The 72089-nt window shown below is 37.4% G+C and overlaps 4 protein-coding genes across 6 annotated transcripts; 2 read left to right on the top strand and 2 right to left on the bottom strand.

Annotated features, from left to right (window-relative positions):
* The first annotated feature begins 27614 nt into the window (after positions 1–27614).
* Positions 27615–30340, top strand: LOC104118221 (uncharacterized). Its single transcript, XM_009629428.4, has 2 exons — positions 27615–27857; positions 29265–30340. The coding sequence occupies exons 1-2, from the start codon at positions 27804–27806 to the stop codon at positions 29967–29969; spliced, it is 759 nt and encodes a 252-aa protein (XP_009627723.1). The 5' UTR covers positions 27615–27803; the 3' UTR covers positions 29970–30340.
* Positions 30341–36707: 6367 nt separating this feature from the next.
* On the bottom strand, positions 36708–38057 carry LOC104118228 (uncharacterized). Its single transcript, XM_070195043.1, has 2 exons — positions 37473–38057; positions 36708–37037 (listed from the first exon to the last, which is right to left on the bottom strand). The coding sequence occupies exons 1-2, from the start codon at positions 38055–38057 to the stop codon at positions 36708–36710; spliced, it is 915 nt and encodes a 304-aa protein (XP_070051144.1).
* Positions 38058–42302: 4245 nt separating this feature from the next.
* Positions 42303–45010, top strand: LOC104118222 (cytochrome b561 and DOMON domain-containing protein At3g61750-like). Its single transcript, XM_070181916.1, has 4 exons — positions 42303–42946; positions 43223–43619; positions 43987–44112; positions 44360–45010. The coding sequence occupies exons 1-4, from the start codon at positions 42743–42745 to the stop codon at positions 44386–44388; spliced, it is 756 nt and encodes a 251-aa protein (XP_070038017.1). The 5' UTR covers positions 42303–42742; the 3' UTR covers positions 44389–45010.
* A 183-nt stretch (positions 45011–45193) lies between these two features.
* LOC104118223 (protein REDUCED CHLOROPLAST COVERAGE 1) lies at positions 45194–60387 on the bottom strand. Of its 3 annotated transcripts, XM_009629431.4 has the most exons (26): positions 60275–60383; positions 60064–60151; positions 59709–59801; positions 59527–59588; positions 58643–58735; positions 58479–58551; positions 57997–58344; positions 57797–57864; positions 57547–57678; positions 57411–57452; positions 56796–57320; positions 56536–56693; positions 55272–55791; positions 55124–55186; positions 54909–55010; positions 54151–54468; positions 53525–53617; positions 53302–53403; positions 52939–53043; positions 52673–52806; positions 51209–51392; positions 49974–50105; positions 49464–49576; positions 48819–48906; positions 45927–48268; positions 45194–45501 (listed from the first exon to the last, which is right to left on the bottom strand). In XM_009629431.4, exons 3-25 carry the CDS (start codon positions 59770–59772, stop codon positions 46094–46096), a joined length of 5694 nt encoding a protein of 1897 aa, XP_009627726.1. In that variant the 5' UTR covers positions 59773–59801; positions 60064–60151; positions 60275–60383; the 3' UTR covers positions 45194–45501; positions 45927–46093. The 3 variants fall into 3 exon arrangements, with proteins under 3 accessions (XP_009627726.1, XP_033517702.1, XP_009627727.1); XM_033661811.2 differs by having other exon boundaries at positions 60064–60387; XM_009629432.4 differs by lacking the exon at positions 60064–60151 and having other exon boundaries at positions 60152–60387.
* Between the last annotated feature and the right edge of the window lie 11702 nt (positions 60388–72089).

The following is a 72089-nucleotide window of genomic DNA, read 5'->3' as shown; positions in this document are numbered from 1 at the left end:
ATGTCTTTTTTTATTTTTCATATAAGATGGAGTTCAGATTAGATACTTAAGAAAATATAATATATTTTTAAGGCAACAAAAAATATAATATTATTGCATGATATTTAAATACAAGTCAACATATTGTATATTCAACTCTGTTTGAACCACGAAACCAATGCAGAACTCATATATTAAAGTTAGAGGAAAAGACCAAAACAATATATCATCTTTGACTTTAGAATCAAAGTCATACATATTCTTTCACATGAAGCACTAATAGTACATTTACTTTAATAAAGCGGTGCACTTTTAGTCATAACACTGAAAAAAATCCAAAAACATACATTATCTTTGGCTTTAGACTCAAAGTCATACATATTCTTCTACATGGAGCACTAAAAGTCCATTTACTTTAACAAAGTGGTGCACTTTTAGTCATAACACTGAAAAAACCCAAAAACATACATTATCTTTGGTTTTAGACTCAAAGTCATACATATTCTTCTACATTTCAAATCATTGCAAATAAAATTAACTGTGTTTAACATTTCTTAGTAAAATATATATTTTACGTATAGTAAATAGATAAATAGTAAATAAATTCTATGTATATTTATTATTTGCTCTCCAAATAAATCTGTCATCTTTATTTTTTTCGGTAAAAAAGAAAATAAAGGGAATAAATATTTTGCCAGATCTTAGATTTTTGTTAAAAATTAAAATGTGTTTAGTGTTATGACTAAAAGTACACCACTTTGTTAAAGTAAATGGACTATTAGTGCTCCATGTGAAAGAATATGTATGACTTTGAATCTAAAGCCAAATATAATGTATGTTTTTGGATTTTTTCAGTGTTATGACTAAAAGTGTACCACTTTGTTAAAGTAAGTGTACTATTAGTGTTCCATGTGAAAGAATATGTATGACTTTGATTCTAAAACCAAAGATGATGTATTGTTTTGGTCTTTTCCTCTTAAAGTTATGATAAAGTTTTAGAATAGTTTTGTGTGACATTAATTTTTTCTTTATTAAGTTAACATCTAATATGATCAATATTAGTTATTTTCAAGAATTTGTAATTGTTAAAATTTATTTTATAACTAAATTATATAGTTTAACAAAATTTGTGTTATTCTTAAAATTGTATACTCATTGATATAAAGTACATAATCATTTATTGAATGTAGTTCTTAAATATTTCACAAACAATTGATGAAGAAAGAAATATTATTCAAGTAGGAAAGGAGTTTAGAATTGTTTAAATTTTTTATATTATTATAAAGGCACGAAGCCCCGATGCGAAAAAATACTTTTTCATGTTAAGACAAAATAATTAAAATTTTGAATTAACTAATTAGTAAAAGACTTAAATTTAATTTTTTTTTAAAAATTATCATATAACTAAAATTATTTTTCGAGTTGATAAAACTTTTAAGGTGCATAACTATGTTTTTATAAAAAGAGTATTGGTAGTAAAAGAAATAAGAAAATAGAGCAAAATTAGTTACAATATAGCATTAAAGGTCAAAGTGCTAAAAATGCAAACATAAAGCAATAAAATGTAACAACATAAGACAAAAGGTATTAAAAATATTATCATTATTATTTTTCTCTCTTTTTATAACCATTCTAACAAATGACAGCTCCCTATATTTATGTTATTTTTTATAAACTATTAACTCTAATATTAGAGTATTTTTTAAGATTTTATATTATTATTTATTTATCGAGCTAACTAGCTAAAAGGGATCAATGTTTATCATATTTAAAAACTTATACTTTATATTTTATTTTATTCAATAACTCACATTATTTAATATTTTTTGTAATCTTTTAAAATTATATATTTATTGATATATGGTACACGCGCAAAGCGTGTACCCTGAGACTAGCTACACTAAAACAGTCATCAAATGTCATAAAAAAGAATGATGAGCAGTGATAATATAAAGAAAGAATTACAAGAAAATATACGTGACTTCACATCATAATAAAAAATATCCCATATTTTAAAGTTTTACCCGACTTAGCCCATATTACACATATTTTGAAAGCACTAGCAAATTTAAAATTTGTGTTCTTACAACCATTGCTTCTAAAAGTTACGGAGTTAAGTATGTGTTCTCACAACCATTGTTTTCACTCTATCTTCTTCTCACATCTTCTACATATGCTTCAAGGGATCGTCCGCCATTACTACTTCTCCCCCTGTATCACCTGGTTGCAATGTAAGAAAATTGAAGAGTAGAAGTCCACCACTGAAGGCCATTCAAAGCTTTGCTTTCGAAAATAGAATTTTTTAAATTTGTTAGTTATTTGGATTGGGTGTTGTTCCAATTGATTGAAAATATCAAAAGGAGTTCAAAATTTAAATTTGAAGTGATTTGGAGTAGATTTGAGCAAGATTTGAGTTAAATTTCATAAAAGATGCAAGGAAGAAGACGAAGTCAGTTTTTTGTATAATTATGTATAATCTTGTATAATAGTGTATATGAATGTATAAACACATCTTATACACTTTTATACACCTTTATACAAGCGTCTGTAGACGAACTTCTCTTACGATTTTCAGTTGCAATTTTCGTTCAAAACCAATCCAGATCTCCATTAAATGACTTCAAATTTTATATACAACATCGTTATACTATTTCTAACAAGTCTAAATAACACAACTTCAAATTTCTCACAAAATCAAATTCGAAATTTAAACCCACATATTTAAACTTGTTAAAAATCTAATTTTCATCACCCAAATGGATTTGATTTGTTGAACTAATATTTGAGTCACAGTTACTGATTCGAAAATTAACTTAAAAGCTTGAGCAATCTTTTTAAAAATTAAATAGTAATTTCGAGAACCTATTGGAGTTGAATGTTGAATTTTAACCTATTATTTTTGAGTTAGTTGGTTATAAATTAAAATATGAGCTATAAAATTAAAAAGCACGGAGCCCAATTATTTTCCAAAATATAAACTTACCTCTTAAATCCTCATGCCTATCTGAAATGGAATAAACGTGTTAAATCAGCATTTAAAAGTGAGCGGTTGGTGTACTTAAACCTTTAATTTAAATTCAACGTTATCCTCGTGCCATTTGCGCTCTTATTAAAACACAGTGAGAGTTAAATTGTTGTCACTTTTTTTAGGAGACAAAGGTGCCCCAGAAAGTAGGGAACGAACTTGTGGACCAAATTATTGCAAATTAAGAGAAATATTTGACATTAAATAAGATAAGATGCGAGATCGTTATCTTAATTAGTACTCCTTTTTCTTCCAATCTTATCTTTATACTGAATAATTGGAAGAGGGAGTCATGATCCAACTGAACAGACTTCCCAACTAAATGTCACGTTTGGAATAATGTAGATTAATTGGCTCCTTATTTTTGAATGGTTATTTCGAAATACACAATAAATGGCGATATTAACAATAAACAACTGAACTTTGTGCAAGTTTGTGATGATCAAAGGCATCCCATTTGCTTATTTGGTGCACACAAAGAACGAGGAAGCTTTCATCATTGAAAGCACACAACTTTCTCGATAATCTAGTTTTGGAAGTCCAGACAGAGTAGTTTCTTTTGGTGAAATGTACCGGAGTCTAGAATCAAAATGTGATTCTTTTGGATTCAAACGATATAAATAAGTAAAAGAAATGGATACCTTTTTATATATAGTGCCTATTATGTATGCGTTATACATAAAATAATTGTATTCTCCGGACTTGTTTTGTTTCTTATTTAAGGAGTTTCAGAATTTGGTAAAAATCTATTCAGGATCCTTCCGATCTTCCGAAATATTTGTTTGTTAAGTTATTTTGTCATAATGTCCGAAGAACAAAAAATTAGGGTTTCATTATATTGGGAGGGTGAGGTTGTGGTGGAGAATAACTCAGTATGCTATAGTTATTCTCCACAGTGTCATGTTAAGTTGCCACTTACAATGGAGTACGATAGATGGTATCCTTGTTATGTAAAAAAATGAGTGTGAGCAGACGTTCGGTTAATATTAACGTAACCGGAAGATATCCCAATTATGTTACTCCGCAAGGGGTTGCTTGTTATGCTAAGTTTAACATCGAGGACGATGAAACTCTGACAGATATTTTGAGGACTCTGGATGAACATCGGGAACTTCTTGTGATAAAAATATTGGAAATATACGTCAAGGCTGAAGACGTTCGCAATAATGAGATTTCGCAAAATAGGGATATCCCTGAATCATCAGATGGTTTTTTTGGAGCAGTTTTATCCGAACAGGTTCCGAGTAAAAGAGTTTGGCCAGATCTAAACTTATCTCCTCGGGCGAATGCGGAGCGAGGACATAATTTATCCCCAAGTATACATAATCCATAAGCCGAATGGTAAACTTCAATTTTCCTTTGTGTTACGAAGTTTATTTTTATTTATTAAATTTGTATTAAAACTCATATATTCCACAACAGGTACCGACCAGATATGAATTTTACAAGCTATGAACCAACGAACAGTTGGAATATGCCTAATTTTGGTGTGTTGGATCATGGTGGTTCACCCAGGAGTCATCAGCAATAGGATAATGTGCATCATGGGATATCAACACATTTTGATTTGTAAGTTAAGTGATAAAATTTTTATGTAAAGTTTGGATGAATTTGGGAAACTCGTTATTTTATTGGTTGTGCAGTGAAAACGAGCAACTTGAAGGTCATGTCCTTACTCAGTTGCCCGAAGATGACATATTTAATGGGGATTTGGCAGAGTCAGGAAGATGATAGTGATTATGACAACAATGCTGATGAGTCTGGAGATGACACACCCTTCCCTGATGAGGGTGATAATGATGAGGACGAGAATGATGAACCTGATTTGACGAGGGAGCATACTCCACCTCCCGTTAGACAAAGAGTGTACGAGTCCCATGTTTCATTTCATTCAAGGGTGATTCCCTACCTTGATCAGTTGCCAAGTATGCTGGATGTGGATGCCCTCACAAGGGATCTTGACGAAATTCGGACAGTAATGTGGGATGAATCTAGAACAACGGTACTATCAAAGGGCATGCTTTTAAAGATAAAGCGCGCCTAAGCAGGGCGGTGTGAATGTACAGCATAAAAGAGTGTCGTGAGATTGTGGTTCATGAGTCATCTCCGGAAGTATACAAGGTTATTTGTCGTATATGATTTCAAGGTTGTAATTGGATGCTGCGTGCGAGAAAGTTGTAAACAAATATGTGGATTATGGGAAAATACCTTGGCACCCATAATTGTGAAATGGACACATTTAGTTGGAATCATTTTAACTTGAATGTTGACTTGATTTCTCTTGTCTTGATTTCACACATTGAAGTGTACATAAGGTACAAGATCAAAGAGTGTATAATATCTGTCCACCAGGTATATGGATGTACCATTACCAAAAGAAAGGTATTTATCGGTCGTAAATGTGCGTTTGAAATTATTTATAGTAACTGGGATAAGTCATTTTCCGCTCTACCCAGGTACATGGTTGCATTGTAACACTTTAACCCCGGGACTATTATTGAATGGAAGCTTGAGTAGAGTCCGGGAATACCAGAATACATATTCAGATATGTGTTTTGGACATTTAAACCAGCCATTGATGGTTTTGTGCATTGTCAGTCGGTAATATCCATAGATGACACTCATGTCTATGGAAAGTATGATATTAAGTTGTTGATCGTCGTTGCTGTAGATGATAATGGAAGTATATTTCCCCTAGCATTTGCTATTTGTGTCAATGAAAGCCAAGAGACATGGACATTATTTTTGAACCACTTGAAGGAGCACGTTGTCAAACAATATTCAGGTATTTGTCTAATATATTATCGGCGTGACGGTATTTTAAGTTCGGTACAGAATTTGCGTGCATGGCAGAAACCGTATGCCTACCACCGTTACTGTGTTAGGCACTTGAAGGCCAACTTCCAGAGGGATAATCTGAACAAGGACTTGCATAATTTAATATGGATGGCTGCAATAGATCACCAAGAGTGTAAATTCGTGAGGCGAATGGAATTGATTAGGTAGCCCCCCTCCCCCCCTACTTGACAACTATTGGAAAAACAAGATAATCATTGTCTCTATGTAATTTTTTATTTTCTAATAAATTCCAGTACTGATCCTCGGTTCCTTCCAGATAGTTAAGATCATCCATTGCAGGATGAACATCTAGTGCCTTTTTCATCTCTAGAATCTCCTTCATCAAATGCCGAACCACTTCTGGTTCATCTTTGTATGTGTTTGTTTGGAAGGTTGCAGATAGTTCTTGTGATACAACAAGCCCATGCCAGTGATATAGTACTTCATAATCACATCATTTTGAGTAAAGGGGAACCCATTGTAGTTTTTCGCCTCAAATTCGCATACCTTCAGGCTTTGTAGAATGCATTTTGCCCTCAATAATGTGCCCTGCAACTTTGAGATCAATGTGTATATTGATAGGCTTATTTTCCAAGGGATGAAGAACACCATATTACTTATCATCAACCAAATCAGTATAGCAACCTAGCATTTTTTTCTAGGTAGGGATCTATTGTGTTATGACGTGTTCCATGTGGATCTTCTGAACTACCTTCACCTTTTTGCCTCTTCGTAAACCATTTATTAAATGTTAGTGGCATTTCTGAATTGGATGATGTAATGGTTCATCAAATGGTATTTGAATATTGATCTCTTGGTTCAACTTAAGAAGAACTAAGATGCACCAACTTATATATTAAACGTAGCGCATTACCAATATGAGTTAAGTGTATTGTTATGTCTACCTGAAAAAGTTGTTGACGTCAAAAAGTTGATGACCTGAAATGCTGGACCCACTTGTACCCGAAAGAATTATTATCACGCAAAACATAGCGCCTCGCGAATATGCGCTATGTGTATTGCCATGTCAACCTGAAAAAGTTGTCAACCTGAAAAGGCTGATGACCTGAAATGTTGTACCCGAAAAAACCATTATCACGCAAAACATAGCGTCTCACCAATATGTGCTATGTGTATTGTCATGTCGACTTGAAATAATTATCGGCCTGAAAATGTTGTTGACCAGAAATGCTAGACACACTTGTATCCGAAAGCATCATTATCACAAGAAATATAGCGCCTCACCAATATGCGTTATGTAACCTAAAATCACTCTTAGCTACCTATAAGAACCTCGCGCATTTTAGTTATTATTTGCGTCGTAATGAAACAAATAGAAAAATTTTCCATTAATTTTTCATTTTCGAGCATTATGACATGTTTGGACGCAATTACGTACCAAGGTGTTACTGTGGCAAACGTGCAATTTTGAAGCCATATTGGTCAAATTGCAATCTGGGGCGCAGATGTTGGATGTGTAAAAAAGTTGTAAGTTATTATTCTTGGAAGAAATCTTTGTTAATACTTTTTATAATAAATATTAATTAATAGTCTTGTGTTATTCTCTCATTGGTAGGACGAAAAGTAATGTGGTTTTGATGAATGGCATGATGAACCCATTAATCAGGAATACTACAAATCATGTTTGCTAAATTACAAGAATAACTTGCGGCATTGCAAGAGAAACTAAAAGAGGTAGAAGAAGAAAAAAATAAGTTGGAGCAGAAATTTAATTGGTTGAAGTACAGAATAATGGGCGATAGTGACTAAACAAACGCATTGATGCGTTGAGTGTAGTATTTTATTTTTATGTTGTACGTGTCATGTATTATCTTTAATTGGTAACGAATTTAAATTTTATGTTAAGCTATTATTTTTTGTGTTCTAGTGTTAAACTAATAAATAACCCGAGAAATAAAAATACATGCACAAATTATGTAAAACATAAATAATGTTGCGATTATATATTTAATGTCATATATACAAATAATAATAAATGTCAATGTGTCCCACAGCCTGTGAATAACCACGCTATATATAAAATGGTACCCAATTTTTTTTTTACCGATTTACGTCGCTTAAGTTTAAAAGAACCACACTTTGGTTCCAGACTCAATGTGTAAAGGGGTACTGACTTCACAATAATGGAATTAGTGTAACGACCCGGCCAGTCGTCTTAAAAGTTGCAGCCCCACTCCCCTATTTACTGCTCATTCTGTGCTTTATAACTGTTATGTAACTTGTCAGAGTAGTCGGTTCAAGTCCGGTGAGGTTTTGGAATGAATTGGAACACTTAATTCCAAGTTTTAAAGCTTAAGTTAAAATAGTAACCGGATATCGACTTATGTGCAAACGACCCCGGAATAAAATTTTGATGATTCTAACAGCTCAGTATGGTAATTTTGGACTTAGGGACATGTTCGGAATTTTATTTGGAAGTCCGTAGTTAAAATAGGCTTGAAATGGCTAAAATAGGAATTTAAGTTTGGAAGTTTGACTGGGGAGTTGACTTTTTGATATCAGGGTTAGAATCCAGTTTCGAAAATTTTTATAGCTCCGTTATGTCATTTATGACTTGTGTCCAAAATTTGAGGTCAATCGGACTTGATTTGATAGGTTTCGACATCAAATGTAGAAGTTGAAAATTCTTAAGTTTCATTAAGCTTGAATTGGGGTGTGAATTATGATTTTAGTATTGTTTGATGTGATTTGAGGTTTCAAATAAGTTTGTATGATGTTTTAGGACTTGTTGGTATTTTTGGTTGAGGTCCCGAGGGCCTCGGGTGAGTTTCAGACGGTTAACGGATCAAAAGTTGGACTTAAACAGCTGCTGCAAAAGCTGTTGCAATTTTCTTCTACTGGAAATGCAGAAATCAAGCCCAGGGTCGAGACTTAGGATCGAGAGCCACGATCGAGGGCCATGATCGAAGGCAGGATCGAGGGTCAGGATTGAAGCCATGATAGATGCCCAAGATTGAAGGTCAAGATCGAGGCCCAGGATCGAAGCCATGATCGAGGGTCATGATCGAAGCCTTGATTGAGGGCCAGGATCGAGGAAGGACCGAGGGCTGCCTGGACAGAATTATAAAACAGGGGACGAATCCCCTGTGCCATTTTTGACGAATTAGATCTTGGGGAGAGGCGATTTTTGGGAGATTTTCAGAGAAAACATCGGGGTAAATGTTCTTAACTCAATTATGGTCAGATTACTCGAATCCATCATTTGTTTTCACCATTTAATTAGTGTTTTGAGATTGAAATTTGGGAAACTTTTAGAAAATACATAAAAAAAAAAAAAATTGAGATTTCGGTGTCGATTCGGTGTCGAATTTCGGTAAAACTGGTATGGTTGGACTCGTAATTGAATGGGTTATCGGATTTTGTGAGCTTCGCCGGATTCCGAGACGTGGGCCCCACGAACGATTTTTGAGTTAATTTCGGATTTTTTATTAATAATATAGTATTTTCTTATGAAATTGATTCGTATAATTTTTGTTAACTGTATCGAATTATTTTGGCTAGATTCGAGCCATTCATAGTTGGATATTTGTAGAAAAGGCATTCTTACCGATTGATAGAACTTGGTTCAAGGTAAGTGGCTAGCCTAACTTTGTGTGGGGGAATTCCCCATAAGATTTGTACTATTTTTGATATATGAGCGCCGTATACGTGAAGTGACGAGTACGTACACGGGATAATTGTGTAAAAACCCAATTTTCTACTAAGTAATAACCTGATTTCTTATTTGAGTTTCATCAGCATGTGTAATATCCTGCTAGATTAGAATAGCATGCCTACTTGCCTTAATCATTTATTTGAACTACGTGCAGCATTTTTAGTGAATTTATCTTTCTTTTCTTAACTGGTACTTAAGTTGAATTGTAGAATTTCTGCATATTTACTTTGGGACTACAGAACGGTATTCTGGGAGATCCCTCGTACCGCATATTTACTTTGGGACTACGGAACGGTATTCCGAGAGATATCCCTGTATTGCACATTTACTTTAGGACTACGGAACGGTATTCTGTGAGATCCTCATGTACTGTATATTTACTTTGGGACTACAGAACGGTATTCTGAGAGATCCCCCATGTACTGCACATTTACGTTTGGGACTACGAGACGGTATCTCGGGAGATCCCCTGTTGTGTTTTCTATGTACTGGGTTGTTACGTTCTATGATTTCATTGTGGTTAAATTTTAGCCTTTATTTTATTGTGATATTACACTCTATCTTGTTTTATTATATATTTACTAGTAGGGCACTGACCTGACCTCGTCGCTACTCGACCGAGGTTAGGCTTGGCACTTACTGGGTACCGATTGTGGTGTATTCATGCTACTCTTTGCACATGTTTTTCGTATGCAGATCCAGGTACTCCTTATCAGCCGCACTATCAGTGAGTCGAGATAGCTTTGGAGATTTCAAGGTATATTTGCCACGTCCGCAGACCTCGTAGTCCCCTTCTACTCTTTCTCATGTCCATTATCTTCTGTATTTTTCTTTTGTTAGACTCTGATGTATAGAGACACTAGATTTTCCTTCTGTAGTTTATGATTCACGATATTTCGTGTTTTGGGATTGTTGTGTATTTTTGAATAGTTGGTTAAATTTATATTTTTATTTCATTATTCCGCAAAAATATTAGGCTTACCTAGTTGTAGAGACTAGGTGCAGTTACGACGTCATACAGAGGGAAAATTGAGTCGTGACAACTTGGTATCAGAGCTCTACGTTTATAGGTGTCGTGAGTCACAAGCCGATTTATTAGAGTCTCGTAGATAGGTACGAAGACGCATGTACTTATCTTCAGGAGGCTATGGAACTGTTAGGAAAATTTCACTACTTTGATTCCTTGTCATGCCCAAAATTGTTGACTTCAAAGATTCTAAACTTTTGTATTGTATTCTCTCGCAGATGGTGAGGACACGTACAAGCGGATCTGCTGAACAGGTACCTGCGCCCCCTGCTAGAGCCGCGAGAGGCCGGGGCCAGGGTAGAGGCCGAGGGCGTCCATGTGGTGCAGCCAGAGCACCCGCACGATCTGCTACAGAGGAGCCCCCAGTAGCTCCAGCTGGAGGGCAGACACCTGAGGTACATGTTTCTGCACCAGCCCTCCAGGAGACTCTAGCCCAGTTTTTGAGCATGTTCAGCACCTTAGCTTAGGTTGGATTAATCCCACTTGCTCCTGCCACATCTCAGGACGGGGGAGGAACATAGACTCCCGTCGCAAGTACTCCAGAGCAGCGGGTTCAGGTCGACCAGGTTCCAGAGATTTTACCAATGCAACCCGTAGATCCAGCTCAACCTGAGGTTAGGGTAGCAACTTCTGAGGTGGAGCAGCTCAGGCTTGAGAGGTACAAGAAGTACCACCTACCTACCTTCAGCAGATTGGCTACAGATGATGCTCAGGGTTTTCTGGAGGAGTGTCATCGTATTCTCTGTACTATGGGCATAGTGGAGACGAGCGAGGTTTCTTTTACTACATTCCAGCATAGAGGACCAACCTATCAGTGATGGCATGCTTATGAGCTGAGTAGTCTGGATAAGGCAGTTTCACTTACATGGACTCAGTTCTCGGATATGTTTTTGAGAAAGTATGTCCCTCAGAGCCTCAGGGACTCATGGCGCGCGGAGTTTGAGCAGCTGCCCAGGGATCCATGATTGTGTTAGGGTATGCAGTCTATTTCAGTGATTTGGTCCGACATGCACCAGCCTTGGTTGCCACAGTTCGAGAGAGGGTTCGACGGTTTATTGAGGGACTCCAACCCAGTATCCAAATTAGTATGGCCAGGGAGTGGGAGATGGATATTTCTTATCAGCAGGTTGTGAGTATTACCAGGAGATTAGAGGGTATGGTTTCCCGGGATAGAGAGGAGAGGGAGGCCAAGAGGTATCGGGAGACTGGTTCTTATTCTGGTGCTCGTCATACCAGCAGCTCGCCATGGTAGAGGTTATGTGAGTTTCCCCATTCATTCAGCTCTTCCAGCCTCCAGTGGTGTCCCAGCCCCTTCTAGGCCCCATGCGCCTTATTATGCACCGCTAGTATCTAGTGTGCCTCCTGCACGGGGTGTTCCTAGCGGCCAGTCCAACAGATTTGGCCAAAGCAAGTCACAGCAGCCACGCCCTCCTAGAGCTTGTTTTGAGTGTGGCGACACTCGCCATATGGTGAGGGATTTTTCCAGATTTAGGAGGGGTGCACCTCCACAGACTTCTCAGCCACAGCGTACTCCACCGGGTCCTCAGGCTATGATTACAGCACCAGCTGCCACCCCACATGCTCAGCCAGCCCGAAGAGGAGGTTGGGGAGGTATCGGTCGCCCTAGAGGGGGAGGCTAGGACAAATATTATGCCCTTCCTACTCGTATAGAGTCAGTTGCTTCTAATAATGTCATTACAGGTATTATCCCGGTATGTCATAGAGATGCGTCGGTATTATTTGACCCCACGCTCTACATATTTTTATGTGTCCTCTTATTTTGTCCCGTATTTGGGCGTATCTCGAGATTCTTTGAGTTCCCCTATTTATGTGTCTACTCCTGTGGGAGATTCTCATGTTGTGGACCGTGTGTATCGATCGTGTTTGATTGCTCTTAGTGGTTTTGAGACCAGATATGATTTATTATTGCTCAGCATGGTGGACTTTGATATTATTTTGGGCATGAACTGGTTGTCGCCCCATTATGCTATTCTTGATTGTTACGCTAAGATCGTGACACTGGCTATGCCATGATTTCCATGATTAGAGTGGAGAATTACCTTAAAGTATACTCCCAACAGAGTTATTTCATTTCTTAAAGCTCAACGAATGGTTGAGAAGGGGTGTGACGTGTATCTAGCTTATGTGAGAGATGTCAATATTGATACCCTTATAGTTGAGTCAGTTCCAATAGTGAGGGACTTTCCAGATGTGTTCCCAGCTGATCTTCCGGGCACGCCGCCCGACAGAGATATTGATTTTGGCATTGATTTATTGCCGGGCACTCAGACTATCTCTATTCCTCCATATCGTATGGCTCCTCCTGAGTTGAAGGAGTTGAAGGAGCAGTTACAGGAGTTTCTTGATAAGGTCTTCATTCGGCCCAGTGTATCACCTTGGGGTGCTCCTGTCTTATTTGTGAAGAAGAATGATGGTTCTATGCAGATGTGTATTGATTACCGCCAGTTGAACAAAGTCATAGTGAAGAACAAGTATCCATTTCCTCGTATTGATGACTTATTTGATCAGTTACAGGTGACAGGGTGTTTTCCAAGATTGACTTACGTTCGGGATATCATTAGTTGAAGATTCGGAAGCTAGATATCCCGAAGACTGCTTTCAGGGCCAGATATGGTCACTATGAGCTTCTTGTTATGTCTTTTGGGCTGACCAATGTCCCAGAAACTTTTATGCACTTGATGCATAGTGTGTTCCGGCCTTATCTTGACTCATTCGTCATTGTGTTTATTGACGACATTCTGGTATACTCCCGGAGTTGGGAGGATTATGAACAGCGCCTGAGGACTGAGCTTCAGACCTTGAGAGAAAAGAAGTTATATGAAAAATTTTCAATGTATGAGTTTTGGATAGACTCGGTGGCATTCTTGGGTCATGTAGTATCGAGTGAGGGGATCCAGGTGGATCCGAAGAAGATTGAAGCAGTGCAAAGTTGGCCCAAATCATCCTTAGCTACAGAGATCCGGAGTTTTCTTGGTTTGGCAGGGTATTACCGTTAATTTGTAGAGGGTTTCTCATATATTGCAGCACCTATAACTAGGCTAACCCAGAAGGGTGCTCCGTTCAGGTGGACAGAGAAATATGAGGAGAGCTTTCAAAAGCTCAAGACAGCTTTGACTACAGCCCCAGTATTGGTATTGCCTACAGGTTCGGGGTCTTATACTGTATATTGTGATGCATCACGGATTGGTCTCGGCGCGGTGTTGATGCAGTACGGTAGGGTGATTGCCTACGCGTCCAGAGAGCTGAAGGTGCATGAAAAGAACTATCTTGTCCACGACCTGGAATTAGCATCTATTGTTCATGCCTTGAAGATTTGGCGGTATTATTTGTACGGTGTTCCTTGTGAGATTTACACTGATCGCCGGAGTTTGCAGCATCTGGTCAAGCAGAAGGATCTTAATTTGCATCAGAGGAGGTGGTTGGAGTTACTTAAAGATTATGATATCACCATTCTCTATCATCCCGGTAAGGCCAATGTAGTGCCCGGTGCCTTGAGTCGTAAGGCGGAGAGTTTGGGGAGTTTAGCATATCTACCAGTAGCAGAGAGGTCATTGGCGTTGGATGTTCAGGCCTTAGCCAACCAGCTTATGAGATTGGATATTTCTGAGCCGAGTCGAGTATTGGCTTGTGGGGTCTCTCGGTTTTCTCTTTATGATCATATCAGAGAGCGTCAATATGATGATCCTCATCTGTTGATCCTTCAGGACAGGGTTCGGCGAGGTGATGCTAGAGATGTCACTATTGGTGATGATGGTGTATTGAGGATGCATAGCAGGCTATGTGTGCCCAATGTAGATGGTTTGCATGAGTTGATTCTCCAAGAGGCTCACAGTTCACGGTACTCTATTCATCCGGGTGCTGCAAAGATGTATCAGGATTTGAGACAGCATTACTGGTGGAGGAGGATGAAGAAGAACATAGTAGAGTATGTGGCCAGATGTCTAAATTGCCAGTAGGTGAAGTATGAGCACCAACGGCCAGGTGGGTTGCTTCAGAAGTTAGAGATTCCGGAGTGGAAATGGGAGCGAATCACTATGGATTTCATTGTTGGAATTCCACATACTCAGCGGAAGTTTGATGCAGTTTCGGTAATTGTGGACAGGCTGACCAAGTCAGCACATTTCATTTCTGTGATGACTACTTATTCTTCGGAGCAATTGGCTCGAATTTATGTCCGCGAGATCGTCAGACTTCATGGCGTACCAATATCCATCATCTTTGACCGAGGTACGCAATTTACATCACGGTTCTGGAGAGTTGTACAGCATGAGTTGGGCACAGCATTTCACCCTCAGACGGATGGACAGTCCGAGTGCACTAGTCAGATACTGGAGGATATGCTCCGTGCGTGTGTGACAGATTTTGGGGGTGTTTAGGATCAGTTCTTGCCACTTGCGGAGTTTGCCTACAATAACAGCTACCAGTCGAGCATTCATATGGCTCCATATAAGGCCTTGTATGGTAGGTGGTGCCGGTCTCCAGTGGGTTGGTTCGAACCGGGCGAGGCTAGGCTATTGGGTACAGAATTGGTTCAGGATGCCTTGGAGAAGGTTAAGGTGATTCAGGATAGACTTCGCACAGCCCAGTCCAGACATAAGAGTTATGCGGACTGGAAGGTTCGCGATGTTGCATTCATGGTTGGTGAGCGGGTCTTGCTCCGGGTTTCACCTATGAAGGGTGTTATGAGGTTCGGGAATAAGGGCAAGTTGAGCCCTAGGTATATTGGGCCTTTTGAGATTCTTGAGAGAGTTGGGGAGGTGGCTTACAGACTTGCACTACCACCAAGTCTCTCTGTAGTTCATCCAGTGTTCCATGTTTCCATGCTCCGGAAGTATCACGGCGATTCGTCTCATGTGTTAGACATCAGTTCAGTTCAGTTGGACAAGGATCTATCTTATGTTGAGGAACCAGTGGCTATTTTGGACAGGCAGGTTCGAAAGCTGAGGTCAAAGGACATTGCTTCCGTGAAGGTTCAGTGGAGAGGTCATCCGGTCGAGAAGGCGACTTGGGAGGTCGAGAAGGATATGTGCAGTCGTTATCCTCATCTTTTCACCGCTTCAGTTATGTCTCTATGCTCGTTCGAGGACGAACAATTATTTTAAGAGGGGGAGGATATAACGACCCGGTCAGTCATTTTAAAAGATACAGCCTCACTCCCCTATTTACTGCTCAATTTGTGCTTTACAACTGTTATGTGACTTGCCGGGGTAATTGGTTTGGGTCCGGTGAGGTTTTCGGAATAAATTGATACACTTAGTCATAAGGATGAAAGCTTAAGTTGAAAAAATTGATCGGATGTTAACTTATGTGTAAATAATCCCGAAATAGAGTTTTGATGATTCCAATAGCATCATATGGTAATTTTGGACTTTGGAGTGTGTCCGGAAAATTATTTGGAAGCACGTAATTAAATTAGGCTTGAAATGGCTAAAATAGAAAATTAAGTTTGGAAGTTTGTTCGGGGAGTTGACTTTTTGATATCGGGGTCGGAATCCAGTTCTGAAAATTTTCATAGGTCTGTTATGTTATTTATGACTTGTGTGCAAAATTTGAGGTCAATCAGACTTGATTTGATAGGTTCCGACATCGAATGTAGAAGTTGAAAATTCTTAAGTTTCATTAAGTTTGAATTGGGGTGTGAATTATGATTTTAACGTTGTTTGATGTGATTTGAGGTTTCAAATAAGTTCGTATGATATTTTAGGACTTGTTAGTATTTTTGATTGAGGTCCCGAGGGCCTCGGGTGAGTTTCGGATGGTTAATGGATCAAAAGTTGAACTTAAATAGCTGTTGCAATTTTCTTCTGTTGGAAATGCAGAAATCGAGCCTAGGGTCGAAGGCCAGAGTCGAGGACCATGATCGAGGCTCAGGATCAAGGGCCATGATCGAGGCTCTAGATCGAGGGCCATGATCAAAGGCCATGATCGAAGGCCAGGATTGAAGCCATGATCAATGCCCAGGATCGAAGGTCAGGATCGAGGCCCGGGATCGAAGCCATGATCGAGGGTCATGATCGAATCCTTAATCGAGGGCCAGGATTGAGGCAGGACCGAGGGCTGCCTGAACAGAATTATAAAACAAGGGACTTTGTCCCCTGTGCCATTTTTGACGAATTGGAGCTTGGGGAAAGGCGATTTTTGGGAGATTTTCAGAGAAAATACCGGGGTAAGTGTTCTTAACTCAATTATGGTCAGATTACCCGAATACATCATTTGTTTTTACCATTTAATTAGTGTTTTGAGATTGAAATTTGGAAAAATTTTAGAAAATTCATAGAAACGAATTTTTGAGATTTCGGTGTCGATTAGGAGTCGGATTTGGGTAAAACTGGTATGGTTGGACTCGTAATTGAATGTGTTGTCGGATTTTGTGAGTTTCGCCGGATTCCGAGATATGGACCCCACAGATGATTTTTGAGTTAATTTCGGATTTTTTATTTAAAAAATATAGTATTTTCTTATGAAATTGATTCGTATAATTTTTGTTTACTGTATCGAATTATTTTGACTATATTCGAGCCATTCATAGTCGGATATTCGTGGAAAAGGCATTCTTACCGATTGATTGAGCTTGGTTCGAGGTAAGTGGCTTTCCTAACTTTGTGGGGGGGAACTCCCTATAAGATTTGTACTGTTTTTGATATATGAGCGTTGTATACGTGAGGTGACGAGTACGTACACGGGATAATTGTGTAAAAACCCGATTTTCTACTAAGTAATAACCTAATTTCTTTCTTATTTGAGTTCCATCAGCATGTGTAATATCCTGCTAGATTAGAATAGCATGCCTACTTGCCTTAACCGTTTACTTGAACTACGTGCAACATGTTTAGTGAATTTACCTGTCTTTCCTTAACTGGTACTTAGGTTGAACTGTAGAATTTCGTGCCGTAATTATTGAATTCTATTGTTGTCGCTGCATATTTACTTTGGGACTACAGAACGGTATTCCGGGAGATCCCCCGTATTGCATATTTACTTTGGGACTACGGAACGATCCCCCTGTACTGCATATTTACTTTGGGACTACGGAACGGTATTTCTGGAGATCCCCTCCTGTACTGCACATTTACGTTTGGGACTACGAGACGGTATCTCGGAGATCCCCTGTTGTGTTTTCTGTGTACTGAGTTGTTACCTTCTATGATTTTATTTTGGTTAAATTTCAGCCTTTATTTTATTGCGGTATTACACTCTATCTTATTTTATTATATATTTAACAGTATGGCCCTGACATGACCTCATCACTACTCGACCGATGTTAGGCTTGGTACTTACTGGGTACTGATTGTGGTGTACTCATGCTACTCTGTACACATGTGTTTTGTGTGCATATCCAAGTACTCCTTATCAGCCGCACTATCAGTGAGTCGGGACAGCTTTGGAGACTTCAAGGTATATATGCCGTGTCCGCAAACCTCGGAGTTCCCTTCTACTCTTTCTCATGTCCATTATTATGTATTTTTCCTTTGTTAGACTCTGATGTATAGAGACACTAGATTTTTCTTCTGTAGTTTGTGATTCACGATATTTCGGATTTTGGGATTGTTGTGTATTTTTGAATAGTTGGTTAAATTTATATTTTTATTTTATTATTCCGCAAAAATATTAGGCTTACCTAGTTGTAGAGATTAGGTGCCGTCACGACGTCACACAGAGGGGAAATTGGGTCGTGACAATTAGTTATTACCAAATTGACACCTATCTATAAGCCACCTAGTCAATTTACGGAAAAAGGGCCTAAACTACCCCTGACTTATTGGTCTTGGTACAAATATATCCTTAGTCCACCTATTGAGTTAAATACCCCCCCATCCCACCCCCACCCCCACCCCCTCACCCCGCATACCGTTTTCTTTTGGCTTAAAAATACCTGTTTACCCTTAAATCGGATAACAATTACTCCCTTTGTTTCAAATTATATGAGGTGCTTCCTTTTTTAGTTTTTTCCAAAATAAATGACATATTTCTAAATTTGGAATTAATTCATCTTTAAACTCTTCATTTTACCCTTAATTAGAAGCTTTTATAACTACACAAATATCATGGCCCCACAAAACATTTACCCCTTAAGCTTTTAAGACCACAAATTTCAAAAATCTTTTTTTATTTCTTAAACTTGGTGCCGAGTCAAACTACCTCATCTAAATTGAAACGGATGGAGTAAATTTATACGCGGTTTTAAGGATAAGTGGATTGATTCAACACAAATAATCAAGAATGTTAATAAACGAGTTAAAAATGAAACAAATAACCAGACCAATCGCGATGTTACGGCCGGGCTCAGATTTAAGCTGAACAGTAGCCCTGTCCTCAATCGGACCCTTCACTCAAAGCCAATTGTGCATGAAGAACAACAATGAAATAAGAACTTTGCAATAGCTAGAAAACAAAAAAATGGACTTGTATTCCTTGGTTTGCGTGTTACAATATTCTCTATTGAATAAAAAGCTCCCCCTTTATATAGTAAGAGAGTTTCATCCCTAGTACAATTCTAAAAAAGGTAAAAATCCTCCTTTCTTGTCAATTACTGACCCGCTACCGACATCGGGCGAGATCTGTGTCGTGATATCCGGTTGGGTGCAGATATCACGACCCTTTGTTAGTCGTGTGCAACTGTTTGCCATGCATTCCGAAGTCTTGCAGCTCGTTCTGGGTTCAGGGAGTGTTGTCTTATCAGGCCCGGTGGTGAGCACCCCGTTCGGGCCTTGATACAAAGAGTTCTCAGCTTCGATTTCAATCTCATATATTCATACTCTTACTTCGTTCGATTTATCGGAAAATCGGGGTGTGCGCTAACCCCGATTTCACCCATATACAATACCCTAAACACTAACTGACCATTTAAATAAAATTGAAAAATGTCAAAATTGAACTGTTAATTTAGATAAAAATACACTCCGTTATTTAACCACATATCAAATTATAGGAATCATCCATCTCCAAAGATACAAACCCAAATTTAATAATAAAATCCACACATAATCTCCTTCCGTCTGTTCCAATGAGTTTTATCTTCTTTTTGGAAAATCATAAGTCCAAAAAAAGTTACTTTATATTTATTTCAAAACTAGGTACAATAGACATGCTAGGTGTGTTGTATTGTTTGGTTCTATACTTGTATTTGTTTGTGCAGAGTACATATTAACTTCTTATATTGATTATCTACGCGCTTGAGATGTAGTTTAAAATTTTCAGCATTAAAATTTAGCGAACTTTTCGGTTCTTAGCATCAAATTTAGCCTCAATATAGGTAAATTTGATAGTTCTCTTGCTTTGGATTAAAATTATTGGATAAGTGTGCAATTTTAAAATCATAGGTGAGCCAGTCTATAGTTCTAGAGTTCATCAGACATAACAACTATAAATTAATTTTCATAATAAGAAGATAGAAAAAGAATGATAAAACTAATTGGAAAAGAAGGACGAGATCGGGTGTAGGATTTTATTATTAAATTTTGGTGTGGATCTTATGGGTAGATTGAACCTTTAGAGATTGGTGAGTCATATTTGATAGGTGGTTAACAGAGGGCTTTTTAGACCAAATCCAATAGGTCATGAGCAGTTTTGGGGGCGATGTGCACCAATAGCCATATTTAAACCTATTGTTTAAAATGATTTATAATTTATAATGTATTTAAATATTAGTTAATTCATTCAAACTTCGCAACTAAGTATCCTGAATTTTTGTATCTTGTGCTAATTTGAAATTTAGAACTAAGTGTCCTGAATTTCTGAACTGTTTATTTAAAATTTAGGACATAAAATTTGAATTTTCGGACACGATTTTCGAACATTAGGACATGTCCTGAATTTTGAACTTTGAGGTTTTAACTTCAGAATGTCGTGTTCTGAAGTTTGAGTGAATCGACTAATATTTAAATACAATATTAACTGTGAATATATTTTAAATAGCTTACTTAAAAGTGGCTACCTTGTGTCAAGAAAATAAGCAGATTTTGGCTTGGCATTGCTATTGTCGCACCAGTCTTCCTTCCTTTTTAGTAGCTTGGCCTTTTTCTATTTTGTCTTAAATGGTCCGCTAGTTTTTAGGTTTTTTTTTTGCCACAAGAAAATAGCAACGGTATTTTTGGCTCAGTAGTTAGAGGGAGAACATTTTTATACCCAAATTAATAGGATAAGGGTAGTTTTGGACCTTTTTCGATCTGTTTATTGTTCTTCAAGGGAAATATACATAATCAACAGTTTTGCATTTGCACTTGTTGTCTAGAGCTTAGATCTTAAATATATGGTTGAAAATTCTATTATACTAAAACAGTCATCAAGTGTAGCAGTGATAATGTAGACTAACCTCTTAAATTCTCAAACCTATCTGAAATGGAATAAACATGTTAAACCAGCATTTAAAAGTCAGTGGATGGTGTACTTAAACCTTTATTTTAAGTTCAACGTTATCCTCGTGTCATTTGCTCTCTGATTAAAACACAGTGAGAGTTGACAGTTGGGGAAATTGTTGTCACTTTTTTGAGGAGACAAAGGTGCCCAAGAAAGTAGGGAACGAACTTGTGGACAGTGCCAAATTTAGATGCCGTGTACCAAATTATTGCAAATTAAGTGAAAAATTTGGCATTAAATAAGACGCGAGATCGTTATCTTAATTAGTAATCCCTCCGATCCTACTAAGTGATATTTTGACATATCTATTTTAGTTAAAAATAAGTGTTTTTTTAAATAATCGAGAAAGAATTAACTTTATTTTTCTAAAATTTACCCTTATTTATATATTCTAATTCTAATGTATCAAGTTAACAATATATAAATTTTAATTAAGTATAATTTACTCAAAATATATTTTTTTCTCTAAAAATTAGTATTTTCTTAAGGGGTGTGACAAAGACAAAAAATCACTTATTATACACCGGATGGAGTACTTCTTTTTCTTCCAATCTTAGCTTTATACTGAATAATTTGGAAGTTAGCTAGGGAGTCATGATCCAACTGAACAGACTTCCCAACTAAATGTCACGTCTAAAATAATTGAGAAAAATTGGCTCCTTATTTTTGAATTGTCATTTCGAACTATACAATAAATGGCGATATTAACAATTAACAACTGACCTTTGCGCAAGTTTATGTTGAAAGGCATCCGATTTGCTTACTTGGTTGTGTACCAGGCATTTGATTAATTATAAGAGGAGTAAGGGGAGATTAACACACATATAGAGAACTAGCTAGAAGTAGAATTATGATGCTAGTGTAACATGATTAAATTTTTGTGACAAAAGTTTTCTTCGTATAGATATTGTTAGTCCCGCCAATATTATTGTATTTGTAAATAATAATTCTGTAAAATATAAGTTATCGTAATGAAACAGTAATTAATTTGAGCCCACTGAATTTACAGTGTTTCCTTAAGGAATTTAATCCCCTCCTAGTACCCAAGGTTATTGATTATTTTCTCCCAGGATAAAACGAATCACACACTGGTGTAGCGGTACTTCAAACCCCAGTGTTTCAGCGAACACAAAGTTCGGTAGCAAATCACACTTACAGTTACTTTGTTTGAATTTAAAACAATGCAGAACAAAAGAGTAGAAACTCAGAAAATCGTATGGAAATGCTGAGAGGAAGGAGTGCAATGTATAGCCAAAGTTGAGCGTTTTCAGTTTGGTGTTTGTGTTTTTTATTTTTCGTTCGTATCTTTCTTCAACAGCTGCTGCACATATATATAGCAGCCAGCTTTGAAGATGAACGACCCTCCACCCTCCATGGTGGAGCATGCACTAGCTTGTTTGTGGAGCAAGTACTTGGCCATGGTGGGAAGAGCATTAGGCGGCTGCTATTACAGGTGGTGGTCAATACACGGATTGGAACATATCCGTTATAAATGCGGATAATCTTACGTTAATATTTACTATTAACAAATAAATTTGGTCCAAAAAATTAATCAATCAATCATTTGACCGAATCCGAATCCGAAGCCGAAGCCGAAGCCGAAGCCGAGCAGAGCGAGCGACGACGACGACGGCGCGAGGCTTGCTTTCTTCTTAACTCTTTAAGAGCTACAAGAAGAGCAATTATATATATACCCACCAAAAATCTTTTCCTCTTCCAATATGGGACAATGTCTCATTGTCAAGAGGGAAAACTTAAAATTTTACTCAAAAAAATTATTTTTCCCTCCATTTCCCATTCACCCTCATTTTAAGACTATTTCATCTTAAATAAAAAAACCTCAACAATCCCCCACATGAATGAGGAATGGCTATATCACGGAAATATGCATGAAAAAACTGTGTGATTTGCAAGCAATGATTAATCGCATCTGGATAAGTAGGTTTCCCTTTGAACTTTCCGTAGTGAACTTATGTCGGATATACTCGGTCAATCGGTAGATTTGATATCTTTAAACCGTCGATCTTTGGTGTATACCTAGACAACCATAAGTCACACAATCAACCCTTAACCGTCTTTGGTTCTCATTGTTGTGTTCGTTTCAGCCATGAACACTGCTTGGTTTCATAAGTGCGTAGAGAACTAGCCTTACAGAGTTCTCCTTGAAGCGGCTAATACTTCACACTTACATAGGTGATTCCTAAACGTGTCATCCTGTAGATACACTATTTGATATACCCCGTATCAAATTTAGAAATCATTAAAAAGCCTTAATGCTTTATCCTTGGTACTGAACATTGTCTCATCACGAGAACGGACTAAAATTTTATTTGACAATGTTGAACCGTCATTAATGACTTTGTTTGATCTCCTTGAACCTAGATCTTGGGATCTCCAGTCTTCTAGGTAGAGTTACCGCCACAATGACTTGTTCTCGGCCATAGCCCCATTCTCCTTGATGATTTCTCAACTACCTCTCTAGTTAGGCCTTTTATAAGTGGATCCGACACATTATCACTTGACTTTACATAGTCAATCGTGATAATTCCTCTAGAGAGTAATTGCCTAACGGTTTTATGTCTTCGTCGTATATGACGAGATTTACCGTTATACATAACGCTCCCAGCCCTTCCAATTGCCGCTTGACTATCACAATGTATGCATATTGGTGCCAACGGTTTGGGCCAAAATGGAATGTCTTCCAAGAAATTCCGGAGCCATTCAGCTTCTTCACCGGCTTTATCTAAGGCTATGAATTCAGCCTCCATTGTAGAGCGGGCAATACATGTTTGTTTGGACGACTTTCAAGATACCGCTCCTCCACCAATAGTGGATACATATCCACTTGTGGACTTAGAATTAGTTGAACCGGTGATCCAATTTGCATCACAGTATCCCTCAATCACCGCAGGAAATTTACTATAGTGCAAGTCAAAGTTCTGGGTATGTTCTAAATATCCCAAAACTCATTTCATTGCCATCCAATGAGATTGGCCTGGATTGCTCGTATATCAACTCAGTTTACTTATAGCACAAGTTATATCTGGTCGTGTACAATTCATGATATACATTAAGTATCCCAACACACGAGCATAATCCAATTGTGATATGCTTTGGCCTTTATTCTTTGCTAATGCAAGATTCACGTCAATTGGAGTCTTTGTAACTTTAAAGCCCAAGTGCTTGAATTTTTCAAGTACTGTCTTAATATAATGAGATTGTGACAATGCCAGACCTTGAGGAGTCTTATGGATCTTAATTCCCAGAATTAAATCAGCAACTCCCAAGTCTTTCATATCAAACTTGCTATTGAGCATACGCTTAGTAGCATTTATGTTGGCAATGTCATTACTCATTATCAGCATATCATCCACATATAGGCAAACAATGACTATGTGATTTGGAACATTTTTAATGTACACACATTTATCACATTCATTTATCTTAAAACCATTTGACAACATTATTTGGTCAAATTTCGCATGCCATTGTTTGGGTGCTTGTTTTAGTCCGTAAAGAGACTTAACAAGTCTACATACCTTCTTTTCTTTACCTGAAACCACAAACCCTTCAGGTTGTTCCATGTAAATTTCTTCCTCCAACTCTCCATTTAAGAAGGCCGTCTTAACATCCATTTGATGAATTTCAAGACCATACACTGCAGCTAATGCTACTAACATCCGTATGAACGTAATTCTTGTAACTGGAGAGTATGTATCAAAGTAGTCTAGACCTTCTCGTTGTCTATACCCTTTGACAACGAGTCTTGCCTTGAATTTATCAATAGTGCCATTATCTTTGATTTTTCTCTTAAAAATTCATTTAAAACCCAAAGGTTTATTTCCAGGAGGAAGATCAACCAATTCCCATGTATGGTTGTTTAATATGGATTCTATTTCACTATTGACTGCCTCTTTCCAAAACAATGATTCGGAAGAAGTCATAGCTTCTTTAAATGTTTGAGGCTCATTCTCTAATAAGAAAGTCACAAAATCTGGTCCAAATGAAGTAGACGTTCTTTGACGTTTACTACGTCTTGGATCCTCCTGATTACATATACTTTCTTTTGTTTCTTCCCGAGGTCGTTTAGATCCCTTCACCAAACGACTCACATTCCTTTTTATATGGATATATATTTTCAAAGAACTCAGCATTATCTGATTCTATAACCGTATTATTATGAATGTCGGGATTTTCTGATTTATGAACCAGAAATCGATATGCTTTACTATTTGTCGCATATCCTATGAAAACACAATCAACGGTTTTCGGTCCTATCTTTATCCTTTTGGGATTAGGAACTTGCACTTTTACCAAACACCCCCACACTTTAAAATAATTCAAGTTGGGCTTCCTTCCTTTCCATTTTTCATATGGAATGGATTGTGTTTTGCTATGGGGCACTCGATTTAATATTCGATTAGCCGTAAGAATGGCTTCCCCCACAAGTTCTGTGGCAAACCAGAACTTATTAACAACGCGTTCATCATCTCCTTTAATGTGCGATTCTTTATTTCCGCAATCCCATTAGATTGGGGCGTGTAAGGGGCTGTTGTTTGATGAATAATTCCATATTCTAAACATATTTTTTCAAAAGGAGATTCATATTCACCACTCTTATCACTTCTTATCATTTTTACTTTCTTGTTAAGTTGCGTTTCAACTTTATTTTTGTATTGCCTGAATGCGTCTATTGTTTCATCTTTACTATTCAGTAAGTAAACATAGCATTATCGAATACCATCGTCAATAAAAGTTATGAAATACTTCTTTCTACCGCAAGATGGTATTGACTTCATGTCACAAATATGTGTGTGAATTAAGTCTAAAGGATTTGAATTCCTTTCAACTGACTTATAAGGATGTTTAACATACTTAGATTCCACACATGTTTGACATTTTGATTTTTCGCATTCAAACTTAGGCAGTACTTCCAAGTTAATCATTTTTCGCAAGGTTTTATAATTGACATGACCCAAACGTACATGCCATAAATCATTTGACTCAAGTAAGTAAGAAGAAGATGAAATATTATTATTGTTTTCCACAACCATTACATTTAGATTGAAAAGGCCCTCGGTGAGGTAACCTTTTCTTATAAATATTTCATTCTTACTTATGACAACCTTGTTGGACACAAAAACGCACTTAAAACCGTGCTTAACAAGAAGTCCAGTAGAGACTAAATTCTTTCTCATTTCGGGAATATGAAGGACATTGTTCAAAGTCATGACCTTGCCAGAAGTCATTTTCAGAAATAACTTCCCATATCCTTCAACTTTTGCTGTTGAAGCATTTTTCATATAAACTGTCTCTCCGGGTCCAGCAGGAGCATAAGTAGCAAAAGCTTCTCTAACTGCACAAACATGGCGAGTGGCTCCTGAATCAAACCACCATAGTTTAGGATTTTCCACCAAGTTACATTCAGAAAGCATGGCATACAAGTTATCAACAACATCATCACGTTTTCAGTTTTTGGTTATGCGTCTTTCTTCAACAGCTGCTGCACATATTTATAGCAGCCAGCTTTGAAGATGAACGACCCTCCACCCTCCATTGTGGAGCATGCACTAGCTTGTTTGTGGAGCAAGCACTTGGTCATGGTGGGAAGAGCATTAGGCGGCTGCTATTGCAGGTGGTGGTCAATATACGGATTAGAACATATCTGTTACAAATGCGGATAATCTTACGTTAATATTTACTATTAACAATTAAATTTGGTCCAAAAAATTAATCAATCATTTGACCAGATCCGAAGCCGGAGCCGGAGCCGGAGCCGAGCGAGCGACGACGACGACGGCGCGAGGCTTGCTTTCTTCTTAACTCTTTAAGAGCTACAAGAAGAGCAATTATATATATACCCACCAAAAATCTTTTTCTCTTCCAATATGGGACAATGTCTCATTGTCAAGAGGGAGAAACTTAAAATTTTACTCAAAAATTTTATTTTTTCCTCCATTTCCCATTCACCCTCATTTTAAGACTATTTCATCTTAAATAAAAAAACCTCAACAGATATATCGTTGCTAGCCTGTTTGGCCAAGCTTTTGTGAAATTAAAAGTATTGTTTGTCTTAAGAAAATAATTATTTTAGAGAGTTAATTTGAGTACTCGTTGAAGTAATCTTCTTTCAGGCCTAAGTTTATAACCTTATCTTGGAATCAAGAGCAGGTGTAGAAAAAATATTATTTAGGAAAAAACTATCTTTATCAAAATTTTGAATTTTTCAAACTGTTCCTTCTTAAGTTACCACATTTATCTCTCATAATAAAGATTTAGACTTGTATATCTATTTAAATAATTTTAATTAGAAAGTAAATTTTTACATATATATTTCTGTAATTTGACAATCAAGTATTTCTTTGAAAGATTAAGAAATCATACACTATATCTGTACACTGACACTCAAAACGATTTTGTTCAAACACAACCAGCTGCTACTCTTCCAAGAGCTTAATCTGAAATTCCATTTTTTTTTTAAATAATCATTTTAATCTTAACATAAATAGATTTCGGAAGATAAGCCAAACAGAAAATCTAGTTGGCCAAAGGGGGGATTCCTCAAGATGCGGGTAAATTGGCATTAAACCACGGTTTTTCCTCGTTTATCACAAATTTTCAAGACTCTAAAACTCCCTTATATCGCACAAGTGATATAAGCGTCCGTAAATATCTCTCCTACAAACAAATTAAAGCATAACAAAACATATACCTCTCAAAAGAAAATAGAGTATCATGAAATACACAGCAAACGTCCTTTTACAACAAGGAAAAAGAGAAGAAAACCACCTAGAGAAAGATTAAGGAGGTGATTAAAGAAAAACCTGCGATTAGCTTCTTCTTAATTTATTTGTTTCCTCATTGAAACGCCAATTAGAAGAATGGAATGGTCCCCAAAATATGCTGCAAATGCATATCTTGACACCCTCAAGTTGGTAAGTCTTCCTTTTATATATATATATATAGAGGTCTCTTGCTTTTTTCCTCCTTCTGTTTCCCTTTTTCCATTTCCATATTTGAGCACCATGCTGCGCATTATAAATAAATTGCATCATGATCACCTCCATTATAATTAATTTCCCCTAGATGATTTATTTTTTTTGTTGGCTTGTTCTGCTGTTGTGGTATATAAATTCTTCAATTTTAACGAACAAAATCCGTGATTCCTGAAACATATAAATAGGTAGTTGAGGGTTCAGGCTTGACATATTACTCGTGATATTTATCTTTACTGCATTCTTGATTATGATGCAAACAAATATATAGAAGCATATACTCTATCTTAAGAGAGAGAGATATTTTCTCATAAAAAAGAAAATATGTTCCGATCGTAAACACCTTAGATAAAGCATTGATAATAACCATCTGACATTGGCAGTATCTTTTACAATATTTAAAATATGATCCTAAAGGAAACATTTTCGAATTCACGTAATTAAATAGAGGATACATTCTTCAATCTCCTTCTCTTTTTCTTTTTAAAATAAATTACCTTGAATAGGTGAGGGTTTAATTTGCTTAACCCTTTTCAGCTTATTAACTAAAATAGAAGAGAAATACACGTGATTAGCCTCATAACGTCCATAGTGAATCACATGAGGTCTTTTTGATATCTAAGCTTTCACAAAAAGGATAAACTGCACATGATCTACTATAATCTCATGAGAAAGTTCTGTAATTTCTTTAAATATCCTTGGAGATTGTAGTTTTTGACCACCATGCAATTCTGCTACCATGTTCCCTATCTATAATGAGACGATATATATAAGGTTCTTTTTTTTATATATATGTGAATACCAAACAAAAGGTAAATAAAGAGTGAGTTTTAAGGTGTAAAATTTTGAGAAATGTATTTTTTTTTTTGCTGCTCCTAAAAATAATAGTTGAAAATACAGTTTTTTTTTGTATATATCTGAATTATATACAAAAAATATACACATTGTATTTTTTTTTAGCTGCTCCTAAAAATAATAGTTGAAAATACAGTTTTTTTTGTATATATCTGAACTATATACAAAAAATATACACATTGTATTTTTTTTTAGCTGCTCCTAAAAATAATAATTGAAAATACATATTTTTTTTTTTGTATATATCTGAATTATATACAAAAAATATACACAATTTGTTTCAGTCAACCGACCTGCTTTGCCCTAAAATTTGACTAATCAGATCATTTATTTACAATATAACTACACATTGAGAAACAAGGCAGACAACCTGCGTTATAACAAGTTAAACAACATTGATAGTGATAAAAAGTTTTCCTAATATTTTTTACAGTGTATATATAAGTTGAATCCATAACTGTCTATCCCTTTACCATATGCATTCTTCTGCAGTGTAGCAAACACAAGCAGATGTGCAATTCATGCGGAACACAAGAACCAGAGTGCAACGAATTCATATCAGCCTTAGCAGCTGGCATGAGCGCCAAGTTAATAGTAGAAGTCACAACCGAAGGATCTCCATCAACTGTGGCCTTAGCAGCAGCAGCTCGGCAAACAGGAGGCAAATTAGTGTGCATTATTCCAGAGCCAAAACTCGACAAAACACAAAAAGTAATTCAAGAAACAGGGCTAAATGACATGGTAGAGTTCAAAACAGGAGACCCTGTTGAGATCTTGCATAATTACGAGAACATCGATTTCTCGTTAGTCGATCGAAAGACGAATGATTATGACATGTTAATGGAAAAGCTTGACGTTAATCCTAAAAGATCAGTGGTTGTTACAAATAACGTAGAAGGGAGAAAAGGGATGATGGGAGGAAAATTGAAGAAAATGGAGAATAAGGCTAAGGTAAGGTCACTGCAGCATCCTATTGGTAAAGGATTAGAGGTTACTATGATTGGGAAAAGCACAGAGTTTGGTAAGAAAGAGAGAATTAGCAAATCAGGATGTTATGCTCATCTGATTAGAGGAGAGAAAAAGAATGGACATCATGTAGTGAAGAAGAGTAGTGATAAAAGCAAATGGGTTTTTGTGGTTGATGAAAAAAGTGGAGAAGAGCATATATATAGGATGCCAAAATCATCTGGACCTTGAGTAATTGGAATAATTCTAATTACATGGTTAATTCTTTGAAGCTTTTCTTGGTTTCTATAAGAGAAATGAGAATATTTGTAGGTTTCTGGATTTCGAATGAATGAAGCATGTGATCCGTTGGAAGCATGAATTTCCAAATGAAGAGAGGAGAAATATGAATGTAGGTGAAGTTGCTCTATTTCCCTCCCTCCTCCTTTGTCTGCTTTTCATTGCTGCATCTGATGGGTGCAGAAGGAGAAGGGGAAGGTGCAGTGGAAATAATCGTTGCTTGCATTGGTTGTATTAATTAGGAGGAGATATATAGTGATTGCATTGTAAATTGTTTCTTGTTGTCATGTGATCACGTCCAACTCTAGTCCTAAAAAAGATAAGCGGTCACTGTAAATATAATTCGGTCTAAAAGTCCGGAGTCGAATCTCACAGAGAACTAAATCTTCGCTACAATTGTTTACTACCACTAAGAAACAAGCTCGAACAATTCCTAAGTTATAAATATTAAGATTTTTATATCCAATTAACTAATAAATTAAAGTAGTAGATTAACAACTACAGATACTAAGAGTTGGAAAAAAGATTAAGAAGGTCTAGAGTTATGATTTCCCCAATTGTCGGAATCCTTCCCGCTATGTCTTCTATAATTTCGCCTAAATTTTCTTTATCGATCATGAGTACTTTGGGTGTCGTAGTTCTCTCTCGAGCAACTACCACAATTTACTAGACATATTCTCTCGAACTACGCTAGCTGGCACTAATTTACCGCTCACTATGATCGCACCAAGGTTTCGTTATCTCTAATCCCGCCTTTAAACCCACCATATTGATCTCTCACATACGTTAGGAGTAATGTTGTTCAACAACAACCTAAATGTGCTCTCTTTCGAGCAGTACACACTAAATAGGCACAGTCAATTGATGGTCATTCAATCAACAGCAACAAACACGTAGTTGAACAAGTAACGAAATCTAACGGCTCAATTATATAAGAACATAACAAGAATTCATCCTACAAAAGGTTCCATCAAAACCCTAGATAACAAATTAGCTATTCATAATAGTATGCAAAAGTACAATACTAGAACTCATAACCAATAATGAAAATAGGAAAACGGAAATGAAAAACTCGTAGAAGAATTCTCCGCCTTGCTCCTAGCGTGTTCTTGCCTCCTTAGGTCGAATCTCCTCTCCAATAATGTCCATCCCTTAAGAAATAGGTTCAGAACCCTTTTTATATACATGTTGGGGATGTGTAGGGTCGAAACTACCAAGTCCTAGCCGAATTAGGATGAAATCCTCCCTTAGCCGTCTCGTTTGGCCTGGCGCCAACCTGGACACCGAAATTCTTTCACTTCTATGCTATTCTGCCATTGGCGTTTTGGTTGGTGTCTTGCGACAACCTGGGCACCAAAATCATACTCCCTCCAACTTCTTGTGTTTTTTAATTTACTTTGCATGCAAATCTGCCAATCACTTCAAATTGACTCCTACACATATAAACACCATTATTAAGCTCAAGTCACAAATATTTATGTCACGATCCATTTTCTGAACAAGCCGTGACCAGCACCCGATCACTAAACTTGACCGAGCGAACCATTTGCGCTTATCAAATATGTTGTAACTTCAAACTTTATATGCAACAAGGTAATACTTTAACCAAGTACTTTTAATTAATTTAAATATCTAAAATATACCAACTCCAAAACTTTATTCGTAGTAACCACTGAAATACTGCTAAGTTATTATCAAAAATAACTGAATCTTAACCCACCGACTGTGTCTATGAAGCCTCTACTGATACACTGACACACTGCTCAAAACATGAGATTTTCTGGCCAGTTCTCTAAGTAAACAAAGAAATATCTAAATAATGACGACTCAAAGGTGTACTCCACGAACAAAAGCGGAGCTCACCAATAGCATTGGAAGTTAGGGAAAGCCTAACCCGTAGCCTGCTCGCCTGCAAAACTGGTTCCTACGTTGTACCGCAGACCAACGTAGGTTCCCAAAAGAGAGCGTCAGTGTCATCCATTGTACTGAGTGAGTCTCAACGACAGTGAACGAAACTTTAATAAAATATACATTACGAGCAAAGATTCGAAATGCATGGAAAATATAAAGCTTTAAAGAACAATTCTAAAATAATTGCATAATAGCAGTTTATGAATATTCTAAAAGAAATTCTTTTCTTTTTCTTTCTTAAAAAAATACTTCACTTTATACTTCGGGAGTTCCAACTATCCTGACTTATTTCTGTCTTAGTCACCGTGTGTCGGCACGGGTTCGATCCCAACCTAATCGAATAGGCCCAATCCCTGAGGTGCCACTTGCTTCATGGTTCTCAGCACTCATGTATCATACCTTAGTCTGGCTAAGTAAATTCTCAGCAATGAGATCCTCGGTTCGTGTGCTCCCTAATTTGGCACAAGTAGTTTCAGGAAGTCAACGCCTTGATTAGGACCCTCGGCCTGGACGATGACCCCTTTCTCAGAATAGAGGATACTCCCAAATATCTTTTCTTTCTAAAGCTTCTTCTTGTGACTTTTCAAGTCTAAATCTTGTTGTTGTTTTGAATATCTACACGTAGCCTTCTTTTCCAGCCCTTGACCTCTCGTTCGTTTCCTTTTTTCTTTCAACAGATCTTTCATTGGGCTTTAGTCCCAATTCTTAATTGTCTTGCTCTTTCTTTTTTGACTTAACAAGTATTTAATGATACTCACTTTTAATAATTAATAATATAAAATTATTAATATTCCCCTAATTGTATATCCAATTATTTTCAAATAGAGAAGTAACTCAAAAGTCAATCAACAGGGGTTAAATCCGTAATAGAAGTATAATTTTTATGCACTCAAGGCAAGGTTTAAAAAATTAAAATCTATAATTAGCGTGTGTTGAAACTTTTATAGATTTGAGGAGTGTTACAATCTTCCCTCCTTAAAAACATTCGTCCTCAAATGTTGCTAGCACTACTTACTTGAACTTCTTAAGTTTTTTTAGCACTACTCACTTTCCCATGGGACTCAAAATTTTGGCTAACTCCCTAAATTTTTAAATATTTTAGCAGAATCTCCCCTGTAAATTGGACTATACAAAAAAAATATCCATGTTACCAATACCATAACTACACCAACAACAACCAAGTATACTATAACAGGCTATTCATAGGCATCATACATATCTCATAAACTAATTACTCACACTCCGGCAAGGAGGTACCACAATAACCAACCAAAAATCTAAACTACAACACTTCAGCAAAAGTAAATTACTTTAATAAATTAAATGTACTCTGGCATGGTACTAAATTATTTAATAACTAAATATGCTTTGACAGAAACTAAATTACTTCAACTACTAAGTATAATCTAGTAAGGACATAAGCACTTGCTAACTTGTATTTAATAAATAAAATATAAATGTCAAGCCAAACCTAGGTTCACATACCTTGTTCCTCAAATAAATAAGGATACTTCTTTCTCATATCTTCCTCGACCTCCCACGTAGCCTCTTTTAAATCATGATTACTCCACAAAACTTTTACCGATGCTATATCTTTTGTTCTCAACTTTCTTACTTGCCTATCGAGAATTTCTATAGGTACCTCTTCATAAGTCAAGCCTTCTTTAATTTCTATGGTATCGGCAGGTATTATATGCGACTCATCATGAATGTACTTTCTAAGCATAGACACATGAAAGACATGATCAACAGAGGATAACTCAATGGGCAACGCTAGTTCATAAGCCACTTTCCCCTTCTTTTCTATAATCTCATAAGGTCCGATAAATCTAAGACTAAGTTTCCCTTTATTACCAAACATCATAACTCCTTTCATTGGTGAAACTTTCAAAAACACCTTGTCACAAACCATGAACTCTAAGTCACGATGCCTCTTGTCAGAATAGAACTTCTGACAACTCTGAGTTGTTTTCAGTCTTTCTCTAATTAGCTGAACTTTCTCTAAGGCCTCACAAACAAACTCTGTACTGATCAACGGCTCCTATGTTGCATTAAACCAACCCACTAGAGACCTACATCTTCTCCCATACAACGCTTCATAAGAAGCCATACCAATGCTGGACTGATAGCTGTTATTGTAAGAAAATTCTATAAGTGGCAAGCGATCATCCCAATTACCTCCAAAATCTATAACACAGGCTCGCAACATATTTTCGGGAGTCTGAATGGTCCTTTCTGCCTGACTATCGGTCTGTGGATGGAAAGCGGTGCTCAAATTGACCTTGGTACCTAATCTTTTCTTAAATGCCTGCCAAAAATGCGTCGTGAACTGATGGCCTATGTCAGATATGATTAAAACTGGAGTACCATGCAATCAGACTATTTCTTTGATGTACAACTGTGCATACTACTCTGCGGAATCTGTTGTCTTTACTGGTAGGAAATGCGCGAACTTTGTCAGTCGGTCTATAATAACCCAAATTGAATCATGCTTATGGTATGTGCGAGGCAGACCTACTACGAAATCCATATTAATAATCTCTCATTTCTAATGTGGTATCTCAATATCCTGAGCTAGGCCACCAGGCCTCTGATGCTCGGCTTTGACTTGCTGGCAATTCAAACATTTGGCCACATGATCTGCTACTTGCTTCTTCATGCCTTTTCACCAATACAACTCTTTCAAGTCTAGATACATTTTGGTAGCACCTGGGTGGATAGATTACCTCGTGCTGTGAGATTCTTCCATTATGGACTTTCTAAGACCATCTACATCAGGCACACATAACCGACCATTCAACTTCAAAACTCCATCACTTCCTAGAGTGAAAGCAGTGATTTCTTTATTTCTGACTCCTTCTTTTAACTTCACTAAGTACGGATCTTCAAAAGCAGTTATACCTCCTTCTTCGGTCTCATCCAATCTAATTCCATCAGTTGCCAGTTTTTGAATTTCTCTACCCAAAGTTCGCCTTTGTACTGCAATATGGGCCAAGACACCCATTGACTTCCTACTAAGTGCATCAGCTACCACATTAGCTTTGCCGGGGTGATAAAGGATATTGGTGTCATAATCCTTCAATAGCTCGAGCCACCTTCTCTGTCTCAAATTTAATTCTTTCTGCTTGAAAATGTACTGGAAGCTTTTTTTTTATATGTAAACACTTCAGAATGCTTGCCATAAAGGTAGTGTCTCCATATCTTTAATGCAAACACCACTGCTGCAAGCTCCAAGTCGTGTGTGAGGTAGTTCTTCTCATGATTCTTTAACTGCCTGGAAGCATAAGCAATAACTTTTCCATCTTTCATAAGAACACAACCAAAACTAACTCTCGAGGCATCAAAATACATTGTGAACCCACCCGAACCTATTGGCAATGTTAACACAGGTGTTGTGGTCAACCTCTTCTTTAACTCTTGAAAACTCTGCTCACAAGCGTCTGACCACTGGAACTTAACTACTTTCTGAGTCAACTTAGTTAATAGAGATGCAAGTGAGGAAAATCCCTCTATAAACCTTCTATAATAGCCAGCTAATTCCAAGAAACTCCTGATTTTGGTTGGCGTTGTTGGCCTTGGTCAGTTTTTGACTACTTCTGTCTTCTGAGTGTCTACTTTTATGCCTTCATTGGATTCCACGTGGCCTAAGAATGCCACTGACTGCAACCAGAACTCGCATTTTGAAAACTTGGCATAAAGCTCATTCTTCTTCAAGATTTGCAAGGCTATCCTAAGGTGTTCGGCATGCTCATCCTTGCTCTTAGAGTATACCAAAATATCGTCTATAAACACGATAATAAAGGTATCAAGGAATGGATTGAAAACTATGTTCATGAGCTCAATGAATGCAGCTGGAGCATTTGTCAATCCGAAGGACATTACTAGAAATTCATAGTGCCTGTAGCGAGTTCTAAAGGCTGTTCTAGATATATCCTCTTCTTTGATTCTCAACTGATGGTACCCCGACCTCAAGTCTATCTTTGAAAAGTACTTTGCACCCTGAAGTTGATCAAATAAATCATCAATTCTTAGCAGTGAGTACTTGTTCTTAATGGTAACTTTATTCAACTGTCGATAGTCAACGCACATTCTGAGAGACCCATCTTTCTTCTTGACAAACAGGAACGGGGCACCCCACGGTGAAACACTCGGCCTGATGAAACCCTTTTCAAGAAGGACTTTCAACTGTTCTCTCAACTCATTAAGTTCTGCTGGAGCCATCCTATAAGGAGGTATAGATATGGGCTGAGTGTCTAGCATGAGATCGATGCCAAAGTTTATGATTCTTTCAGGAGGAAGTCCGCGAAGGTCATCTGGGAAAACTTCAGGAAATTCTCTAACAACTGGCACAGACTGAAGAGTTGGTGGTTCTGATTCTTCATTAATGATGTGAGCCAAATAGGCAAGACTCCCCTTGCCGATCATTTGTTGTGCCTTAAGGTAATAAGTAAACTTACCTACAAGCGATGCTAAACTAGCCTTCCACTTTAAGACTTCTTCATTTGGAAATTAGAACCTGACTATCTTGGCACGACAATCTAACATGGCATAGCAGGATGACAACCAATCCATACCTATGATCACATCGAAATCCACCATTTCTAACTCTATGAGATTGGCCTCGGTGATGCGACCTTAGACTGAAACTATACAACCTCTATAGACTATCGTGGCTTCCACTGACTCGCCAACTAGAGTAGACACTAGGAATGGCTCACTAAGTTGTTCAGGTTCTAGCCCGAGTTTAATTGCAAAGTATGGAGTCACGTACGAAAACGTTTAACCTGGATCAATTATGGCATAAGCATTATGTGAGCATACTAGAAGTATACCTGTAATAACTTCTGCAGATGTCTCTGCACTCTGACGATCAAGTGTAGCAAACAAACGGGGTTGTCCCCCTCCCTGAGTAACTCGATCTGCACCTCTGTCTGCTCCATGCCCGGCCTGATTATGAGAACCACGATCCTGAGGTGGTGCAACTATAGTAGTAGAGGAACTAGAAGGACGAGTTGATCCCCCACTGAAATTACGTCGCAACTTTGGGCAGTTGGCCTTTATATGACCAATGTCTCCGTAATGATAGCAACCGTGAAACCCGAGCTTGAACTGACATGAATGTTGCCGCTTATATGTACCACAAAGACATTGTTGTTGTGAATGTTGCTCATCATAACTCTGGCTATGCGAGGAAGATGTCCTAAAATTCTGATTCTGGTGAGACTTGTTTCCATAACTCTAAGTATGTCTGAAGGAAGACCCACAACTAGACTGATGACTGGATAGAGCTGGTGCCAATGACTCCTTATTGGAGGAACCCCTTCCACCTCCGTTGGATGTGCCATTAAACCCGCCCGCTGTCCGTGCTTTCTTGTTAGGCTCTTTTTCTTCTCTCCTTTGTTGTCTGTCTTTTTCTAAGTGATTGGCGAATCCCACAATAGAGGAGAAATTTGTCATTCCTACCGCTGCAGCTAATGTCGTATCCTTAATATGGTAAGCCAAACCGCCAACAAACTTGCGAAACTTTGCTTTTTATATATTAACCATGTAAGGTGCATGATTAGCCAACCTTATGAATTCCATGTAGTACTCTTGAACACTATTATTCCCTTGCTTAAGCTGCTCGAACTCGGTAGCCTTAGCTTCCCTGTCCTCTTCTGGTATAAAATTAGCCATAAAGGCCTCGTCAAATTCTTCCCAGGTAGGCGGACCATCATCTTCATCTCTTTCCTTTTCCCACATCTCAATCCAAGTGCCAGCCACATCTCTAAGCTGGTAGGCAGCCAGCTCCACAGCTTCATCATCAAATGCCTTCATCGCTCGGAGGGCTTTCTTGACACCCTCCAGCCACAACATTAGATCTTCATCAACTATAATACCATGGAACAATGGAGGACTCAACTTTAAAAATCCATTCAATCTTGAGGACTCAGAATTGTTATGTCTATTTGATTGAGGTGGAATCTCATCTCTTCTCTCGTTCTGGTTGGCCATGAAGGCTTGAAATAGCTTCATAGCACTGTTGACAGCATTAAATATCTGACACACATCTGGAGATATAGTTGTCTGAGCCGGAACTGCTATTGGGGGTGGCACTGGATCCTGGGGTACTTGCTCATCATACTCCATCCCTTCTTCATGCTCAACCCGGGGTACTTAAATGCCCTTTGTGGATTTACCCTTCCTTTTCTGAGTTGAAACCTTCTTAGTTCTACCTTGAGCCACAATAGTAGCAATAGTTTCTTGAGTAGCATCTTGAGTGTCGGTATCAGAATTGCGGGTACGAGCCATTTCTGCGAGTTTTTGGAGAAACGAATACATTAGATAATTTCTTAGAGGTAGGCTCTACTACACAATCTAAAGTATGAAAAAAAATGAGACTTTTCCTAAATGCTTGTAGCCTCTTACTTATAAATATGGCACGATTTATACCCATAAATAAGACTCTACTGACACGACTTCATAGATTCCTAGGACTCTATAAACCTGAGGCTTTGATACCAAGTTTGTCACGACCCATTTTATAAACAAGTCGTGACCGGCACCAGATTACTAAACTTGCCCGAGTGAATCATCTGCGCTTATCAAATATGTTGTAACTTCAAACTTTATATACAATAAGGCAATACTTTAACCAAGTACTTTTAATTAATTTAAATATCTAAAATAAACCAACTCCAAAACTTTATTCATAGTAACCACTGAAATACTGCTAAGTTATTATCAAAAACAGCTGAATCTTAACCCACCGACTGAGTCTATGAAGCCTCTACTGATACACTGACGCACTACTCAAGATATGAGATTTTCTGGCCAGTTCTCTAAGTAAATAAAGAAATAGCTAAATAATGACGACTCAAAGGTGTACTCCATGAACAAAAGCGGAGCTCACCAATAGCACTGGAAGTGAGAAAAATCCTAACCCGTAGCATGTTCGCCTGCAAAACCGGTTCCTAAGTTGTACCGCAGACCAATGTAGGTTCCCAAAAGAGAACGTCAGTACCATCCATTGTACTCAGTGAGTCTTAACGACAGGGAACGAAACTTTAATAAAATATACATTACGAGCAAAGATTCGAAATGCATGGAAAACATAAAACTTTAAAGAACAATTCTAAAATAATTGCATAATAGTAGTTTATGAATATTCTAAAAGAAATTCTTTTCTATTTCTTTCTTTAAAAAAACTGCACTTTATTCTTCGGCACAAGTAGTTTCAGGAAGTCAACGCCTTGATTAGGACCCTCTGCCTGGACGATGACCCCTTTTCAGAATAGAGGATACTCCCAAAAATCTTTTCTTTCTAAAGCTTCTTCTTGTAACTTTTCAAGTCTAAATCTTATTGTTGTTTTGAATATCTACACGATGCCTTCTTTTCCAGCCCTTGACCTCTCATTCTTTTCCTTTTTTCTTTGAACAGATCGTTCTATGGGCTTTAGGCCCAATTCTTAAGTGTCTTGCTCTTCTTCTTTTTTTGATTTAACAAGTACTTAGTGATACTCACTTTTAATAATTAATAATATAATATTATTAATATTTCCCTAATTATATATTCAATTATTTTTAAATGGGGAAGTAACTCAAAAGTCAATCACCAGGGGTTAAATCCGTAATAGAAGTATAATTTTTATGCACTCAAGGCAAGGGTTAAAAAATTAAATTCTATAATTAGCGTGTGTTGAAACTTTTATAAATTTGAGGAGTTTTACAATTTACACCAAAATTAACAAGATTAAGATATAATGCAAGACAAATTACATGCAAAAACATGAATTTTTATCCTAACATCACTTTGTTATGTACTCCAAAGACTAATTCAAGATTATAAGTTAGTGTGTATGAAATACCACTTTGCTGAGATATTATTTTCATTTTTAACTTTTTGTATTAACCGGTGTAGAATTAGTATATGTATTCTTTTTTTGAAGTTTTTAAAACAACAGATATATATAGTTCTTAGCCATACCCTATACTTACATCCTGCTTCCTATAGTGAATTAGTGATCGGAGGACTTCATTTTTCTATCCTCAACTAGTATTCTCAGCAGATAAATTTTTAACTCCTCCCTTTACAATAACTAGTAGTGATCGGAGGACTTCATTTTTCTATCCTCAACTAGTATTCTCACCAGATAAATTTTTAACTCCTCCCTTTACAATAACTAGTAGTCATACCTGCACGATGCGCGCTCAATATTAATTAAATTAAATTGTGATCGGGCTTGTTTGAAATATTAGATCGTATTGCTTTAATAAATTTCAATTTTCATCTTATTTGTCAATATGATATACCCAATAATAAAATCTATATTAAATTAAAGGAACTTATATAATCATTGAATAACTTTTTTGTTCTATATTTTTCTTTATTATATTATCCAATGTTTAGTATTATTACATTGTTAATGAAATTTTTATTAGCATATTAATTTAATTAATATTTTTATCTGCTCGCTTTCTTTTTGTAATATAAGAGAAGATATATATATTATTACTCTTGAAATATTTTTTTATTTTAAATTTTATTCTATTGTTCTTAATAATATTGTCTAAAATTTAATGAATAAATACATTTTTTATTGTTAAAAATAAAACGAAAATGATTTTTTTTTTAAAGAAACAAAAAAATAAACTAACCTAAACCAACCCTCACCCATGTTTGAGTAGTTAATTTTAGGTAGTTAATTTCTTTGTGACTTTAATTTTTTTTATCATTTTCTTTTTTTTAAAATAATTTTTGAATCAAAGTTGTTGGAGCTTTGTCCTAAATTTGACACTTCGTTAAATTTTTGTTTTTACACTTGGTATCATCACATAGATTTGGTTCTCTAGATAGATTATTATGGTAGAAGTAATGAAGTATTACTTGTATTATTTACATGGTGGCCTTTTAGCATTAATTACTTGAGAGAATGTCAAATACCAGCCGTATTAAAAAATGCAAGTAAAAACTTCCCACATCGATGTTGAAGAATGATCTTCACATGTTTATAACAGCCTATGAGATAACAATGCACGCCGAGCTCAGCAACGTTGGCTTGTAACTCAAGTGAGGGCATCAAGGTGGTGGAATGTTGGGCCGTCCCATAAGGTTGGTCTTGGTGGGCTATATTCTGGCCTGCCCTATCCAAGTACCAGAGAGTTGGAACTCTGTGGGTGGATTGAGTTTTCACAATTTCCCGACTGAACAAGTTTCACTTGTCCATTATTACTTGAGGGTCAAACAAGTTTGTACAATTTTCCCGGAATAAGGTTTTGGGAGTGAGTTCTGAGATCGGTACTAACGAACCTCGAGTCCGAAGGTCACTCGAGGAGGCGGTTCGATAATCTTATCGAGCCCATGACCGAATCGATCCGCAAGGCACTGCTTCGATGTCGGAAATACGTGACGTCCATCTCGAAGGTCGAACTCGATCCGAGACCGAAGGGCCCGACCCAGTAACGAGTTCGAGCTAGTATCGAGCTCACAGACAAGAGCCGTTGCAACCGCACCAAGAGAAAGAATCTTGGCGGGAATCAAAGAAGAGTCGTTCCACTATATATTTTATTTTATTATTTTTTGTAATAACCCTCTTCTATAAAAGGGGGAATCCTTGTAAGCCAAAGGGAGAGGAAAAAAAAAGAAAGGAATATCACTTCTTATATTGATAGTTATCCCCTTATGTTTGTTTTACTTATTCATTCCTTTTTGCTTATTATTTTCATTCTCACAACCAACAATACACATATTTTCATTTCTCTATGCGATTTATATCGAATTGTATCGCATATCCTTAGAACCATATACAAATCTAACGTTATCCGATTTTTCCGGTAAACAACATTAATTGTCATGTGATTGCATTTCTAGCAGTAATTAGTTTAGGAGGCTGTGCAGGATCCCAAAATAAAAAGAAACTAGACTAAAATCTCCGTGATATAAACAAAAACAGCTTAGTAGTGCATAAGAAGACACTATAATAAGGTCCCATTCTATCAAAGCTAGGATCTTCGTCAAACATCTTTGTTTTTACTGTTTGATAGTCAAACAAAAAGAAATTAGAATAATATTGTTGTCGTGCTTGTTATAAAGCGACATTAGTTCTCTCTCTTTTTTTCCTATGATGAATATAATTTAATCGAAGATTTAAAAAAAATTAAATAAGACTTAAATTCAGAAGAAAACTTGGGGAACATGTCCTTTCTTAATTCTCAAGAGAAAATATGTAAATGTACTTAACTTTGTAATTTTTAGACGGTTCCTCGATTCATTTCTACATGATTTGTTGCTTCTCCCAGTTATTTTTCTCCACGATTTAGTTTTTAATCCACATGTGACGTGATCATTGGATCTTATCCGTGATATCCACAGGACAATTTTTTCTTACCCCATCCCTAAAATTCCTCTACATCTCTCTCTCATTTTCTTTTGATGTTGAAGAGGGAAAACTAACCTCAAATATCACCATCTATTATATACCAAACCTCTTAGACATAAATATAATTAGCAAATGCTAATTTAACTGCTGTTAGAGATTTGGTAATGATCGACAGTTCGAAGGTTTTTTCTTTATTGCTATCAATGTTGGTTGTTAAAGTATTCAGCTGGATGAGAATGATGATAATCACCAGCCACCTCCAACCACCATCCCCACCACCTTCTTCAATCTCTAAACCTTCAATTCCAAGAAAATAATTTACTAACGAACACCCTTTACCTACTTTGATCCTCAACAAAATTCCTCTTATCTCCCCATTTCTTTCCTTCATTGCCTACACAATATTGGCTGCTCCAATTTTTTATTAATCTTGGGAGGGAGAAAAAAGAAAAGAAAATGGATGGCATCTCAAGATTGTTGGTGCTGTCAATATTCTTTGTGATATTGTTTGGTTTTCAAAGAGAGAATATGGTAACTATGGCCATTGATGAAGATGCAAAAGCGCTTTGTAGCGTTAATCTTGCAGAATTTCTTCCTCCTCCTTATGGTGGTCTTGAAAATATGGTCTGTCAACCTGTTTGGAACTCTTTCCTGCTACGTGTAAGTATTCTTAACATTATGCAACTCTCTAATATGCATTAATTAGTCTTTAACACATAATCTAATGTCAACCTCTAGAGGATCGTCTAATTAAAAGGTAAATATTTAGAGTTTCTAAGTAGTCAATCTTTTAGAGACAGAACAAAAAGAAATGATGTCAAACAAACTGGAACTGTTCCAGAGGGAATATATGACACTACTATCAATTAGTACACTGAAGGCTATTTTTTGGAGATCAATAGCTTATAATGACTTCAACTTAATTTCTGATTACAGTACTCTGAGAGTAAAGATAATGTGGTCACTATTGTGTTATCAACTATTTACACAATGGGATGGATAGGAATGGGGTTCTCCCTCGATGGAATGATGATCAATTCTAGCTGTATGGTTGGATGGGTGACTCCAGCAGGTCATGGAAAAATCAAACAGTATTATGTTGAGGGATTCACTCCCTCAAAAATCATACCAGATAAAGGGGAGCTGTCATTGACAAGTGTTCCACCCATTATCTATATTCAAGGGGCCACAGTTTACTTGGCCTTCCAGTTGAAGTATCCAACTCCTCTCAAAACTCAACCAATCTTACTAGCTTTCTCCACCAAATCTCCTCAGCACCACCATCTCACTGTTCATGAGGACAAAACAACCATACGATTCGACTTCTCTTCAGGTCTGGTCATCTCTGACTCTCCAAATATCATGTATATCTTGACGTAACTGGTAAAGTTGTTGTCATGTGACCAGGAGGTCATGGGTTCGAGCCGTGAAAACAGCCCCTTGCAGAAATGCAGGGTAAGACTGCGTACAGTACAATAGACCTTTGTGGTCCGGCCCTTCTCCGTAGAACTTAGTGCACCAGACTGCCTTTTTTCTAAAATAATTAACAAGAGTATCAAAATTGACACAAATACATCAAATGTGCACTAAAGCAATGGCCTTCGCAATGAGCAATTCTCAGTGTGTCTCCACGTCTTCTATAAAGCTTGTGCTTAGATGTTAGACTTAATTAGTTGAGATGATTTTCTCTTTCTCCTTAGGTACTTCATTTGCTGCCACTGATACACCTACTAACTACATGAGCTCAAAGAAGACCCATGCTGCAACCTCATATTCCAGGACATCAAGGCATAGGCATTCTTATTCTTGTGCTCAGTATTCTTCAGGTTTGTCCCTAATCTCATTCAGCAAAAATGATATTCATAACCTGATTGACCATATGCTAAAACCTATGATTTAGCTGCTGGAACACTAAACATGGAGAACAGAATACAGAAGTTCAGATTGACAAACATCCTCATTCTATTGAATGGTTGCTTTTCTTAAAAAGAAAAAACAAATTGTGTCATGTCTATGTTATGTCCCATATTTTAGGATCATAGAAGACTCACTTTATTTTACATTCACATGCAGGTTTTGGCATTCTTTGTAAGACCAGATAAAGACAGCAAGTATCGCAAGTACTGGAATTTGTATCACAGTTGGGTGGGCAGGATTGCTCTCTTCTTTGGAGCTGTGAACATAGTATTGGGGATGCATTATGCAGGCGCAGAGCAAGGATGGAAAATAGGCTATGGATTTGTTCTCGGTTCAACAATGTTGGCATGCATCATCTTGGAAACATTGTTAAGGCTAAACAAGTTGGATGAACCAACTCTTCCTTCAAACTACCCTATGAATTCAATCTAGCATAAATCTAAAAAAATATAATTGTTATAGGTAGACTGGGTGAACAAGTAGAACTCCCCCCACCCCCACCCAACAAACATTAAGTTCATTCAACATTAGGAGTGCTCTTCACAAAAGTTGTACAGAATTCCATCCCAAATATGCTTTTGTGGATGAGATTGGATTCTGCACATCTAAGGGCCAAAGCCTCCTTGAAACAAACTCAACACTTTTGCTAGTGCTCTTAAAAATTTCTCCTCTGAAGGACGACCTGAACTTTCCCTTCTTTATTTCACATTCTTTAGTGCTTTTGAAGGGATTACATGTATTGACAACTTTTATCTAGCAAACATTTGTTTGTGGAGATCAATAGTATAGTATCGTGACATTGAATCAGTAAGTATCTCACCCTTTTGCTCATCAGAGCTGTTATTAGACACCTAATATTCTTACAATGAATGCTAGTACATGATTACTTTGATAACAGCCAGCCAGCCCTATAGGAGGGATGAAGAGATTCTACTAATACTGTAAGTAGATAAATGTGCCTCTGCAAGCTTCCTTTCTACACCATCCAAATGGAATCCAAAAATCTCAGAATTCATTTCAAATCATGTTAGATTTGAACTTAGAGCAAAATGTATTGCGTACAACTTCCAGTCCTAGATCAGATCCAGATATACTTTGTTGGAGCAGTCGAAAATTTTGGTATCATATACAAGTCAGTGAAACCAATAATCACTAGCAACTGAGAAAATGACGAGGAGAAGAACTTTATATTGCACTATGCTCTAAAAAGACACAAAAATGTTCTAACCAAACTGTGAATGAAGCTTAACCAAAAAAAGACAACTCCTTCGCGTCAAAAAGTATATTGAGAAGTAAACCTGCAAATCAACAAAAAACATGTATAAGCGGAAACCATACATTGTTGCTTCATGGAGTAAAATTAATATCAGATTTAATCAAAGAACTGAAAGTATAGCGCCCATTAGCAGTTACAGTATACAGTTTCGATCATTTCTTGAAGTCTTTCTATAGAAGGATATAGGATTGCAACCATTTGCTACATGAGACTACAACTTAGCTTATTCACTTACTGATATGTCAACACTGTACTCACTGAATTTTTTAGAATTCTACTGTATCTCAAAGGTAGATTATTCTGTTAATGTTAACCCATCGGTAGGTCGGTCCAGAAGAAGCTAGATGTAGCTCTACTTTCCCAAAAGTTAAAAGGACGGTTAAGCAAAGGATGATCTTTTTGCCCAATTGGAAGCAGGAAAATAGCCTTGGTAAGGACAGAACTAACCTTTAAGTCAATCTGTGGCACAGTCTGAAAGCCAACAAACATCAAAGCCATGAGAACCAGAACAGCAATAAATTCCAGCAGTCATTGTATATGACCAACAGATATGTATACTCAGCTTCAACAGACCATCCTGCTAGGGTTATCTAGTAAAAGACATAAAAACCACCTCAAGTAGCAGTCGCTATGCCATGTTCCTGGGGATCAAAGCTGGTAGACCTGGGAACCTCAGTCTCTCTTATAACCCTGCTATATACAGCTTTGAAGGGCTGAGAGGAATATGGTCTCTTGAGCAAACTAATCGGCATTCTTAGAGTTTGTTTGCGGTTCCTCCGGCCCCGTACCAAAATGTTGAAGGTCTTCTCCTTATCAGTCTCCGTAGGATTTCTCTGCACAGCATTCTCATTTGATCCATTACCCTCTTCTGATTGATTACTGGACAATGTAACAAAATGTGAATCTGAAGTGCTGCTTGCTCTCTCTTTTGATCCAACCGCAGCTAAGCTCTCCCCCGTATCTGATGCTGGAAGATTTACTTCTTCCTTAACTTCATCCCCAGTGTTAAGATCTACTGGTAAGCTTGTTGCCAAAATAATGCTTTCAGGGTTATCAGATGGCTCCTTAGCAGCAGAAATTGAGTCAGTTATAGGCTCAATCACAGGTGGTGATATAGAAAACTCGACTGGGTGGCAGCCAGGCCAAACTGTGGCAGGAACGTACTCAGATGCATTAGGAGCTATATTGCATTGCCAAGCATAATGATTCGGATGGAAATTGCTGCTGCTCATCGGGAACGTACTTGGAGGTATCGTCTGGGGTTGAGAATATGGAGGGTACATAAAGCGCAATGGGTGCATCATGTTTGGGGTGTGCGGAGGTGAAGGGTACAGGTGATGAGGGGAGGAGCACATTGGATTGGGTAACATAGTTGGTGGTCCTTGATGAAGAGAGATGTTCATTGACCAAGGGCCAACGGGTGGTAGTGTTCCAGGAGGAGAAGGAAGATTAATGTTCATAGGTAACGGTGCTGCACGGGCAATGGCTGGGGAGGGACTGAATGGTGCTGCTGATGCGGATAGCTTTCTCGACAATTCTCGACTTGCATCACATGTAAGAGATGACGCAACTGTTACCTTCAGATGATCCATGTCTTGCAAGGTCAAACTCGAGATACAGCTAGGATCCAAATTGCTTGATGAGTCTTTTTCACAGAAATCCACTTCGGGAGAATCGTCAGAAGCAGGAACATTATGAGTCTGGACATTTCCCTGTTCCATTGGACTAACATCAACATGACCGGGTTGAACAGATGCATTTGCAGATATCACATCTGAAATTTCACCACCTTTGAGATCACTCGGTTGAATTTCTTCTTTATCGTCAGTATCTTCTGTTTCATTTTGTACTTGATCAGCAGAATCTGCAACAAGATCCTGAATGTTCTCTTGCTTTATGGATTCTGCATCTCTTCTCATTGTTTCAGAATTTTCTTCTGCTCCATTGCTCTCCTCCCCAACTTTTAGAACGTCTGGATTATCAGGAACTTCATTTTCAGAAACTCTCTCCTGCAACATAGAGATGGTACCTGGCGGGGCGAGTGCCACTTCCTTATAGGAAGGAGATTTTCCTAGGTTTACAATCGAACTTCTCTTTGGTAGTGACACAACCTCTTTTGTTGCAGAAACTTGGACCTGCTCTGACGAAGTAGCTAACAAATCTCCTCCAGTTGTGGAGATCTCAGGAACAGCCTCTCTGACAGATGATGACACAGACTTGACACGGTAGGTTACAGCTTTTATGACTCTTCGACCAAGTTTGGTACCGGGAGATTGATTTTTTGCTATGTAATAATCTGCATAACTTCCTGGTGATGTCCGTTTCTTTAAGACATAATATTTACTAGCTTGATAGTTATTCTTCAGTTTAGCATAATCAACCTCAGAAACAGAGTCCTTTTTCTGGTAACCAATGACCTTGCTGATGGTTTGCCGCCTCTGCCTTCGTCTTCGTCCATAGAAACCACCTGACCTTGGTCTCTGCACTGACTGCCATCCATCTTCTGCTTCAGCAGAAGGTTCAGATAAGACTTCACGGACAACAGGCTTCTCAATTGAAGCTTCCTTCACCAAATGAACGGGTTTGTCCTCAGCAATTTCTTCATCTCCATTGTGATGGGATTTAACTACTGTGTCAACGGGTTCCAAATTCATCTTGGGATCAGTATGATCTTCAACAATTTGTTTCTCCTCATCTGACTCTTCTTTTAGGACATCTTTAGGAGTGTCAGAGTTTGGTGAGGCAACATTGCTTTGATCAGATTGTCCCTTCACCTGAGAAATAAAAGCCTGAAAAAAAAAATGAGAGAAAGAGGAAGGATAAGAAAAGGGGAGCTGATCCACTTAACCATCTACAGAGCATTGTTTGCACGTTTCGTTAGAAAGCATGGTAGGTAGTTTATCAGGCACATGCAATGTCAGCCTCAAGTTTCAAGCTACAGTGCATACTTAGGAAGAACAGGAAAGGCAAACAGACCTTAGAGTGCCAGAAAGATGTCAAAGCTTCCTTTTTTAGATTGGTAACATTGGCATACATATAAAGTCAGCACAAAAAACTTGAGCTGATAACCAGATACATCTCCCAAAATAACAAAAGGATCCCCCTAGAAAGATGTCAAAGCTTCTAAACAGTGCCAGTTCTCTTTAAACTAGTTTTCCAGACTGGAATTACAGATGGTAGACCTTCCAGAAATAACATAATTGCTACTGCTTATTTATAACAAGTTTTCATAAGATGAACTACTTTGTCCAAGATTATTTCCATAGACCAATTCATGCTGATAAGTATTGGAAAATCATAAGCAAGCAAGAAAGATATTGTATTCTAAGCATCACGTACCTTTGAGACAAAACCTTTTCTTTTTGATCCAACATCTCTCCCTTTGGCATCAGGACTTGGATTGATGTAGTCGAGCAAATCTGACACACTGTGTAATAGAGTATATCACCACAAGATTAAAGCTGAAATACTTTACTAACTGATCTCTAGAGTATGGCTATCCGCTAGTACATTTTTGTGAAATCCTATGTGCATAAAAATTTATGCAATTACAAGATCCCCAGGAAACATAAAACTTTTACATTGGAAGCCATTGAACATTGTCCTTCCTAGAAAAATTCATATTCCTAAAATTGAGGATCTTAAAGCAAAAAAGACACACCAAATGGAGTGTCATAACAAACTCAATATACATAGATGGATTACGGGCGTTGATGCAATAAAATAATCAGGATGCCTTTGAGCATAAATTGAAGAGACAGCACATGAAAGCATAGTGAACACATCCTCTAATTTCAAAGCAAAAGGACTAGACAGTAGGCAAAAGAAATATCAAACATATGCTCTGGAAGACAATGACGATTCAAGTCCTTTAGTGATTACAATATCTTGCTGTCTAATAAGAGCTAGGACAGAAATTAAGGTTGTTTGTTTTACTCATTAAGTCTACTAATAAATTTAAAATAAGCAATACATGCAATATACCTCAAATGACCCTTGCTGGCTATTGATGCATCAGGCTTCTTGGTTCCGTTCCGAGCAGCTTCTTGCTGTTCAAAAGCCTTTGACTCAAAATACTCGAGCCATGCAGCAGCATCCTTCAGCAAAGATCAGAACAATTTGCAAATTGCAATTATGAAAATACTTGGCTGAAGTAAAAACAAAACAGCCATAAAATTACTAGAGAAGCCTACATCATATTTCTATAGTATCGTCACTTAATCCATCACTTAGTCACCAAAAAAGAAATGTCATGCCATTTAAAGGCAACCTAATTAGTATAGACATCTGGAGTTTTACTTTTAGTAGTTTACCCCGAAGAAACTTTGTCTGTGTAAAGCATTGGTTGATATTCATTTGAGGTAATATAATTTCACAAGGAAAAAGAAAATAAAGTAACAGTGCCAGTAAAATGCAACTTGTTCGTCTGTCTTTTCTCTGGAGCAAAAGAGTGGGCCTAGTGATTGTGTACATGTGCATGAGACAGAAGTTAACCTGAGTGCGAAGATCATCTGGACCAAGCTTTGCTCGGAGTATCTGCAGGGTTGTTTGCTCATGCTGAACACTCAAAGGATAAGCTTCCATCAAAGAGAGTGCGATTGCTATAGCATGGTAACTTGCAGCTGTCTGGAAATCACACAGGCCAAAAGGTAACTGGATCAGACAGATATCGGCTAAGGCAAGAGCCCAAAAAGACAATTGACTGGGTTAATCAGAATGAAGGGTGTCTAATTATGCTGCAACAAACTAAGACAGGGTTTTGAAGAATTACAACATATTGATGGAGTTGGTTTAACAACTGGAAGGTTTCAATCTTCCACGTTTTCAATCAAGCTCAAAAATACAGCACCATGCATCAGAGCTTGAACCAAAGAAAGTAAGTATAGTTTTATTAGCTAAACTACCACAAACATAAACAAGCACAGTAGCACACCACATTCTGAGTTTCTGATAGATATCGCATAGCTTCAAATATCCCAGTCTAAGGTATCAATCTACTGAAAATAGTGGAGAAGTAATTTGTACCTATTGTCAGCTCAAAATAGTTACCTTAGAGATTAGGAAGTTTCATGATTAACCCTTATTTCCTTTTGGCGCACTCTGGGGTCCAGATGTGCTAACAATGAGTAATCACTTTGAAGCCGAAACAAAAGAAGCCTTAAGTACGGTCATTTGTTAAAGATCACACTGAAGTTACTCGATTAAAACGAAAATAAGAGAACCAAAAAAAGATGGAACTGTGAATGAACTTATAATTCAGCAACTGTGGTAGTCAGCAACGTCTTGCATATCTTAAGACTATCTGATGTCAATGGCTGGTGACAGATAAATCACAAAGAAAAACAAAGAAACCGTCTACCTGCAGGTGCTGCACTGAAGCTTATTTGTGAACATCTTAGCCCTATAGCCAGGCCATAGACATCAGAAACAATCACTTGAATGGCATTACCTCTTTTCTTATAGCCATATAAGCATACTGTAGAAAGTTGATGGAAATTCAATAACACATTTACTCAAGTACACAAGTACACTCTTTGACAAGGAAACTATCCCGTACCAGCCCCTTTTTTCCAATCATTTTAATATTCATCTTGTAGAATAGGAAATAAGAGGTCACTTTGTTCTGAATAAAGCCACTTTAGTTTGACATGCCTAAAGAACTAGAGGGAGCTATGAATGCTATAAATAAAACAAAATACTAATAAACTCCAGCGGAAGAAGAAAGGAACCTGAATATGGTCGGGACCAAGTAACTTCTGGTTACACTTCAAAGCTTTATGGAGATATCTGAGGGCAACATGCACATTACCAAGCCCTTCCTCCATCATTGCCACATTTATATATGTCGCCGCAGTGTTTGGATGTGAGGGGCCACATGTGAGATGCAACAGATAAAGAGCTCGTTTTACATACCTAAACAATCGAAATGGTAAATTGGCAATAAAGAGGGAATAACAAGAAGATAAAAATGAAAAGAATCAAAACAAATATTAAAGCATTACTAGGTTAATGTCAAAAGTGAGGAGCAGATATGAGTGGTACAATCTTTCATTATTGGGAGTGGAAAAGTTTTCACCATGTTGATTTTAGTGTGTTTTTATAAGAACTTGTTGATTAAGTTCTAATTGTGTACATAATCTGACCAGCTTCTTTTTTTATTGTTCATAACTTGACCAGCTACGCAAACTTTATTATTTGAACTGTCACTCAAGATCATATTCCTCGCCCAAATTTCAATCTATCATAGGCATTTCACAAGCTTGATTCAATATTCAGTACCACGGCTACATCAACTTCAGTGCCTGGCACAGCTATTGGTAAACCTCTTCCCCACTAACACTTTATAACATTTCCTCACGATTCAAGCAATAAGTTAAACAAGTTCATCACAACAATTGGCTATAATAAGCATGTGCAGAGGTTCGGGTGAAGACTCAAATCATCTATTTTTACATTGTCGGATAGCGTCTTGCTTGTGGTAGGAAAACTGTGTTGCTTTGGTCTTCAATGGGTAATGCCATGCACGGTTAGAGAAGTTTTCTTTGCATGGACCTTTAGAGGACGGAAGAGAAGATGCAGTGGAGCGTAGAGAGAGAGAGAGAGAGAGAGAGAGAGAGAGAGAGAGAGAGAGAGAGAGAGAGAGATTTTGATGGAATTGAGAAGGGGTTTGTACACTTGCGGAATAGCCTCTCATCCCTTATTACCTCTTGGTACACCCACGAGATTCCCGTAAGTATAGAAGATTGGGTGTCGTTCATAGAAAACCATATCTTTTTGTAAGGTTTCTACTTTTTGGTATACTTATTACAGGAGTGTTTTTGCCAATCTTATTACTTGATAAAAAATTAATTAGCTACCATAAGAGGAAAGATAACCAAAAAGACAACGACCACCACGCCTCAATCCCAAGCTAGTTGGGGTCAGCTATATGAATTCTCGTATTTATGCTGCTCCATTTAGACCAGCCTCAATCCAATATTCAATAATTTAGACTCTCTAATACATTTTCAATTAACTTGACAAAACGACAGCCAAAAACTCAAAGACAGCAAAAAGTCTAGTATAGGATAATGAACCTCCACATCCACTTCTATAGTTCGACCTCTTTCTTCTTCTTCTTTTTGTTTCTTTTTTTAATAGTTGCACCATAAAAGAAATTTAAGTACTGGGCAATCTAACAGAAATAAACATACTTGAGAGCCAACTCTGTGTGTTGAAGTCGGTAATAGAAAACTGCAAGATCACCATAACTTTTCATGGTGTCTGGGTGATCGAGGCCCAACTCTCTTTCATTTATGTCCAAGGCCTTTTGCTGATAGATTGTGGCCTGTCATGGATACCACCAGCATCAACACATTTAACAGTTGAATATGGATAGAGGTCAGAGTAGTTGAAGCAGACAGAAAAAGTAACAATGTAGGACTAAGGAGATCTATGCTGACGAGCTTCTGAAGAATACCTGATTAAAATCACCGGTGTGATACAGAACAACAGCTAGAAGGCTATAAGCTCCAGCTGTCATTCGATGATATGGACCACATACGGCAACCAGCTTAGCAAGAGCCTGAAAGCACCACAAAAATTTGCAGCAGTGATCACATGGCATACGAAAGTATACATCATTCATCACCAGGCTTTTGCTTATTTTTTTCTTTTAATCCAATCTTTTCTAGTATATCCAAGACTAAAAGATGGCAAAAACCTAAGAAGCCATGGAGTTGTGAAGCCCACCAAAATAACTTGGTTTCTCTACAATAGAATGTTTCACTCGGAAGAAGGGAAAATGTAATACACAACTCTTTTTTATCTAAAAATCAATTACCTTAGTCCCATAGCTGACAGCATCTTCAAGTTTTCCCTTATCTAAAGCTGTTTTGGATGATTCCAAAAGCTGCCTACCATCTGCAGAAGAGCAAGCAGCTTGCTGCAGAAAAGGAGGCACAAAGATACAAGGGGAAGTAGAAAACATTTAGTAAGTACGAACAAAGGAGAATTCAGCATAATATCTCCTAGTATCGAGCACGTTGACAGGGTTGCATTATCACCTTATGCACTGGTACTAGGCTGACAATGTCTAATTTCTGAAAAGGATTTGGGGAACTCATTTCATAATCTCTTGGAACCAGTTCAATTCCCACCTATACAGAAAAAGTTCTCGTAAGTGTCTTGTTTATAGAAAAAATACTGTAACAATATTCATTCCCATCACCAAAGTATTCAGGTTTATCTGCATAAGAGTTTTATCTTTTCCCATGTTAAATAATACAAATTAGAGCACCTACAAGCGACACTAGATAAAACAACATGCAGAACAACTCATAACTTTCTTTACAATTGGCTAGTCAAATCACTGTCTTAGCAAATATTTTTCTTACTTCAAAGATGGTGAAAATCCAAGTGTTTAATAATTAATACATTCTCAGAAGAAAGGTCAGTCATAGTCAACTGTGTAGCCTCCCAAATCCATCAAATGCAACCACACACAGTGTTTGACATATAATGTATACTGAACGATAACTATTCAGATTTTCATCATTCAATTACAAACAACATTTAATGAAAATGTTCTTTTAATTGTGGAAAAGGAATATAACCTAGGACAAAAAACTACACATGCAATGCTCCCACACTAAGGCCATTCTTAATTGTTCAGAACAAGAGTTTGAAGTACCTTATGGCATAAACCACGAAGAACTGCAAATTTCCTCACATCTTTGTAGTTTAGGCTCCCTACATCCCATTCATATCGCTTCTTCAAAAATAGTTCCAGCCATTTCCAGATCAAAGAATCAACGCCGTGAGACTCATTTGATTCATCATTTTCAGGTACCCCAAGCATCATATTCAAGGCAGCAGCAAGTATCGCAGCCATATCCTCAATGTCAACAACAGATGCAATAACTGCTTGCAAAATATGTTTAAAGGCCCGGACTATCATCTCGTGTATACAAAGAGATTGAACGTGTGATAACTTCTCGGAAAGTTTAACCTGCCCAAGAGAAAAAAGGAGCAAGGATCAATTTAGGCGCAGCTTAATGAGATAAAAATCGACCTAATATCGTTTTACAGCTGCACATGGGATTTACCATCATCTCCAACCAGATCCATGTAGAGGCACTAAGAAAGAGATAAAGAATGTGAAAAGCAACTTTCAGATAATTTTAAAAACTTTTGATAGTTCTAACAAAATTCCAATATTTATATTTGATTATCTTGATACAATTGAATGTTCCTAGGTAAAAAAGTATTATGACTTGGAGATACTTCATCAACAAAAAAAAAGTATTATGACTTGGAGATAGAAGATACTAGACTAGAAGACTGAGAAATTGAAGATTAAGTAGACAAATATGTGTGTTTGTGTCTACAGACAGACAGACACACACACACACGAGAAATCAGAGTAGAAAAATGACCAATAAGACTTACTACTTGTCCAAGAGAACGCATACGTAGACCCCGGGTATGCATGAAATCAGTTAAAGTTCGACCATCTACTGGTGAGAGTTCCAAAGAACCAAAATCAGCAACCTGCAATGCATGTGAAATGAAACACAGCTAAGAGACCACTTGTCACAAATTGATGTATCTATCATACACTTTTTTTTATAGGTTTATATATACAATACTATTTTAAGTATTACCAGCTTTGGAAGGGCAACTTCATTGTAATACTTCTGTGACAGATCAATCAGCTCTTCCAAAGACTATCAACAGCAGGAAGGGGTTAGAAAATGAAAACCAATTAAGGCCTTCTAATAATCTGTCAATAAAATATTTAAAATTTTCTACCTTAAGGTGAAGTCCAGTCTCCGACTCTTTTAACCTTGTAAAACCAGCATCAGACAACAATGTCTTGAGTACAAGCTGATTTTGATCCGTATCACTCTCAAACTGAGACTCCCCAGACTGCGGGACACCTTTTTCTGATCCCCCTCCTACACCATTTGCGACACATTTGAAGCTTTCAGGCTGGGATTCCATGTTAGCCCCATCTATGTTCTTCTTTTTGTTCTTGAGTGACTTAAGAGGTATTCCAAGTCCCTCAACTTTCATCTCATTTTTTGTCTTCTCAACTGGGTTTTTTTTGTCCTTCTCTGATTTCTTCTGATCTTGTAAGTGTTGTATCCAGCATGCACCAAGTTCCCATCTGATGAAAGAGTCACCTTCTATTTTCTCTTCTTCAAGCTTGGTAAGACTCTCTTCTAGTATTCTCTTTACAAATGCCTGATAGCAAGTCATCTCTTCAGCTGCCGAAGGTTTTGAATGCCCTACCTTGTTATCCACTTTCTTGTGAAGGAGCAAGCGTAAACTGCAAGATAAAATGTTAAGTAAAAAAATAGACAATTAAATCTTGAGAAGACGAATGCGGTAGGTATGTCCTATTGAAAATACAGGACCAGTAAGATGTGAATATCACACAGAAATGACAAACAATTAGCAGGAGGTTATTAAGTTTGAACAATCCAAGACAATAGAGCAACCTAATAGTAGTGCATTGGGAGATGTTGCACATAACTATCCATATTTTTACACGTCATGGATGAGTGTAGTGGAAGGTCAAACATTGGGCTAAAGCTATTAAAATTTATCAAGTTACCCCAAATTGAGGCATAACGTTTCGCTTTAATTTCTTCATTGTTTTTACATTTGGAAAAGCATTCCAATTAAAACCTACATAGAAGCTGTGGACAATGAAGTTTAGGAGGGATCAGAGACCAGGAAATTTTGAAGTACTACATCATCAGAGCAAAAAGGTCTCGCAGTGCAGTTGTTTTATTGCATGTAATTTTGGAAAAATCCCCTAGTTAAACACTTCTCCTCCAGAATAATTTCTTCCTCCAACAAACTTTTATGTCTAAAAGCTGAACCAGAACGAGAATCCCACTTCATCTAACTTAAGAAGTATTTGTGCAAGAGCTCAATAAAACCTTATCTTCACCTTTTAATAGTCAAAAAAGAAGAAAATGTTTGTTGTTTGCTTTGCGAAACCACAACAGAAAGAGACCAATTAACTGCGACTTATTGGCTTATTATGAGAAAATTCAAGTAATACCTGTTGATATTGAGGGCATTTGCACCACCATCAGGCTGATCAGGAAGTTCCATGCTTTGCAGTGGATTGCCCACTTTGTCATTTTCTTTTCCTTGAACTTTTACAGTTGCAATATAACCACAATGCCTTACATTCAAAACACCTAAAGTAGCAATATCCTGAATTTGAAATGCAGCAAGTTTTTTTTCAATCAGATGCTCTATATCAGGAGTAAAACAATAACATTAGAATCCACATCATTTTTCGTAGTATTTTCTTACATGGGCAGCAGTATTTTCATCAGCAGTTATCCCCTTCAGTAGATTTCTTTCCATCAGATTCTTCATAGCTATTCCAGTTGCTTGAAATCCATCAATTTTGGTATCTATTTTGCAACTAGCATTTGAAGCATCTTTGGTAACAAACACGCTCAAGTCCCCAACTGTCTCATTAAAAATGATTTCTCCATTCGAATCACAATGAGCTGGTTTGACGTTCTCCATGACATGCTTTACAGCTGAAATTGCTCGAAAAATGGCTACATCAACAAATAAACTATGAAGAAGAAAAGCCTTCCTGTCTCGGATCTGCCTCTCCTCTGTTGTCTTACAAGGCATGGATGCAACATTCAAAAATTCATTGGCATAAGGTAACAAATCAGATTTTCCATCTCGGCCTAGACCACCTCCATTTGCTCCCCATTTTTCGTCCTCCACAGGTAGAGGTGGGAAGATAGATGGCAACTGTGCTCCCACAGGTGGTATAAGCCATGTGTTGGCTCTGAAACCGTAGGGAAGGTTCCCAAACTGTATTAACAAGAAAAACAGTTAACACTCTATGTAATCAGTTTTAGAAAACTTAAGGTGATGAAACAAGTCGGAAATCATCAACTGCACCTTATTACGCTCTAAGAATGCTTTCATGAGATCATCGTAAGCCTGAAAAGAGGGATGAGTAATGTCAACTTCAACAACTATGTATCCTTACAAACAAATAAGACAAAAAACTAGCTTGACCAAATTAAAACCCCACATTGTCAAATGCTCTACTGAGTTGTCTCAACAAATCAACAAGATTGTGACAAAGAATTCCCTGCTTTCCAAAGTTGTAAAATCCTTTTCTGCAAGCTTCAATGATAACCAGCTTTCCGTTACAAAGTTTCACCTATAAACAATGATGGATGCCCATCAATAGGTTATTTTATAGTTAGATGATATCTGAAAGTAACATGACTGAAATCATTAGACTAAGGAATAATGAAGCTTGTTCCAAATAGCCTTACTTCAAGAGAGAAAAGATGACCATCTGGCAAAACTTCATCATCTTGCTGTCTTGTTGCCCTTCTTATGACTGCAAAAATTACGCCTAGTTTAATTATTAATTATAAGAAATTGTGAATTAATCCACTAGTTTCTAGCTTTATTGAGTAAAAAGGACTTCAAGAAAATTGGTGCCTGAATTAAAACACTTTTTTAGCATTACACTGAAGAGGGGGCGTGAGATGAGAAAGCGAGAAGAACTCATAGAAGCTTCCAATCTTAGGGCACGTATTGCTCATCTCTCCCTCTACGTCCACTGCCGCCGCATCTTTACCCAGCTGCTGAGCCGGCGTCGGCGTCGGCGATTGCGGCGGCGACGGTAGCTTATCATTTGCCCGAGCCTTGTTGGGTTTTTTGGCGCTCTTGTTATCCTGCGCGCCTCGCGCATTCTTGCTAGTCTCACTTTTCAACTCTTTGCCACTACTTCCCGACGGCCCAAAACTCGTCGTACAAGCGACGATATCCAGCAGCCTTCTAACGTGCGCCGCGGCGCTTTCTTCATCGTAATCCTCTGTGTCAAAAAAGGAAATAAAAAAAATGTTCGAGGGTTAACTCGGGATTTGAAAATTTCAAGACCTGACTGACCGACTACTTCCTAAAATAGAAATATCCTATACGACGTCGTGGATTCTGAATTTTTTTTACCTTCGACAAGATTCAGGAGGCAGGGCTTCAGTGCGGAAACGTCCACTGTATCTTTTAAACGTGGGCCTCTTACCTGTTAAGTGGGACAACAGTAAAAATCAAATGCCCCTCGTAAGGGAAAAAGATAAGAGAATATGACAGGTCTAGTAATGCCTTTTATTTACCTCATGAGATAGGGAGAAATTGGTGATATTACAAGTTGTTGTGTTCACTGATAGTAATCGACGAACATCGATAATTCTATCCGTAGATATTCCCTGCTCAACCAAAAAAAAAAAAAACGTTTAAATAATTTAAGATAGTTGAGGATATTTTATTATATTAATAAAAACAATTTAAGATAGTTGAGGATATTTTATTATATTAATAAACGTGTAGCAATATTTTTCCCAGATAAATTAATGCTATGTGAATTATTATTAAAAAAAATAAATAAATGTTGAGCTCATCTTATCCATGTCATTTCATGAATTTTAAGTTATATCACAATCACAAAATATTTTATTGTCATTAAATAGTATATATTGCGTGTACGTTGATATGACTAAACTTTCTGCGACCTCTCAACTTTTTTGTAGACCATATGAATTTTGTTTCTACGACTTCTACTGGATTTGCTTATTGACCATTCAATTTTCTAAACTACTAGTAATAGATATCAAAACTAGAAAAGATTTTAAAGAATTGTGCTTATGCAAGTAACCAACGAAATCTTGAGAGAGTTGAGATGGTTAACCGACTACTTGAAAAGTCGAAGAACTTTAGCTCCTCATTTTTCATTTGGAATATAATTAGAAAGCCAAGCTGTCAGAAGCTGAATCTGCTTCCTTGAAAAAGCAACAAACTAGGTTGAACTTGAACATCAACCAAAAACTAACACAAACTAATGACACTGGCCTTGTATTTCATAAAGAATTGGTATTGTTTAACTTGCTTGTATATTTGGAAAGGAAAAAAAAGGACCTATGTTTTAAACAAACTAATGACACTGGCCTTGTATTTCATAAAATCCATTTCAACCAATAAATTTGTTTCATAAATGACAAACCTTTAAAATAACTTGAGTCTCGTCCGGAAGGTTTATCATTATATCCATTACAACTGGAAGAACTGATGAGCATCAAAAGGAAAAATATCATCAGTAAGCAATAAAAAATCATTGACATTTAAATCTTATTGTTAAAATGCATTAAACGAGCAAATGCAGATTGTTATCGCAGTAAAGAATACCCTTCTCTTCTTTCTTCTTCTTGTCTCCCTTCGTCTTGCCACGACCATTCTTGTTTGGTGCCATTTTCAAAGTTTCAGATTCTTTAAATGTACCTATATTATTAAATCCAATTAACGAATTAAATATAGTCCTTTCTTTGGATTATAATTGTATGCACCAGAATAGACGAAGTAAACCTGCTAGAAGTGGCAGTAGTACACTCCTTAAAAAGAATTTATTCAAAGAAACAAAATAAGGAAATACAAGCAAGATACTGAGAATAAACAGAGTATTCTGTCCTTGTGTGGATAGAATTCGCGACATAATTTCGGTTGTCATGTTTCACTAGAAAAGGTATATAATTCTGAGAATTACCTTGTAGCTGAAGTTTCGACAAGTGCTTAAACAAGAAAAGGGTATTTAATGCTTCCTTCAATAACTATGAAAATGAAGTATACCACACCTGCTATAAATGTGTCGTATAAGTATTGATATGAAGTATTTATCAGTAGTGATACTGTATAATTGCTATGGGAATTTGATAAGAGGGGTTTAAACTAAAAGAGAAAAGGATAAGGAACAGTACTTTTAAGAAGATTTTTGAAACTGGAAAATGAATACTCAACCAGGGCAAGAGAAAAAGAAAGTAAAAGAGAGGAACAAGGAAGAAAGCAATTGTGTGGGGGATATAGAGAGAGATGAGAGTGTGTGATAAGGAAGGAAGGGTTGAGATTTAACATTCAGAATTATAGTGACATTTTATGGCAGTTTCTGTACATTTTATTTACATAAATTTCTATTAAATACAACTTGCTAGCTGCAATATTTTAGAGATATATAGCAGAGACAGAGAAGAGAGAGAAGAAAGGCGTGGACCACTGGTTACTCATCTTGACTGGTGTGATTTCTCATGCCATCTCATAATTAACTTAATTTAAACACAACACAACCATCTCTTAATTAACTTAATTTAAACTTTTAAACTTTGGCAAAATAAACGCTAATCAAAATAAACCACAATACCAGAATAAACCATAACTTAATTTCCGTTGCCAATAAACCACTAAAATCAAATCAAAATCAAAATTGGCACGGTATAAAATTATGTTAGAGTTTAGACAGCACAATACCAATAAGTGTAGCAATTAAATTATATATATACTCCCCTGTGATATGAAGCTAGTAATATATTACTACTTGAGGAACAAAAAAAAATACTGGTGATTATTTACATACATATCGTAAAATATGTGCTATCGTAAAGATTTATTATGAAATTCTAAAGCATGTAAAATTTTATCTCAACAACTTGAACAATCGATATTTCAAGTTTCATTGAAAATCAAATAATGTAATCTTCGTACTTAAATACCATAATTTTCTTAGGACGGAACAGTAATTCTTTTGATGATATATAGATACTCCAAAGTAAGTGCTAATATACTCCTATGCATATGCCATTTGTGTTGTTAAAATAATTTCAAGACATCCATTGCATGGATCATTAAGCAGTCAAAGATAAATTTAATTGATCTTTCAGTTGTATATCTCTCATTATTCTCTGTTGGAATATAGAGATAAGAAAAGGATTGGACCACTTGGTTATTAATCTTTTCACATACACTTGTGTGATTTTCTCACTGTCATTTACCAGCCAATAATTCATCCTAGTCCCCCTTCAATTTACATCGACTCTTATACTTAGTACCAGTAGAAGTTGTAGTTATAAGATATTCAAAATCACCTTAACTCTCTGTGTTTTGCCTTCAGTATTCAAATTGTGAATTAATCAAGTGAAACTAATTTACGCCTATGTATGAATATTAATATCGCAGAAACACATGTAATTGAAATAATTGATTTATATTAATTGATTGAGTTATTCTTTTGACAACTTTGGATATGGGCTATTTCATCCATGGACAGGGGTTAAAGCTTCAAAATAAGCAACCACAAAATTATCTCAAGAAGAGGAGAGAGCTATATTAATTTTTTTGATTTTTCATTTGGTGTTCGATATTCATATTGGAACCCGATTAAATTTAATTTTGCATAAGGAAGTCTCACATTAAGGGATAAATTGCTCTAGCTAAAAATGAATGAGTATTTATCTTACTGATGAGTTAGAGTTAAACTTGACGCAATCGTCTCAAGATAACCATGAGGGTGTTTGGCTAAGCTTATAAGCACGTTTTGGTTTTTCTACGTGTTTGGTAAAAATCCAAAGTGCTTATAAGTTAAAATAAGCCATAAGTCATAAGTTGGTCACCCCCAACTTATGACTTTTCAGCTTATAAGCATTTTTAGTTTGACCATGACTTTTAATACTTTATCCTTAATAATATTTTTTAATTTACAAAATATTTTTCCCAAAATAATATTTTTAATTTTTTTCCATATTCGTTGTTTATCATTTTCTCTACAAAGAAACTTTTTAATTCTTTTTTTTTTTTTTGCAAAAACTTTAAGGGTATTTTAGTCTTTTTAACAAGAGAACAGCTTATCACCACTTTTCTACCAAACATATCAACTGCTTATTATCAATTTCAGCACGTCTATCCAAACACGTAAATGCTTATTTTAAAAATCAACACTTAAAATATTTTTCAGCACTTCAAGCTTATCAGCTATTTATAATCGGAATTTTTACATACCTATACACTATTGGAAACTTTATTACCCTCCCTACTCAAGTTTCAATTTAATTACATCCTATATACAAATTTACCAATTATATACACTTTAAGAATTAAATGAGTATCCATTTATATTAGCAATCAATTATTTCGCATCCTTATTCTCTATCCCTCCTACGCTCTCTCTCTCTCTCTCTCTCTCTCTCTCTCTCTCTCTCTCTCTCTCTCTCTCTCTCTCTCTCTCAATATCTAATTCCAGTAATGTAGAGCAAAGAAAAAGAGAGCAGCAATTCTACCATTGACAGCCATTAAAAAGCTTTGAAGCTTTGAATTCGAATTTGGATTTTCAAAAAATAGTATTTGTTTGAATTGGGTGTTGTTGCAAACAATTGAGAATTCTCTCTACGTTTTTCTCTATCTCTCAATCCCTAATTCCAGAAATGTAAAGCAAAGGAAAATAGAACAGCAATTCCGCCATTGACAGCCATTAAAAAGTTTTGAAGCTTTGAATTCGAATTCGGGTTTTCAAAAACCATTATTTGTTTGGATTGGGTATCGTTGCAAATAATAGGAAATATGGTTTGGAGTTTATATCTCAATTTTGAGGGTACTTTGGTGAAGATTAGACTTGATTTTGGCTGAATTTCAGATTGAAACTCGAAGAAGAAGAAGACATAATATACATTATACTTACGAAATTGTAGTAAAATTGTAGAAAAATTATATTCTATTGTTTATATTTTTTTTTTATTTAACTATTGTATGAAAGTTGAACAATATTGTATAAAAATTATATTTAAGTTGTATGATATTATAGTTGTATATAACTGAGTAGAAATAATATATGAAAATTATAGATAAGTTGTATAATATATAATTAGTTGTATGAAATTTTATTTTTACTATGTATAAATCAGATACAAATTATACAAAAGGCATATTGTATAAAATTTGTATTTAAGTTGTATGATATTGTAGTTGTATTTAACTGTATAGAAATAATGTATGAAAGTTGTAGATAAGTTTTATAAATTAGATACAAAATATTGTAGGCATATGTTTGCTCAAACTGTCAGAGTTTTAATCTGTTTTTCATTTTCTTTTTACTTTTCTTAATATGGAATGCTCCCTTAGTAAGGTTACAATAAAACTTATATCTTCTCGAAGAAGGTGAAGAGTGCAGAGAAGATTCTTATGCTCCAAAAGTGGTTTAATACTATGTCGTGAAAACCAGATCTAAACCCTTGGAGTTTATTTGCTTCTCTTCTTGCTTTTGTCCAAGGCTCATAATACGGACAGTAAGTTAAAGCTCCATCATTCTCTTCTTTTTTCCTTCTCTTGCATTTTTCAAAGCTTTACTTGTTTCAGAAAACCACTGTATCTTTAGTATAAGTGGTAAGTTTTACTTGTTATTCTTGCTTTGATTTCTAATCCTTCTCCGTTATACCATTACAGAAAGAGTGATATATGAGTGTTGGAGTACTCTACCAAGGTATTCGTTGATGTTATAACATAAATTTTGCCTAAGTTTTTTTTTTTAAAAAAAAAAAAGAAGAAGGAAGAAAGGAATATTGGTCGCGTCCGTGTTCACACCTTGTCAACTCTGTCTTTTATTCTTATACTATAATTTTCCCATTTCATATGCTCGAAGAAGTGAAAATAAGTTCGACAAGAGAAGATTCTTATGCTCGAAGAAGGTGAAGATTGCAGAGAAGAGACTGCCGATGATTGCAGAAAAATAAGGAAAGAAAAGAGGAGGGGAAAAAAAAGAAAAGGGTGTAACTAAATCCCTTGATTGAAGGCACTAATAATGGTTTTTGGAGCCTTTTAAGGTGGATGTATATACTTTGTAAACAAAACTTGTGTATGTCGGGTAAATAACAAAACATGAACATTTATCGTAATAAGGTTTCAAATAATGTATAGGAATAAAAAAATCCCTTTATAATCAGCTAATCCAAACGGGCTCCGTGTTACATGCGTACCACTTGGCAGAGGATCAAGCACCACTATCGTTTGATTCTTGCAAGCCCACTAATTTCCAACTAGAGATCACTGTCTAATTCGGGTCCAAGAGGATCGTCAAAGCTTATTAATTTGGAACAAGCACACAGTATTAGTCTGTTTGGAACATTTAATCTGAAATTTGTCTTGTTCAAGTGAGACGAGGATGCAAATGCGCAACTAGTTCGAACTTTTTCTCTTCAACAGCTCGAGTACATTCCGAAAATCACCAAGTAGTAAAAGCCTATCTATGAGCTCATATATTTGTTTCTATTTGAAATTCTGAATTAATGAATAACTTTACTCTATTAATATTACTGTTATATAAGGTCGAAATCGGGCATGTCAGATTTCATAGGTACGAGGAGCTGCCTCGAGAGCAAACTCGTAATAGACCAGGTTCGGGCTCAATGGCAGAGTATGAAGTATGAAAATCAAAGTGCTCACTGAAGATTGAGACCGAGCATGACCGACTTCGAGTATGGCATAATAACGGAATGGCAAGATATTAGCAACCGACCGAAGATCTCGGCGGAAATTCCGGAACAGATTGAATCAAGCGGTTATTGACGTCAATCATGGGATTTGTTTCGGTTATTAGGATTGTACCATATTTAGGATTCATCTACTATATAAAGAGGGACCCCATTCATTTGTATGGCATTAATTAACTAATAAAGATATGCAAAAACGTTGTTTTTTATTCTTCTTACTATCCATTACGGTTCCTCATTGTTTATCCTCTGTTCTTTACTGTTCTTCTTATTCAACCTCGAGACCATCTCGAATCGAGGTCGAAAGCACTGCTAGAACACTGGTTTGATTTATTTTACTATTCAGATTATCTATTCAATTCCTTGTTTGTCAATTGGTATTGGATTGAATCACGTATCCTTAAAACCACTAAATAAGTTTAATTGTTACTCGAATTTTAGAGTAAACAGTTTGGCGCCCACCGTGGGGCTAAGGATAATAGTGATTGTTCAGTACTAGTTTTGGTAAAACACACTTTTTTACGCTTGCTCTTGTTGAATGCCTTTGCTTTCAGGTTAAAACATGTCAAACTCACAAAACGCATCCACACATGGTAACAATAGCCTCGGATTCCACGATGAAAACGAAAATGTGATTGCTCCAGGAATCGAGGTGCCACAGGCTAATCTCGGGGCAGCACCGGTTGCCAACCCAGTCGATGTCAGTTCGCACGCTGCTCTAAACGCGGGCCTAGGCGCAGATCTCGATGGAAGTGTACGCAGAGAAGGCCGATCTAGTGGCCAAGGAACACAGGGCAGAGGAAACGAAGGAGTCCGTCTCCAATTGATATTCGAGATGCTTCAGGCTCAGCAAGCCGCTATTGCTCGGTTATAAAATCAACATAGAGCTCCGAATAGGGTCGAGCCGAAAATCACTTGCCGTACCGAGCCAGTATCAAAAAGGTCGAATGGTAACGAATCGGAGACTAACCCTGCGGTAATGAAAATGCTTGAGGAGCTCACCAAAAGAATTGAATCAGGGGAGAAAAGAATCGAAGCCAGCGATAAAAAAGTGGAGACATACAACTCTCGAGTTGATCAGATACCAGGGGCACCTCCAACCTTGAGAGGGATGGATTCGAAGAAGTTTATACAAAAGTCGTTTCCTCCAAGTGTGGCTCCGAAGCCTATTCCAAAGAAGTTTTGTATTCCAGACATACCCAAATACAATGGGACTACCGATCCCAACGAGCATGTTACTTCATATACATGCGCCATCAAGGGTAACGATTTAGAGGATGATAAAATTGAATCTGTGCTGTTGAAAAAATTCGGAGAGACCCTTTCGAAGGGAGCAATGATATGGTATCACAACCTGCCACCAAATTCCATCGATTCATTTGCCACGTTAGTAGATTCTTTCATAAAGGCACATGCCGGGGCCATAAAGGTCGCAACGAGAAAATCGGACCTTTTCAAGGTAAGACAAATGGATAATGAAATGCTAAGGGAGTTCGTGTCCCGATTTTAAATGGAACGCATGGAGTTGCCACCGGTCACAGATGATTGGGTTGTTCAAGCTTTCACCAAAGGGTTGAACGAACAGAGTTCGATAGCATCACGATAGTTGAAACAAAATTTGATCGAGTATCCAGCTATAACTTGGTCAGATGTACACAATCGATATCAGTCAAAGATCAGGGTCGAGGACGACCAATTAGGATCCCCTTCCAGGTTCAGTATATTCAAATAGGTCGATAGTTAAAACCTAGAGGGATGTCAACAGGGAGCCAAGGTCGAACAAGGACCGATATCAACCATATACCGCAGATCGAAGGAACAATGGTCTAGGATGCAATTCCGCCCGAAACGGTCGAAGAAGTGATCGAGGACAAAATTCTCGGGGGCCTATGAGCAAAAGTGGTTTCGACAAGTATGTCGATCCCATAGAGGCACCTCAGTTATCGGAATATAATTTTAGCATCGATGCATCGGGCATTGTTTCGGCAATCGGAAGGATCAGAGATACTAGGTGGCCCAAACCCATACAAACTGATCCTTCCCAAAGAAACCCAAATTTAATGTGCAGGTATCATGGCATGCATGGTCACAAGACCGAGGATTACATACAATTAAGGGAGGAGGTAGCCCGTCTATTCAATGAGGGCCACCTTCGAGAGTTCCTCAGCAATCGAGCCAAGAATCATTTCAGAGAAAGGGACGCTAATAGGAAAAATGAACATGAGGAACCCAACATATCATTCATATGATCGTTGGTGGGGTCGACATCCCACATGGACCCATATTCAAGTGCACTAAGGTATCAATCACTAGGGAAAAATGAGCTGGAGATTATGTGCCCGGAGGCACTTTATCATTCAACAACGAAGAAACAGAAGGCATTACTCAGCCCCAAAACAACGCTCTGGTAATTTCTATCTTATTAAATAAAGTTCAGGTTAAGTGTATTTTAGTGGATCCAAGTAGCTCGGCAAATATCATCTGATTGAGGGTCGTGGAGCAGCTCGACCTATAAAGTCAAATCGTACCCGCAGCTCGAGTCTTAAACGGTTTCAATATAGCCAGTGAAATAACTAAAGGGGAGATTATTCTACCAGTGAACGTGGCTGGAACCATTGAAGATACCAAGTTCCACGTAATCGAGGGCGACATGAGGTACAATGCCCTGCTCGGAAGGCCTTGGATCCACAATATGAGGGTAGTCCCTTCGACTCTCCACCAAATGATGAAATTCCCGATGTCGGACGGTGTAAAAATAGTATACAGGGAGCAGCATGTTGCAAAGGAAATATTTGCGATCGATGAGGTGACCTCGATATTGACACTATCAACCTCGGAACGGTCGAGCATCAAAGATAAACAGGATGTCAAATAGCAATCATAGCCACCAGCCTCGACCGAATCAGGGAAGCGAGAGATAGAAGAAGAAGAAGAAGAAGAAGAGGATGATTTTCTGATCCCCCGAACTTTTGTTGTTCACGAAGATACAGACGCCACAAAGTCAACGGTCGAAGAGCTGGAACAGGTTATATTGATCGAGTACCTGGCCGAGCGAAAGGTATACCTGGGAACGGGATTAACCCCCGAACTCAGGAAAAAACTTATTCAATTTCTTGTTGATAACATGGATTATTTTGCTTGGTCCCATTTAGACATGACAGGGATTCCACCGGAGGTAACGACACATCGGCTAAGCCTGGACCCTAGATTCAAATCGGTGAAGCAAAAAAGAAAACCCCAGTCCAAAGTAAAGCACGAATTCATAAAGGACGAGGTAATTAAACTCCTCAAAATAGGATCCAATCGGGAGGTGAAATATCCCGATCGGTTAGCCAATGTAGTTGTAGTCCCTAAAAAAAGGGACAAACTTAGAATGTGTGTAGATTATAAGGATTTAAACAAGGCATTCCCTAAAGATTCTTTTCCACTACCTAACATCGATCGCATGATCGATGCCACGGCCGGCCACGAGATCCTTACTTTTCTCGATGCCTATTCCGGGTACAATCAAATCCAAATGAACCCGAAAGACCAAGAAAAGACTTCATTTATCACCAAGTATGGAGCATATTGTTATAATGTAATGCCCTTCGGGTTAAAAAATGCAGGAGCTACTTACCAACGCCTAGTGAATAAAATGTTCGAAGAACAAATAGGTAAATCAATGGAGGTTTATATTGATGACATGCTAGTTAAGTCCGTGCGCGCAGAGGACCATTTGGCTCATTTGCAGAAAACGTTCGAGATTTTAAGGAAATACAACATGAAGTTCAACCCCGAGAAATGTGCCTTCAGGGTTGGTTCGGGCAAGTTCCTCGGCTTCATGGTATCAAATCGGGGGATAGAGATCAACCCCGATAAAATCAAGGTCATCGAAGACATCGCCGTCATGGATAATGTAAAAGTCATACAGAGGATAACTAGACGGATAGCCGTTTTAGGCCAATTCATTTCGAGTTCATCAGATCGAAGCCACAGATTTTTCTCTTTACTCAAAAAGAAGAGTGATTTTGCTTGAACCCCGGAATGCCAACAGGCATTGGAAGAGTTGAAGCGATACCTATCGAGCCCACCACTACTTCACACTCCAAAGGCAGATGAGAAACTTTACTTGTACTTGGCAGTATCAGAAATTGCGGTAAGTGGTGTCCTAATTCGGGAAGAGCAAGGTACGCAATTTCCCGTTTATTATGTAAGTCGAACCTTAGGAGAAGCAGAAAATAGATATCCACACTTAAAAAAATTGGCCCTTGCACTGATAAGCGCCTCAAGAAAGTTAAGACCATACTTTCAATGTTACCCCGTATGCGTATTAACCACTTACCCACTTCGTAATATTTTGCACAAACCCGAACTGTCGGGCCGATTGGCCAAATAGGCCATCAAACTCAGTGGGTACGATATCGAATATCAACCCCGGACGGCCATCAAGTCTCAAATTTAAGCGGACTTCGTGGTCGATTTCACATCAACCCTCGTACTCGAAGTTGAAAAGGAACTCTTGTTGAAATCGGGTACGTCATCAGGGGTATGGACCCTTTTCACAGACGTTGCTTCAAATGTGAAGGGGTCCGGGCTAGGCATCGTGTTGAAGCCGCCGACAGGTAGCACTATTAGGAAATCTATCAAAACTTCTAGGTTGACTAATAATGAGGCCGAGTACGATGCCATGATTGCATGTCTCGAGCTAGCTAAAAGCCTGGGGGCAGAAGTCATTGAAGCCAAGTGTGACTCTTTACTTGTGGTGAACCAAGTAAATAAAACCTTCAAAGTTCGAGAGGACAGAATGCAAAGGTATTTGGACAAGTTGAAGGGAACTTTGCAACATTTCAAGGAATGGACTTTACAGTATCTACCCCGAGAACAAAACGGTGAGGCCGATGTGCTAGCAAACTTAGGATTGTCGGTCAAGAAAGGTGAGATCAGCTCGAGGACTATCGTTCAACTCTCGAGATCCGTGATTGAGGAAGGGCATGCCTAGGTAAACTCTACAAGCTTAACCTGGGATTGGAGAAATAAATATATTGAATACTCGAAGAATGAAAAGCTCCCATCGGACCCTAAAGAGTCGAGGACCTTACGAACCAAATTTGGTCGATTCACACTGGCTGAAGATGGAACATTATACAGAAGAGCATTCGATGGACCTTTGGCAGTGTGCTTAAGACCAGGAGGCACCGATTACGTTTTACGATAGGTCCATGAAGGCACATGTGGGAACTACTCTGGCATCGAATCATTGATTCACAAAATTATTAGAGCAGGATACTACTGGGATAGCATGGAAAATGATACTAAGGAGTTTGTTCAAAAATGTGATAAATGTCAAAGTTTTGCACCGATGATCCATCAGCCCGGAGAACAACTTCATTCAGTCCTATCCTCATGGCCATTCATGAAATAGGGGATGGATATCGTCGGCCCCCTTCCATCGGCCCCAGGTAAAGCTAAATTCATTTTATTTATGACTGACTATTTCTCTAAATGGGTTGAAGCGCAGGCGTTCGAGAAAGTGAGAGAACAAGAGGTTATAGACTTTATCTGGGATCACATCGTGTGTCGATTTGGGATACCCGAAGAAATAGTATGCGACAACGGTAAGCAATTTATCGGCAGTAAAGTGATAAAATTTCTCGAAGACCATAAAATAAAAAGGATATTCTCAACACCGTATCACCCTAGTGGGAACGGATAGGCCGAATCGACGAACAAGACTATCATCCAAAACCTGAAGAAAAGGTTGAACGAAGCTAAAGGGAAATGGAGAGAAATTTTGCCCGAAGTCCTTTGGGCGTATCGAACAACATCGAAGTCCAGTACAGGGGCAACTCTGTTTTCCTTAGTGTATGGCTCTAAGACTTAATTCCAGTCGAAGTCGGAGAACCCAGCGTAAGGTTTCGACATGCATCGGAGGAATTGAACCATGAGGCTATGAATACTAGCCTCGAACTACTAGATGAAAAATGAGAAGTGGCACTTGTTCGAATGGCTGCACAAAAGCAACGAATCGAAAGGTGCTATAATAGAAGAACCAACCTTCGCCACTTCAGGGTCGGGAACTTAGTCCTAACGAATGTCACCATCAATACTCGAGATCCTAATGAAAGGAAGCTCGGCCCCGATTGGGAAGGACCCTATCAAGTCCTCGATATAGTCGGAAAAAGGGTCTTATAAAGTCGGAACGATGGACGGCGAACCATTACCAAACAACTTGAACATATCACTTCTCAAATGATATTATTGTTAAGGTATGACTTTCTCCCTTCTTTCGTCTATATATATTCGACGCTAACTCATTGTAGGAGTTCGACCAAAAACATCGAGACCTCAAGTTTTAAAGTACGCGTTGCACTCTTTTTCCCTTAGATCGGTTTTTATCCCAATTGGGTTTTTCCGGCGAGGTTTTTAACGAGGAAATAATTATGTGCTACCTTAGGACAATTCAATAGTATCCAAGGCTTCTTTGCAATCAACCTCGAATACTGTAGGGCATCACCCTCGAATGATGTATTCTCGAGAATAGTACTTCATGTCAAAGGGCCTCGATAGGGAAGCTTTGTAATGGACCAAACGGTCAAGTGAACCTTGTCCATATAAATTAGTTGATCCCCGATAGAAAAACATGTACACATGTATAAACTACTCAAAGAAGCATTCTCTCTTCATTTAAAAATTTTGTGTCTTGAAGAAAATTATCTACTTTACAAACTTTATGCTTATGATATTGAGAAAAACGGATCAAGAGCCAAAGTGCAAGTATACACTCGGGGACTACCATCGATGATAGGCGTATTCGAGTGTATATTCACAAATTCATAAGACCTCAAAGAGGCACCCCTCGATCTATAGGCCAAGGCCACCATTCTCGGGGACTGACATTTCAAACAAGTTTGAAATATTATTGGGAAATAAGCCCAAGGAAACGGCCAAACTAAAGGCTACGTCCTAAATAACGCGGCTCGGAGACGTCCGAATTCCGCAATAATGATAGGCCTTCAAATTCTCTGAAAAATCGTTTAAAAAAGGCTACCCTCGGCAAACAATCAAAAGGGCTTCAATAAAATCAGCCCTCGAAAAACCTTAAGAGGTATCAAACTATCTTTAACACAAACATGCTAAGGCATAAAAAGCAAAAGGGTTTCAACCGATATTGGACTTTGTCTTTTAAGCCGAAAGGGGGAAATAATAGCCGTCTTTTAGAGGCCATATGGGCCCAACCTAAAAGAGCCTAAGGGCCAATAAATTTAGAGTTCGAGACTTTATTCTC

This window comes from Nicotiana tomentosiformis, chromosome 1 (genome assembly GCF_000390325.3).
Source record: "Nicotiana tomentosiformis chromosome 1, ASM39032v3, whole genome shotgun sequence".
Lineage (NCBI taxonomy): Eukaryota > Viridiplantae > Streptophyta > Magnoliopsida > Solanales > Solanaceae > Nicotiana > Nicotiana tomentosiformis.
The sequence above is the reverse complement of the archived record's forward strand: the minus strand, read 5'-3'. Positions and strand labels throughout refer to the sequence as shown.

Excerpts from the sequence above, each read along its gene's own strand:
- LOC104118228 (XM_070195043.1), bottom strand. The coding sequence starts at position 38,057 with ATGGAGTATGATGAGCAAGTACCCCAGGATCCAGTGCCACCCCCAATA. Across the intron at positions 37,038-37,472 it reads CTAATCATGCACCTTACATG|TTCAAGCTCGGGTTTCACGG; the intron begins GTTAATATATAA and ends CATTCATGTCAG.
- LOC104118221 (XM_009629428.4), top strand. The coding sequence starts at position 27,804 with ATGGAATGGTCCCCAAAATATGCTGCAAATGCATATCTTGACACCCTC. Across the intron at positions 27,858-29,264 it reads ATCTTGACACCCTCAAGTTG|TGTAGCAAACACAAGCAGAT; the intron begins GTAAGTCTTCCT and ends ATTCTTCTGCAG.
- LOC104118222 (XM_070181916.1), top strand. The coding sequence starts at position 42,743 with ATGGATGGCATCTCAAGATTGTTGGTGCTGTCAATATTCTTTGTGATA. Across the intron at positions 42,947-43,222 it reads GGAACTCTTTCCTGCTACGT|TACTCTGAGAGTAAAGATAA; the intron begins GTAAGTATTCTT and ends TTCTGATTACAG. Across the intron at positions 43,620-43,986 it reads ACGATTCGACTTCTCTTCAG|GTACTTCATTTGCTGCCACT; the intron begins GTCTGGTCATCT and ends CTTTCTCCTTAG.
- LOC104118223 (XM_033661811.2), bottom strand. The coding sequence starts at position 59,772 with ATGGCACCAAACAAGAATGGTCGTGGCAAGACGAAGGGAGACAAGAAG. Across the intron at positions 56,694-56,795 it reads ATGAAAATACTGCTGCCCAT|GATATTGCTACTTTAGGTGT; the intron begins GTAAGAAAATAC and ends TTTCAAATTCAG. Across the intron at positions 53,404-53,524 it reads GCCTAGTACCAGTGCATAAG|CAAGCTGCTTGCTCTTCTGC; the intron begins GTGATAATGCAA and ends CCTTTTCTGCAG.